The sequence below is a fragment of the Lactuca saligna genome, chromosome 7 (genome assembly GCF_052625555.1).
Source record: "Lactuca saligna cultivar CGN05327 chromosome 7, ASM5262555v1, whole genome shotgun sequence".
Lineage (NCBI taxonomy): Eukaryota > Viridiplantae > Streptophyta > Magnoliopsida > Asterales > Asteraceae > Lactuca > Lactuca saligna.
Window position 1 is genome coordinate 183077432 of NC_136423.1, and position 62783 is coordinate 183140214.

The 62783-nt window shown below is 38.3% G+C and overlaps 1 protein-coding gene and 2 pseudogenes across 1 annotated transcript; 2 read left to right on the top strand and 1 right to left on the bottom strand.

Moving 5' to 3' along the window:
- Positions 1 to 17169: 17169 nt before the first annotated feature.
- LOC145007524 (putative E3 ubiquitin-protein ligase ARI7) lies at positions 17170 to 20344 on the top strand (annotated as a pseudogene).
- Positions 20345 to 20880: 536 nt separating this feature from the next.
- LOC145006244 (putative protein phosphatase 2C 40 pseudogene) lies at positions 20881 to 22081 on the bottom strand (annotated as a pseudogene).
- Positions 22082 to 38804: 16723 nt separating this feature from the next.
- On the top strand, positions 38805 to 41839 carry LOC145003876 (Sec14p-like phosphatidylinositol transfer family protein). Its single transcript, XM_078962782.1, has 11 exons — positions 38805 to 39104; positions 39221 to 39249; positions 39799 to 39882; positions 39976 to 40029; positions 40157 to 40234; positions 40324 to 40377; positions 40557 to 40616; positions 40718 to 40813; positions 40993 to 41094; positions 41167 to 41247; positions 41375 to 41839. Exons 1-11 carry the CDS (start codon positions 39050 to 39052, stop codon positions 41708 to 41710), a joined length of 1029 nt encoding a protein of 342 aa, XP_078818908.1. The 5' UTR covers positions 38805 to 39049; the 3' UTR covers positions 41711 to 41839.
- Positions 41840 to 62783: the final 20944 nt, after the last annotated feature.

Genomic DNA, 62783 nt, shown 5'->3' on the forward strand with positions numbered 1-62783 from the left:
ACCCTTGCTATGCATGGAGGGTTGATTACCTCCGGTTCCGCTTTTGATTCTCCTCATAACCATCCACCATTTCTCGGGTTCGGGTTGGGAAAGTAGGGGTCGTCTGGTAAGTAGGATCTTGCTATGTTGTACGTGCGAGAGTAGGGGTAGGAAGATAATTACTGGATGAACTATATAGATAATTATTAGATGATCTGTATCAGTTATGTCAATACTTGTGTAGTGTATACCAATTATATGAAATCAAGGCAGGATAGTCCTTCAAATAGGTGACTCTAACTCCAAATCTACAATCCAACGAGAACAGGAAGTGAAGCAACGGTCACAGATTCTGAGTCTATAATGCCTAGATTTCATATAACCTTAGCGTATCCACTTAACAACTATTGACCTACATGATAGAGACCTGTTTATTTCTCATGTAAGCACTTATAGTAACACAAAATACTCCCATAGTATTTTAAACTTATGTTCTGTTCTAATGTTCTCATTGTGCTAGTGTTGGTAAGTTTTTAGACTTGTCGCCATATCACAACCATTCTTGGGCATGTGCTAATCACTCCTCAGACCAACATAGTTGATTAGGCTATGCCACTCCCAAGACTGACGATACATCCCCGCGCTTACCTGTGATATTCGACAATCATTACTTTTGTTTTGTTCTAGAATGATGCTGACCTTAGTATGTACGCATGCATGTATACTTTTAACACGAAACTATTTATTTCTAAAAGTATAGTTGATTTGAAAACTTTAAATCAGAGACCTTAGTCCCAATGCATTTATAGTTTGTATATCTTATGTGGTTCGATATACTTAGTTCACCATAAACAATGCTCTGATACCAATCTGTCGCACCCCCAAACCAAGGATGGCGGAAACGTCCGAGGTGGAGGACTTCATGTATAGTATCACAACAATAAGTATAATAGTGCTCAAAGTAAATACAACCATCATAAATATAATTGAAAAAGTTACACCAAAGTATATGTTTACATGATTCAAATCAATTACATTATGATGACAAAATGAACTGTTTGACGATTTATCATCCCATCCTCAAAATGTTGTTGATTTCCTGTTTCACTGAATTTCTGAGAATACAAGTAGTTTTGAAAAACTGTCAACAATTAAGTTGGTGAGTCCATAAGTTTTTGAGATAAAGAGTTTGGAAACCGTTCTTTGTAATGTGTTGTGTGTTACCAAAAAAATCCAATATTTTCCTTATAAAAGTTATGTGGTCCTAAATGCCAGGACCGAGAATGAACAAGTATTTGTCATACTTAAAGATATAAAAGTGATTTTAAATTGGCGTAAAACCTTTTCTGATTTGAGAAAATCCCGTAATGAATGGTGTGTAGTCTTAAATACCAAGACCGAAATTATACAATAATATCTGTAATTATTGATATAAAAAGTGATTTTAAATCGACATAAAACCCCTTTTGATTTATGAAAATCCCCGTAAACTTTATGTGTTGTTAACTCCCTATGTGAGCCGCTATAACCATACTATGACTAGAGGTAACCTGCAGAACGTCTTTCAGACGCCCTGATCCTATGACACTTGTCACACGCAGACCTGCTGGTCCGGCTGTAGCTAGCAGCGAGGTCTGGGATGTCAACCCCAATATAGATCTATACACAATTATCACGCTCTCCCTATAAGATATTCTGGTTGTAACTTACAGGAATTTATATCCCGTACTCGAACGTACAGGGAGAGAATGTCTCACAACTTAAGTTAACAAGTTTACGTGTAGTGTGCGTGAGTGTAGAACCTTTTTCTGTCGGAATAAAACTTCCAAAAAGTGTTTGTTGTATTAATAGAAACATAAACCATACCCATTATAGTTTATCAAAACAAGGGTAGTAGTAGTGATGTACATAAACTATACTTAACATAGTTTATTCAAACGTTTGTATGTAATGGATGTAATTTGATTTTAACACATTGTTATTTCTATGCTTTATCTAGCCAAAAATCCATTTGTTAACTGATGTATATCTATATACTAAGAAAAAATGTCATACATTGCAATTACACATAATCACATAAAGATATATACCTTGCTCAACATGTTACAAGGTGAAATGAAATTGATAGTAGTTTTCTGTTGATAACATTTTCTGTAACTGTTCTTAGAAAATTTGTAGAAAAATCATCAAAGGTCCAAATCAGAATCTGTAAATTATGGGAGTTTGGAAAATGAGTCTAGTTTGTTAATAAATTTTATTATGAATTTTAATGATCTCAAACTTGTGTTAAAACGTCCAGAATCACAGACTGGTCCGGATTGATGTTTGAAATGATTGGCAGTTTTGTGAAAATCACCATAAATTCTAGAAAAATCGTATGGAGATGTGCATGTTGTCATTTTAAGGATAAGAACTTGAACTATATTCACCTAATACATTTTTGAAAACTAAAATGTTTAAGTTGTCCAAAACATTCCTTGAATGGAGTCCAACTTTTCTGATGAAAGCTGTTAGCAAAGTTTAGTTATGTTCTTGGTGTTTTAACTTGTAGTCCCCCCCCCCTCTTAAAACTGAAGAAAATATGAAAATACAGGGGTATGGACTCACCTTGATAGATTTCAGTAGATGGATGATGGAGAAAAGAAATGTTCAACTCAAGAACACTTGAGAGGTGCTTGAAGATTTGAAGATCTAACATAAATATGTCGATGTTTGTGTAAGGAATCTATGATTTGGATGAAAGATAGTAGAATATCTAAGGGTAGGAGGAAGATACTTACCAAATGTAGGATAAAAGCTTGGAACAAGCCTTGAATCTCGAAGTCTTAGAGAGAGAGAGGGGGTGAGAGAAAATAAAGTTGTCACTTGGTGGAAAAATGGAGTAATGTGACGAGAGAGGAGGGTTTTCCAGCTTTGGCTGAAAAAGAGTGGGAAAAGGACAATGATTGACTAGGTATGGGTGAATAGTGACTAGGGGTTGTACTGTAGCACCTGGTTCCTGGTACGTAAAATTTATCTAAGTATTGGTCATTTTTAGCCTTGGACTCGGCGAGTTGTAGGTTCGACTCGCCGAGTAGGGATGGGGTCCGGGGGCACGTTTAAGTTGGCGACTCGGCGAGTCCATATTATGGACTCGACGAGTCACCGCTATTTGATGAAACCCTAAATTTCAAGGGTTTGCACCCTATTTAAACCCTCATTTCCGCCCCAAGCTCGCCCCCATTCACCCTCAGAGCTCCCAACATCGTTTTTACCCTTATTCCTTGAGAGATTGAAGTGTTTTGGTGTGTTCTTGAAGTTTTTGAGGAGAAAGAAGAGTAGATCAAGAAGAGGAGAAGGAGGCCAAGCATCTTTGTGACATCTCAACGTTTTCCTTGAGGTATAGATCGTTTCCCCTCTGTTTTCAAGCTTGTAGTCTCTATTAGCTTCATGAAAGTCCTTCTTGAGCCATTCCCCAAGCTTGTTTGTTCCTTGTGGGTTGTAATAAGATGTTAGCCTTTACATCTACGCATGATTAAGTCCTAGAGCTTGGATCTACTGCCTTTATGGAGTCATAGTGCATGAAAGTCCTAGATCTACACCTTTTGGTGCACTTTGAACCCTAAAACCTTCATTGGTGATTATCTACACGTAAAGTTGGAAACTTTACATGTAAACCAGACCCTAGGAACCCAGATCTATGAATGGCATAGGCTGGATTCAAGCAAAATCGCGTGTATAGTTTTTGCATGAGGTAGACTCGGCGAGTCGTTCATCTGACTCGGCGATTTGGGTCGCGAGTCCCCGAGTTTTTCCCCTTTTCGTGTTTGCGGGTTGCAGTAGTGAGTCATAGGGTATGACTTAGTGGGTTGGAAGCCAGACTCACTTATGAAGTAACTCGGCGATTCAATGCCATGACTCGGCGAGTTCATGGCAATCTTCTTGTCTCAAGAACAACTCGGCGAGTTGTTCATACAACTCGGCGAGTCACAGCTTAGAGTATTCTTCGGATGAAGGAAAAATCGGCGAGTTGTTCATACAACTCGGCGAGTAGGATGAAGGACTATTGGACTTGGGTATAGAGAAAGGGACTCGGAGAGTTGGCAAGCCAACTCAGCGAGTCTGGTCAACTGGCAGTTGACTTTGACTTGACTCGTGACTTGTTAAGGGTAAATGGACAATTTACCCTGAGGACGGTTAGCAGTATTTGACTAAGTGTTTGGTAGGAATTACAGCCGGAGGATTTCCGGAGCAGCAGCAGCAAACAGACCATTCCCACACAGATCAACAGCTACTACGAGGTGAGTTACCTTCTAGTAGCGGTGGGTCTAAGGCCACAATGCCGGCCCACCAGTAGGAGATGTATGATAGATGATTGTCTTTGTGATATCATCTAGGTTTTCTACTACCTGATATGTTATATGCTAGCATGATATGTTGTATGTGATAGTTGTAGAGTTCGGTTGTTAGGACCGAAGGGTAGTCAGACACCCCAGATACGTCTGATAGTATGTGATGATATGTTTGCATGCTGGCTTGATATGTTATATGTGATAGAGGTAGTAGGAGGGGACTAGTTCACGAGTACGGTTGCTAGGACCGAAGGGTAGTTCAGGCACCCCAGATATGTCTGATAATATGTTATGTTATGATATATGTGATAGTAGCAGTAGGGGGTGAAATAGTCCCCGAGGTTTGGTCGTCAGGACCGAAGGGTAGTCAGCACCCCAGAATGGCTTGACATGGGTAGTCAGCACCCCAGAATGGCTTGACGCGGGTAGGTCGGCACCCCAGAATGGCCGTACCGGGTAGGTCGGCCACCCCAGAAATGCTTGGCAATATGTATGATATGTGATTGTATGGTATGCGGTATGATGGGGGAACTCACTAAGCTTCGTGCTTACAGTTTTCAGTTTTGGTTTCAGGTAACTCTTCTTCGAAGGGGAAAGAGCTGGCGCGGTAGCGGCCCATCACACACATGCTCCGTATTCCGCATCATGAGATCTTCCTGAGGATTTGTACTCTGTCATTATTATGTTTTATGAAATGTTTTCCAGACATGCGATATCTTTATAAAATGTTATGATCAGTAAACGTTTTAATTCGAATGTTTTGCTAAATATATGTTTTCAAAAATGAAATTTTTGGCTCGTATTTTTGGGGTGTTACATGTACTATGAAGGTATGGGGAGGTTGCTTGTGTCATACACTAAGGCAAAGTCAACACTCCACCCATAAATCTTACCTATTAGATTTTATTCTTAGGCAAAGATTTTCCCCAAAATAAAACTAAAATATAAATTTTTGGGGTTTATTATGTTAAAATACGAGTTTTGGTGAAAATCCTGTGTTAAAATCTCGAAAAACGGTCTCAAAACGCTAAAAATATTGAAAGTCGCGCAAAAATTGCCAAATTCCGAAATTTTGGCCGAGGGTGTGGAGGTTCGGCTCCTTAAGAGCTTAGAACCGAAAGTAGAAGAGAGGGTCGAGAGTAGAAGAGAGAGCCGAGAGTAGAAAAGAGACTGAGAGGAGGGAAGGAAGGAACATAAAGTAGAAGAGGGAACCGAAGGTGCGAGGGGAAGGAGTCGAAGGCGAGGTTCGGCTGGGCTGTTAGAACCGAAAGCGAGGTTCGGTCTTCAGGCGGTTTCGAACTTCGGGGTTTTGGTCTTCAGAGTTTCGGTTCTCAGAGTATCGGTTCTCGGTTGTCTCTCGGTTCCAAGGTTTCGGTTTCGGCTGCTGAGGTTTCGGCCCTAGAGGCTTCGGCTCCTAAGAGGAGTTTTGGCTCAATAAAGTTGTTTTACTCATTTTTACCCCGTTTCAAGCCGTTTTTGACCCGGTTAAGGGTCGGGATGGCCCGGAAGATTATAAAAAGTTTAAGGAACTTTTGAGAGAGATTTGGGAGAGATTTCGCATACTTGGAGATATTTTTCATACAAGGAGCGATTTGGGAGAGATTTGACATTCTAGGAGAGATTTGGGAGAGATTTCACATTCTTGGAGAGATTTCTCATACAAAGAGAGATTTAGGAGACATTTCACATACGTATAGATATTTGGGAGAGATTTTACATACTTAGAGAGATTTGGGAGAGATTTCACATACTTATAGAGATTTGGGCGAAATTCTAAATAGAGAGAGATAGAGTGAAAGCGATTGAGAGAGGTTTCGTAAGTGACATTTGTGAGTGTTTGGCTCTGCAATGCAAGGTCCGTAAGCCCCGTTAAGCCATGTTTTAAGGTCCTACACACTCCCGATGAGTGTGCAATAGTGTTTTATCGCTTTGGTTTGATGTTTAGCATATTCACGGCTACGGAAATTTAAACATACGAATTTTCCAATATGATTTCTCATTAGAATAGCGAGTTGTACAGTAATTACCTAATGTAAGCCCTAGTACCCAAGGGTTAGTTGGGTTGACTGGTTTAACTTGTTGACTTTATTTAACTTTGACCTGACCAGAATTTGACGGTTGTCACAAATAAGGATTTTGAGCGATAGCAGTAAAAGACTAATTGGACTTAGTCAGAGTACTTACTTGGATAAGGTTCCAAATAGGTTCAACATGCAGAATTCGAAGAAAGGAGAGTTACCGATGCAAAGTAACGCTAGACCAAGTAAGACTCAATGCCCGAGTACAGAGGCTGAGATAGCTGAGATGAGTCGAGTACCATATGCTTCCATTGTAGGCTCGATCATGTATCCTATGACTTGTACTTGCCTTGATGTGGCCTTCGCATTGAGCATGGTCAGCAGATATAAGGGAAACCATGGCAAGGCTCACTGGACTGCGGTAAAAAACATTCTCAAGTACCTGCGGAGGACTAAGGACTGGGTCCTTACCCTCGGTGGGAGTTATGACTTGAGAATAGTAGGGTATAGTGATGCTAATAATTTCCGCTCTCAGTCAAGCTGGGTCTTTACGTTAAACGGAGGAGCAATTACTTGGAAAAGTTCCAAGCAGGAGACAGTGGTTGATTCAACTTGCAAATCTGAGTATGTAGCAGCAACCAAGGCAGCGAAGGAGACTATATGGCTAAAGAACTTCATTGGATACCTTGGAGTTCTACCAGATATAAAAGGAGCCTATGGAAATTTTCTGTGATAGTGAAAGTGCAGTTGCCTTGGCCAAGGAACCAAGGGATCATGGAAGATCCAGACACATCGACAGAAAATACCATTTCATCAGACATCGAATAGAAGAAGGACTCCTCGTGGGAAAGAGGGTATCATCAGATGAGAACCCAGCAGATCCCCTCACAAAGGGACTGGGTAGGGTTAAGCATCTCCAACATGCAAGGCACATAGGGCTGAAGGATGATATTAGTTTTAGTAGTTAGATAGCTTTGAAATTTGTAAAGTGTAATTGACATTTGATGATAAATAAAAGTTGTTGTTTATTTATAAGTATAAGTGTTGCTATCTTTTGTCAATCGTTTACTATCATTTCATTTTGCATGTTTTGACTTCCAGAATAATTATGTTATGGTATATCATATTATTCAAATTCTCCACAGTCGGTCATATATTGGTTACTGTAGGTCGCCGAACCCATGCGTCACCCCAACTCCCAACCCATAAGTAAGTCCAGCTTGTCACAAGTGCGGTGCAACATGACATCTCAAGAGATATTGTCCAACAGAGATGACTAACAAACGAGTCGACAACTAGATAGGAGTTGACGATAAGAAACCCTACCGCATCTTTTGGTATGTTCCACGATAAACTTAAGCATCGAACTATTACAAAAGTTTTTGTCAATTAAAAATATAATCCAAAAACTATTTTCTTGTTAGAGCCAATCCTATAAATCATGGGAAGCTAGGGATCCTCACTAATGGACCATGATGGTTCCCTATGAACGCTAGTATCATATGTAGTTAGGATTCCATAAACTAAGAGCGTGCGATCCCGCATCATTTTCCTGTCCCTGGTATGAATGTTGGTTGGGACAGAACTCCACGATCAATTACCTTTTTAAAACCCTAAGTATGTGTGGTTAGGTAACATCCATCTATAGTGGAAGGACCTACCAGAATTCAGATTACGAATTCCCTTGCCTTATAACAACACCCTCATGTCGCCAAGAACACCTAACAAGCAGAAATGAGATAGACCCAATGATAACAACGAAAATGAAACTAGCAACGATAAGGATACGAACAATGAAACACCTAACAAGCAGAAACGAGATAGACCCAATGGTAACAACGAAAATGAAACTAGCAACAATAAGGATACGAACATTGAAAGACCTAACAAGCAGAAACAAGATAGACCCAATGGTAACAACGAAAACGAAACTAGCAACGATAAGGATACGAACATTGAAACACCTAACAAGCAGAAACGAGATAGACCCAATGGTAACAATGAAAACAAGACTAGAAATGATAAAGATACGAACATTGAAACACCTAAAAAGCATAAGCGAGATAGACCCAATGGTACCAACGAAAATGAAACTAGCAACGATAAGGGTACGAACATTGAAACACCTAGCAAGCAGAAACAAGATAGACCAAATGGTAACAACGAAAACAAAACTAGTAACGATAGGAGCATGAACATAAAATACCCTGTCATTCCTAACAACCAATACTCCCTAAATCGATGTAACACCTGTTGTAACAAGGAGTCCAATGCCACCAATTGGCATGGCCAGACTGGATCCTCACCTTACAAACCTCGAGCTCTGCAATTAGACCGTCGACGAAATCCCTATCAACCATACGTCTAAGTTCTGGCATAAGAAATACCACACTCTTCCCTAGCCCCATCAAAGATTGAAAATCAAGGATCAAAGGGCATAAGAAGGAATCCATAAGGCTTCCAACATTCCTCCAGAGTGTAACAACCATAAATTTTACCCCAAATTTAAACTTTTCAATCATAAATAAAAACCACATAGCATTCTTTACAAAATGTTTTCAAATCATTTTCCATCAGAGTGTCCCAAAAATCATAACATAAGGATGAGGAGCGGTACAGTCGCGCCTTCGCCATTCCACGATCTCCTGAAGTACCTGAAACAATAAACTAAAAACTGTAAGCCTGAGGGCTTAGTAAGCTACCCACAAAACACCAATGCCATGCTGACAACACCACAACAGTAATAATCAGTTCAATCAATCATGCATGTTGGGACATCGGCCTGACTGGACCGCCCTACCGGGCCTACAGTTTTTCTGAATCCATCTCAAGCCTTCGGCATGACTGGTACGCCACGTGGGCCTACAGTCTCCCCGGACCACTCATAGGGTGTATTGGCCTACAGCACAAAGCAGGACCGCCTCAACCCAGCCACAAGTAAATAACCATGTGTGCATACTATCATATACAAACATATATAAACATCAAACATATCTGTCACATTTATCATCAACTATAGAATTCTCCTGTAACTAGAGTACCGACCTAGCAGGTCACTAACGCACCAATCCCTACGGATCATAAGAGCATAACATATTGTCTACCTCGATTTCGAACTAACAGATCATAACCACATGCGATGTACCATAACAATAACAACTAAAGGGTCGGCCTTGGTGCCGTAGACCCTATCGATACAGTGATGATAACTCACCTTGCAGATGTCGACACGAAGGGTAAACTCCAACTCTCGGATCACTTGACACGGGCTCCACCACCTACCATCATAGTACAATATTCTCATGAGTCATGAACCTCATAAGGTACCCCATAACCCACTAGTCAACCCCTGGTCAAATTCAAAGTTCTTAGTCAAAGTCAACAGTCCATGTTGACCTTAACTCACTGAGTACCCTTGGCTACTCGCCGAGTTCTCTAAAGTGCAATCCAACTCGCCGAGTCATCAGGGTGACTCGTCGAGTTCCTTTGATTCGCGTTCGAACTCTAAGGCCACCCGTCGAGTTCCCTCCTTTCAACTCGACGGATACACACTCATACTTATCCAAGAGAAAACTCATCCGACTCGCTGAGTTGTTCTTCAACTCGTCGAGTCTTACGGTGATCTTCATCAGACTCGCCGAGTTGTTCATCCAACTCGTTGAGTTTCCGGTCATATTCATATGACTCGTCGAGTCAACCTTGTGACTCGCTGAGTCCATTAATTCCTCTTTCTGTACATACTTGTTCTGAGCCATGCAACGGCTCCAAATCACAGATCCAAGCTTCTAGGGCATGCTTATCATGTAAAGTTGCAAACTTTACGTGCATGCATGTCCTTAAAGGCTCCAAATGTCTATTCTAAGGTCTTAATGGAACTTCATGCTCAAGAGGGACCTTAATCACAACCAAGACTGTGACTTTACGCTTCTCAAATCCAAGGAGGGTCCAAATCTGAAGTTACAACTTCAGATCTAGCCCATAGCTCATCATACCAACTTAAAAATCCATAAAAACCCTAGAACTCAACAAAAGGGAAAATGGGAAGTAGAAATGTCACTTTAATACCTCCAAAAGATGCTTGCTGAGGTAAATCCGACCTCCCACTCCTTCCTTGCTTCAATTTCCTTTGCACTCTTAGCTTTCTTCCTCCAAGGTCCTCTTTTCAAGCTTCAACACCACACCAAGGCACACACACACGAATTAGGGTTTAAGGAGGCTCTCAAAGATTGTAAAGGGGCCAAAGGAGGATAAGGATCCTTTAAATAGAGGTGCAAACCCCGGGCTTTAGGGTTTCCACTACCAGCTCCTACTCGCCGAGTCCCAACATGGACTCGTCGAGTAGGTCACTTAACCTGCGATCCCATCGCGCTGCTACTCGATGAGTAGGTCAACCAACTCGTCGAGTAGAGCTTAACCTAACAAATCTTATAAGAAATACCTGAGAATCGGGGCGTTACACAGAGATTCCTAAAATCTCTTAGAAAACCTGAACCATATGCTAAGTAGAGATAGAATCACCCCGAATCCTAGAACCATCCCAATAACCGAACACCCGATAGCACGTAGCACGGTCACAATAGCAAATAGTGTCTGATCATAAGATTGACATATTATGTAAAGGAAACATCAGACCCATTCCCTAACCACAAGAAGCACCTAGCTAACTCATAAGGGGAGAAAGACGAAACTATCATAGGCACCACTGACTACGAGTAAGCCAAACAAACCCATCCACTAGGATCGATACTCCTTACCCTGAATCGGAGATTTGCTCAACCACCAACAAAGGACTGGTAGAGGCCGACCTACCACTAGGTTGGAAAAACCCTAGGGAGAAAACTCCCAAGATAATCTAAGACTCATGAGGTCAACTACATCACTCAAACTCAACCTTGGTGACCATAGCGCCAACTCTTCAAGCCCAGAAAACTCTCCTTTTAGGACACCAAGATTCTGATTCCTAGAAGACCATTCCAAAAGCCTAGTAGAGAAAGTTCCGATAACCCATAGTATTCGATTAACCCAAGAGCTCAGCTTAGACCTCTTACATTCAATGTATTCAACACTCATAAGTTTCGGACCACCAAAGCTCTATAAATCCCACTTGACAAGAACGAAGTAAACAAGAATCCGCACCGCGAAGAGAAGCATGTGTAATAGACATTGGAAAGGATTGGGAGACCCACCTATCCCTAAATCACGCACTCGAAGCTTCGGTTAATGCTAGAAAAATCCCTAATCAAGTACTCCTATACCAACAACTGCCACCCGAGCATGGGAGTTGTATCCTTCGAGGCCCCGTGTGACCGAAAATGCAGATCATCCTCTATTTGGGCGTAGGTGAGAGACACCCAACCGACAAGAGGACAAACGCTCAATAGCACACTCCCTAGACCCAAGATTTATTTAAGAAACCACAAAATGAATAGTAAAAAACCGAAACACGACCCTAAAACATCGTAACACCGACAAAAAAGAGCTATAGCAAGTTAAAGCCTTAGAATCTCAAGTAAGGGATCAGGGTATTCTTAAAGATCTTCCCTCAGGGAAGGATGAATCGATTTGAAAGGAAAGGTAAACTAACTCCCTGATGCACCAGACCATTCGAGATCCTCGCACGGATCGATCTGGTAGCCTACAAACTCCAACTACCCTCCAAGCTTAGTAACGTACACCTTGTGTTCCATGTGTCGAACCTAGTAAGTATCGGTCAAACAAAACCCTCCCAGTCTCACTAGACAAGATTAAGTGAACTAGAACCTCCTAATAGTTGATCAGTCTATCGAAACAATTGATAGAAAGGTTAAGCACACAAAACAAAGCCACATCTCGATGATGAAGGTTCAAGGGAACACTATACGTGAGCCAGTGTTCACCTGGGAACACAAAGACCAAATAACTCAAAATTACTCTCACCAATTTCCGCTTTCATGACCCTATCTTTCGAAAGAATTTCGGGACGAAATTCCCTCTAACGGGGGGATGATGTCACAACTAGCCTTTTTGACAAAGGAAATTCTATCCTCAAGTAAGCAAGGACTATTGTGAGACTTGTGCTAGCATGCCTAAGTGTATAATATGAGTTCCTATGGAGCCATGAAGTGTAAGTATGAGAAATATCTTCAAGTATAGTGAATTTCCCCCCAAATCTCTCCAAGTATGAGAAATCTCTCCCAAATCTCTCCAAGTATGTGAATTCTCTTCCAAATCTCTCCAAGTATGTGAAATCTCTCCCAAATCTCTCCACGTATCTCAAATCTCCCTAAGTACCTTCCTCAGTCAAAAACAACTCAAAACCGGAGTTGAAAACCCGAAAGGACCCTTTTGGTCCGGAACCCTCTCTCTCCTGAACCCTCTTGGTCCGAAACCCTCTTAGTCCGGAACCCTCTTGCTCCTGAACCCTCTTGGTTCAGAACCCTCTTGCTCCTGAACCCTCTTGGTCCGGAACCCTCTTGCTCCTGAACCCTTATATTTATGTGTTAGAAGAAAGTAATATACACTCACCCAAAACATATACTTAATACATTCAAACAATACGTGTATTAATATCGTGTTTAAGAAAGAGACTATACACTCACACATATAAAAAAACAATATATAAACACATAACACGTATTTCATAGCAAATACTTAATATTTATGTGTTAGAAGAAAGTAACTACACACTCACTTGATTAGACGATGATCGGGTAGCGCTACAGCTTGTAGAAGTAGTATTTTTCGGTGAAACCGGGAGATCTTCACAAAAACCGGGCTTCTTGCGGGCAAAGCTTCGGCTCGGGAATTTCACTTCTCGGGATCTTCGGGGCTTCGGGACTTGATTTGGGGCTTGGGAATGATATCGGGGCTTCGGGGTATTTCTTGCACAAAAATTGAGGCAAAACGGGAGAGAGAAGAGAAAATGAGCAAAGGAATCGGCTGCCCTCGCATCCCTTTTATAGGGGCTGAATCACTCGCTACGTTGGGCGTAGTTCCCCAGTTACGCTAGACGTAACCTGGATAAGGTCGCTGACTCCCCCCTCCCCCTCTTCGGATAATATCGAAATTTATAATTAAATTTAATATTTTAATTATCTAATAAACTTCAAAAATTCATATATTCATCATACGAACTCTGTTTTCAATGTTCTTTATATCCACGCGTAGGTGAGACTATGCTCTATAACTTTCATTTAGACTCCGTTGGCTAATTTTGAATTTATTTTTATTATTTATTTTTAGTAGGCCGGGATAAGAAAATTTTGTTATAAATTCATAACTTCTTCATCCGACGTCCGTTTTCGTCTGTCTTTTTACCGTTTGACTACTATCGACGAGATATTTGATTCTCGTTTAGATTGTTTCGGCTAAAAACCGCTCGATCTAAAATCGAGTATTCAGGCTACATACTGCTAAGCTAAAACTTCGAAAAATAATAACTTCTACATACGAAGTCAGAATTTGGCGTTCTTTTTATGCATGCTCACGGTTTAACGAACTCTACGAATTTCGTTTAGATCGCTAAGGCTAAATATCTCTCTAACGTAAATTCACTATTTACGTCATTCAGCATCGTATCGGTTCTGTAGCGAAACTTCGACAGGTCATAACTTCTTTGTTATAACTCGGATTTCAGCGTTCTTTATATGTATGAAATCCTTGTAACATATACTACAACTTAGTTAAGATTATTCCTTCAAAATAATCTTCCATCAAAAAGTCATTTTTGATGCTTATTGTCCTTAAATTGACTAGCCATAATCTACGGGCGTTACAACAAAACTCATCCATACTTCAAATCTAGCACCTATTTGATCAAAGGGATGTTGGAGATCCATAAAGTTGGCAACTTTATGGATTCCAACCACTATATCATCAAATCCAAGAAGGAAAGTTCATAAAACCTATATCTAAGCTTATAAACCTATAAATGTAAGATCTTGAAAACTCACTAAGAACTAGAAGGAGTGAAAATGAATGATGGAAAGGCTTGAGTGTTGAGGTGATGGCTAAATGCTCTTCTTCTTCTTCTTCTTCTTCTTCTCTTTTGGTAGAAATTACCACAAATGAGTTCAAAAATCAACTATGGAGTGTTAAGGCTAAAAAACGAAGCGTTGAAAGGGGATGGAGGCTGAGAGTGAGCTAACCCTAACCCTTACTTCCCTTTAAATACGAACACAAGCCTCAAAATTAGGGTTTTCCTCTCATATCGTCTTCACGTTGTGAGCCATATATGCTCACGTTGTGAGCCCAAAGATGATGTGCGTTTTTAAACATACCCCTCACGACATCGCAAGCATAACTCACGTCATGAGCCAGGTGAGACTTCCACATTGAACTTAATGCAATGATTACGAGTGTTACATTATGCTAAAAGAGATATATTAATTATCAAAGGATAACTAATGGGTAACTATAGAAGATAATTGTAAAAGATTCGAATATTGATTTAATCGGATACTCATTTGATTGAATATTTATTTCATCTTAAAAACCTATAAACAATGGTTAAAACTTCGAGACGAGCACCACCAAAATCCTAGAAGAATTACGACATACCCTTCTTCTCTCCTTAGAAGAATTTTGATAGATGTAAAAATAAAAATACAAAAAATGAGTTTTATTTCTTTTGATTTTTTTTCTCAAAAAGGTTTCATAATATGAAAATTTTTGCTGTCAAATATAAAAATATAAAAAAACAGTGATTAGTATATTTAATCTTTTAATTACATTTGTTGTTATGTATTCTTCCACATCAATCGAATATACTAACTCGTAAAATTGTAACATAAAAATCTGTATTTCGGGCTAAATTGTGAAAAATAAAACCAAGAATGTTTGGAGGGATAAAAAAAATTAAAAACTTGAGTGGCTTTATTGAAAAGATAAAAAAAACCCTCCAAATGCGAAGAAAAAGAAATCCCACAACTCAGATTTAGTTTCCCCAAAATACGCCCACCGTCTAGCCTCTAAGGGTGTGTTTGAGATTGCTTTTTTAAGTTAAAAGTCTTTTTGTAAAATTGATTTTTTCTAAAGATTTTTTTTAAAAGTAAGTATTTAAAATGTGTTTGGGTGGATTTTAAAAATTTTTAAGAGATAAAAATAAAAAATTACAAAAAAATAGGATTGTATGACTTTAAAAAGGATTTCTTTTTGGTCATAGCTAAAAATTGATTAAAAACAAACTTTTTTATTTTTGGACTTTTCAACTTTTTTTTTAACTCCAAAAAATTGTTTTAAAATGACTAAACTGCAAAATTGGTCCCTGTGGTTAGCGAAAAAGTATGGATGGAGTCCAAAAAGTTTTCAACTTGCACCAATGGTCCAACATAAAATAATTCTTGTGGTTTTGGTCCCTAAAAGAGTTGAAAAGACTATTTTGCCCTTTTAATTTCTTTTTCGTATTTTTAATATTTATTTTAATATAAAAAAAGTAAAAAGAAAATAACTCATTCCGTCCCCCACCAACCGTTACCCTTCTTTCTCTCTCTCTCTCTCTCTAATCTTCCACCATATTTTTCCTTCAATCTCAAACCACTATTACAGTAGTAATACCAGATCCTCCACCACCAACACCGACCCACAGCTTCCATCATCGATAAACAAAAAAAAAATCAAGAACCTACAACATTTATTTGATCTATTCTTTTCTTCATGTAAACACTTACCCACACACAAACTCTCACACATGCTCTCCCTCTAATAACCTTTTTTTGTCTTCTCACCTCGATCCACCCATAAATACTTTTAACTAGATGAAATTGCCACGTTGTAGTAGCAGTTCCGGATTAATAATAAATGAAGATGGAGGGTTATACATATGCATACACCAGATAAGGGAGGCGGGGGGGTTTTAGATCTGCATCATTTGCTACTACTCTTGCTTTTATTCTTAAAAACATTCTCAATGGCAGTGAGAATAATTTCTCAGCTCTTCTAGAAATCTCCCCATTTTCACATAAAACATATCAAAATAATAAACAAACATACAATTAGGTTTGATTTTCTTACTTCTTCCTTGGTTTTAATATCGATTTCACAACTATGTCTTGTGTGAAAGCTTAGGTTCTTGAGAATCAGAAAAAATCGAGAGGTACAATGACCCTCTAAGAGATAGATATGGATTGAAATTAAGAGGAATGATAATTGGACGCAGGCTAGTAGATTAGAGACAACTCATTCTTTCTCTTTGACTTTCTTTCAGTCTCCCTTCTTCTCCTATTGAGCAACACTGGATCATTATCTCACTATCCTATATCATCCACTAAATAATCCATGCAATTGGGGAATTTTAGGCAAACGAGTCTAACTCGTTTGCTTTGGGAGAAATATTTGGATATGGGTCTTCTTCGAAATCATTGCCATCATCTTTTAAATTTGGAGATGATAGGAAATAGCAAGAGTTTTGAGCAGACTAGAAAGAATTTGGTGGGTGGGTTTGATTATGAAAGAAGATGAAGGATTGAGTTATTGGTGTGTGAGTGTAAGTGTGTGTGTGTGTGTGTGAGAGAGAGAGAGAGAGAGAGAGAGAGAGAGAGCTAGTAGAGAGGGGGAATACCGGTGGAATGATTGGGTGAGTGGAGTAGGATTTTATTTTATTTTATTTCTAAATATTTAAATTAATAAAGAAAATTGAAAATACAAATGAAAAGGATAAAAGAGTCGTTTCAAGTTGTTCAAGGACCAAATCCACAAAAAGTTTATGTTTTTGGATCAGTGGTACAAGTTGTAAACTTTTTGGACTTCATCCACACTTTTTTGCTAACCATGGACCAAAATTGCAGTTTAGTCTTTTAAAAGGTACCCAAACACCCCCTAAACCCTAGGTTTGCATGGTTTTTCTTTTTTTGTCGTTTCTTAAGATGGTTTCGGAAGATGATATGCACGATGCGAGCGATGTTGATATCTGTGAAGAGGATCATAATAACGGCGATGCGTTGTACGGCGGTGGTGATGAAGTTGGGTGTGAGTTTTTTGATTTCGATTCTGATGATTCGGACGAAGTATTAGTTAGCCAACAAAAGGTGAATCCGATGTTGCTGTTTATATTTGTTTCCTCTCGTTTATTCATCCAATAGGATGCAAATTTCACATCAAGTTTGTGGGTTTGCTCGTCTTTTGTTTTAACTATTCTAAGTTATAGGTGGTTTTGTTAGCCAACGCTTTGATTATAAGTTGGCTCGAAGATGTCGCTGGTTGGTGCTTATTTGCTATCAGTGTTTATGATCCATCTGTCCTGATCAGATTTTATTTTTCTTTTTTACATTTCAGATACATTATACCATCTTGAAGAAAGATGATATACGTCCACGTCTTCAGCTTTATCAATTTCAAGAGATTCTGCATCTATTCATTTGCGATCTACTGACGGGTGAGGCCTTCATGTTTTTGTTTTTGGAATTCTGTGAATAATTACTCGTTTATGTAAAGTCTTCAAGTTCTTGCTTTTTAATTTCTGTTAAACAATAACCTGTTCTTTATCAAGAATTTGTATATTTGCTATTCAATAAGTTGCTATGTGAATGTGACCCTGCAGGAATTTCAGCGGTGTTCATGAAGGGTGGTTTTTTAATGAAGATGAAGTCTGTAAGGCTGTTGGTGTGTTGGAATATACCAATACCAAGGCAGCAGAAGGTGAAGAGGTAATTTAGGGTAAACTGGTAAATAAGTTAATGTTCTCGCTTTCATGTTGTATACTTGCTTTCTTATCTTTATGTATCTTTTGAAGCTGCTTTGTGGGATCTGCTTTGAATCATATCCACTTGATAATACTATCACTGTCGCTGCTTGTGGTCATGAATTTTGTAACATATGCTGGACAGGTTTGTATTTTCCTTATTTTGATATGTTTATAAATTGGATAATAAAGATTTCATGTTATAATTAGTTTTTGTATTGATTGTGGTAGCTTACATTTGCAAATCTATTAATGATGCTCCTCGATGTTTGACTTTGAGATGTCCCACTCCATCTTGTGTTGCTGCTGTTGGTGTGGACATGGATAACATGTTGACTTCAGATGAAGATAAGAATAAGTATCATGGTTACCTTCTTGGATATTGCACTGTTGGCAATAGAAGGGTATGCAATTTATCTCAATGGTTTCAAATTCAAGATTTTGATTATATTTTTATTCATTAACATGATAGACAAAGTGGTGCCCTGCACCCGGGTGTGATTATGCTATTGAGTTTGAACATGGAAGTGGAGGCTATGATGTAACTTGCTCTTGCTTGTACAGATTTTGTTGGAATGTGAGTACTATGAATCTTTATGTAAGCTTTAGAAAAGGTTAGTTTATGTTTATACTTTATGAATGATAAAAGTTTTTTGTTGCTGTTGTCGTAGTGTACAGGAGAAGCTCATCACCCTGTGGACTATGAAACTATGTCTAAGTGGATAACGAAAGAGTCTAAAAATATGAAATTGTAAATGTCAACACTGCCCTTTTGTTATTGATGAATCTTATTCATTTGTGTATATTATACTTTTATTGATTGATGATTCTGATAAGTTGATAAAAATGTACACATGTAGGCTTTGCGTTGGTCAATGGTCAGATCATACTGGTGGCTTATATACTTGCAGACGTTATGAATCGGCAAAGCAAGAGATAGCAGTAGTAAAACTAATCATATTAATCTCCTCTGACTCTTTTCAATAAAACATGCATCTCTGTTTTTCATTCTTGGAATGTTTCAATCCTTAATCTTGTCCATTTGCAGTATGATGAATCTGAAGGTAGGAGAGAGATGGATTTAGAGCGATATACTCACTATTATAAACGTTAGGCTACACAAGAATCGGTATGCAAGAACATTGGTATAATTGTAATTCACGTTATGTATCTGATACATGATACTTTATTATTATTATTATTATTTTCCACTATGACAGTTGAGGCAAAAAGCAGTTGTGGATTTGCAGCAGGTGCAAACAATTGATGTGAGTTAAAAAAAATTATGATGCTTTTTTGGTAATATGATATTAGAAAAGCAAGGCCTTTTTTTTCTTATTAAAAGCTATACTAGTGAAGTGTAATGTCTATTAAATTTCAGCTTGCAAGACTTAGTAAGAAGGTGTGCCAACCTGAGGCAATGTTGAAGTTCATTGTAGAAGCTTGGTTGCAGGTATAGGCTGACGACGTGATGTTTATTTTATTTAAAATGATATAAATATAATATAATATAATATAATTATATATGGTTAGGTAGTTGAATGTAGGCGAGTGTTGAAATGCACCTATGTCTACGGGTATTATTTAGAAGTAGCAAAAAGACAGCTTTTTGAGTATGTACAAGGTAAAGTATGTTTCTTTTTGAACTGAACTTAATAAACGGACCCACCCTCTAAAATGACCATGTTACCCTCCCATGATGGCATTGGTAGGTGAAGCAGAGGTTGGGTTAGAAAGGCTTCATCAGTATGCCGAAAAGGAGTTCCATACTTTTCTAGAAGCAGCGGATGTCTCTCGAGATGACTTTGATAATTTCAGATGGAAGTTGGTTGGTTTTACTAGGTAATTGTTTATTGATTTAAGCACCTCTCGGTTATCAATATTTTCGGTGGTGTTATTTTTAAATTAAAAACTAGGCAAGTATGGGGTGGTTAGCTCTTTGCTTGCATTGGATTTTTTTTGGTTAGTTGTAAAATAAGGCCGCGGCCCATTTATGCTTTAGGCTTCTCCTCTCATTATTACCAGAAATCACAAAAAAGTATTTCATCTTGCTTTATATATTTTTATTTTTATCCTTGAAGGACTCCTGGTGTTATCCGGTTCTCTAATACTATCTATTAGTGGTTTTTCATAATAAAGTGAAAAAACAACCATCAAATATCTTGTTGAAAATTTGCTAAAAATATGTCAGAGTGACACGCACGCACTTCGAGAACTTGGTGAGCGCGCTAGAAGATGGGCTGTTTGACGTGGACACACATGGAACAACAAGCAAGGGAAAGGGAAAGGGGCCGATCCATGGAGGGTTAAGCCGGACTGATGCTTTGACGCAGTGGTCATTTCTATGTACCCAAAGATGAATTAGGATTTATGTTGCAGTAGAGGGCGGATGTGTTGATTGGGTTTTGCTGGTCAAAGACAGATGTCCATTGATTTTGATGACGATGGTGTTTTTGGATTATGTGGATGATTTGATTTTATTTGGACAAAATTGCAAAAAAAGTCTTGTGGTATGTATGTTTTTTTGAGGTTTTAGTTCAAACCACAATTTTTTTGGATTGATGATCCTTTTGAAATAATTTCGTTGCATTTTTGGTCCACCGATAAACTAAAATGACTATAATACCTCTGGGGTATTTATTTTTCATTTTTCTTTCAATTTTTTAATTTATTAGTTATTTTAATAATTAAAAAAAGATCTCTCTTTTCTTTCAATTTTTTAATTTATTAGTTATTTTAATAATTAAAAAAAGATCTCTCTCTCTCTCTCTCTCTCTCTCTCTCTCTCTCTCTCTCTCTCTCTCTCTCTCTCTCTCTCTCTCTCTCTCTCTCTCTCTCTCTCTCTCTCTCTCTCTCTCCCCAACCAAATCACCTGGCAGCCCTAAAACATTAATTATGTTAATAAACAAAAAATGATGAATGACCATATCGAATCAGTTAAAAATGCTTAGATCCCACCTAACCAATTTATCTCCTTTAAGTTAATTGCATTTAACCCTCTTGTTGATTCCCTTCCATTGAAAATGCTCTTCCACCAGACAATAACCCATCAGTCTTCCTCGTTACTCACTGTCACCAGAGTTGCCGCCGATAACCTCGCCAACATGTGAAAGCTTCACTGATAACCTCGCCTGTCGATCTCGAAAATAGGAGTGAGAAACAGACATTGTCGGCAACCTCCGTCAGTGACCTATGTTGCGTTTGTATTTGATTTCTCCTGTGGATATCACAGTGACCTCCACGAGTGACCTCTACTATCGCCTAAATTGAGTATGTACACATTCTTTCCATGAATAAGGCCAACAAGAACACAAGATCCGACTGAAACTATATCGGGCTGATCCTCCATTTCTTGTTCAACCATATACAAGAAATCATTTTCCGCTTGATTGAGCGCACGTTGTAAGCTTTCAAGAACTTGATTTTTAGGTCAGCGGCGGATTACCCCCATGTCACCATCTCCAAGAAGGTAATCGTCAATTCCATTTGTAAATTCGTTAGAGTCATCGATGTTTAATGAATTTAGGTTAAACCGAATCGTTTCATAAAACGTACCCGCTAAAAAATCGGCTGCTTCCCGTCCATTAAACCCATCGTAAATCACGCAGAAAAGCTAACTGTTCTCCTCCAAGCAAACCGCATGAACCCTATCTTCTCCGGTAGCACCTCCAGCGACTTGCACTTCAATCGCGTTAAGAAATTTTTTGCTTCTCGAAGGTAAACTCAAGGGTTTTGATAGAAACGGATTGAAATCGAGATTTTCTGGGGTTGATGGACTACAACTCAAATTAGACATGCTGCTTTGGAAAGAAGACGATAGTAAATCTAATTTTGAGAAAGATGGAGAAGAGGGTATTCTTCGAAATGATTTGGGGGAATCGATTGATGGGGGAATTTCTTAACTGATTAATTTGTTGGAGATATTTGTGTTTGCTAATGTAGCATTCACGCTAATGGCTGCTCCTGAGAAGCAAGTGAAAGAATTGTTGTTTCTTACGAGCTTTTTCCGGTGGGAATGTCGTATCCATCGATGATGTTGCATTGTTATCCATTGGTGGGGATCGTGTATGTTTCTAGAGAGAGAGAGAGAGAGAGAGAGAGAGAGAGAGAGAGAGAGAGAGAGGGGGGGAGGGATGTGGGGTCAATTTAATTTTTATTTTTTTTTCATTTAAATTAAATAGAAAAAACATAAAAAAATATCATAAGGGTATTATAGTCATTTTAGTTTACCGAGTGACCAAAAACATAACGAAACTACCTCAAAATGACCTCTAATCCAAAAAAATCATGGTTTGGACTAAAACCTTAAAAAAATACATACCACAAGGATTATTTTTGCAATTTTGTCTTTTATTTGTGGTATGTAATGTTGTTTGTGGAGTCGATACTCAAACTTATGTTTTTGTGTATAATGATCAATGTTAAAATCGGACCAGACTATCAATACATAACCCGGAACTCGGATCCAGGAACCCGGATCCAATCCATCTTTCTTTTATGTACATTATTCACATGTCTTTTATATTTAAAATTCTAGATAAGAATAGATTTAGTCTTCCACATTTGTTGTAACTGATCCATTGTATTCGGATCTCTCCTTGTATATGTACCGATTCTATTCATTGTGAAATACAAGTTCAATTCACATTTATAAGTTCAATTCACATTTTTATGTAGATTACATTATAGTCACTGGTCCAAACTCCTCCCATGTTTCATCTTTCATCGCTTCCCTTGCTAAACGCTTTTCTCTCAAAGATTTAGGAACTATTTCTTACTTCCTAGGAATTGAAGTTGTACATCATTCTCATGGACTTTTTCTTTCTCAATCCAAATACATCCTTGATCTTTTTCACAAAGCCAATATGACTGATTGTAAGGCATCAACCACACCGATGTCAAGCTCTTTACCTCTTACTATTGATGATGGCAAACCTATTTCAAATGTTACAGATTACAGGTCACATGTTGGAGCACTTCAATATTTGTCACTTACAAGACCAGACATTGCTTTTGCTGTCAACAAACTATCACAGTTCATGCATCGCCTAACAGACTTACACTGGACAGCTCTCAAAAGATTACTGCGATACCTACATGGCACAATGAATCATGGTCTCCTTATACACCGCAAGTCTCCCTTACATCTCCATGCCTTCACTGATGCTGATTGGGCAGGTGACAAACAAACGTACCGTAGCACTTCAGGTTACATCGTGTACCTTGGTTCTAATCCAATCGCTTGGAGCTCTAAACACCAACCAACTTTAGCCCGTTCTTCCACTGAAGCTGAATTCAGGGCTTTAGCATCCACAACTACTGAAATACAATGGTTGATATCCTTATTATCTGAACTTGGTTACAAATCCATTACTACACCAACCATTTTTTGTGACAATCTCAGTGCCACACACTACTCAGCTAATCCAGTTTTCCATTCCCGCATGAAGCATCTAGCACTAGATTTTCATTTTGGCAGGGAAAAAGTACAAGTCGGTTCTATTCGTGTCACTCACATAAATGGCGATGATCAACTAGCTGATGCACTTACCAAACCTCTCCTTTGTCACAGATTTAATACTCTTATCTCCAAGATTGGTCTCCTCTCACGATCGTCCATCTTGCGGGAGTCTTTCATTACATAACCCGGAACTCGGATCCAGGAACCCGGATCTAATCCATCTTTCTTTTATGTACATTATTCACATGTCTTTTATATTTAAAATTCTAGATAACAATAGATTTAGTCTTCCACATTTGTTGTAACTGATCCATTGTATTCAGATCTCTCATTGTATATGTACCGATTCTATTCATTGTGAAATACAAGTTCAATTCACATTTATACAGACATCAAACCAGTTTTAGCTGTTCGATGATTCAACTGATCTGAACGGTCCCAAAAACCAGTATATATATATATATATATATATATATATATATATATATATATATATATATATATATATAGGTTTAGGTTTAGGTTCATTTGAGACCATTCTAATTTTGTGAGACCGTGAGACCAAATCTAAAAATAATTTTAAAATGCAAAATAAATGGAAAAATCCAAAAATTCTTTTTTTAAATATTATTTTCGGAACTTGAATTAACTAAAAAAAATATAAAAATATATAAAAAAAATAAATAAATAAAATTCCGTTTTTTTTTAAAAATACGTGAAATATTCTAAATAGAATATTACACTGACATATTCTAAAAAATAATTTTAAAATGCAAAATAAATGGAAAAATTTAAAAATTCTTTTTTTAAATATTATTTTCGGAACTTGAATTAACTAAAAAAAAATCTTTTTTTTTTTGAAAAATACGTGAAATATTCTAAATAGAATATTACACTGTACATATTCTAAAAATAATTTTAAAATGCAGAATAAATGGAAAAATCAAAAAATTCATTTTTTAAATATTATTTTCGGAACATGAATTAACTAAAAAAAATAAAAAAATGCATCTCACGGTCTCACAAAATATAAGTGGTCTCAAATGAACCTAACCCTATATATATATATATATATATATATATATATATATATATATATATATATATATATATATATATATATATATATATATATATATATATATATAATCATGTTAGGTATTGTTGAACGTATCTCACAACAAAAGTGTTAGGAATTAAGTTCAAAGGAAATGTGGATGGTTTAATTAATATTAAAATGAATTGACATAAAAATTAAAAAGAGATGAAAAGTTATATCAGCATAAAAGATAGTTGTTTATTAAAACTAACTGAAAAATATAAATTAGCATAAAAAGTCATTTAGAAAATATATGTATATAATTAATTAAACGAATATTTTGAAATTTTGAAAAAAAAAATATTTGAAAAATTAGTCTAAATAGCTTTTTGAAAAAGTTAATTTTAAGCTATTTTTTTACTTATCAAACATGACAACGTAAAACATCTTGAAACTAAACCAACTGTGACACGCCAAACATAACCTTAGATCCTGCCATGGTGATACAAAGCTCCGTTAACTATTTGATTTTGAAAGTGGATTAGTTAAGAGCATCGTTAAACGTTAATAATTCCCGTTTTTTCTAGAATTTTCTTTTAGTTAATGAGCTTCATATAGAAAATTATTTAAAAACGGTTTTAAGAGCAAGGTAATGTAGTAATGAAATGGATCATTATATTTCATTGTCATATTTGGTTAGATCGAGAGAGTAAAGGAAATGAAGCAATCAAAAGATATCAACGAATAAAATACTAAAAAACAAACACAATTTATTAATAAAGAAATATAAAAATAAGCTATATATATACAATGTTGTAGAAACATCCCAACTAATATGCCATTAATCTACGACATTGTATAATAATATTCGTGTTTTTTTGCTAAACAATAGTTGGGATGTTTTTTTATGACGATATTTAGCTACGTTATGTAAAGGCGGCTTTTCATTCTGAAAAAGGTAAGATAAAAACTAAGAAAAAATACATCTTATAAACATTTTTTTCTAAGAATCCTCAAGATCAATACTTCAAAAATAAATAGTTACTATAACTTAAAAATATACTGATTAAATTCAAAAAATACTCGCATGTCTATATATATTTTCATTATGTATATTAGTGTTTATGTTTGATTTTCTTTCAATAAATGTTATGATTAATAAGTTAAGTTGTGTGTATGTGCCCCATTCAACCTCATTAGTCGTGACTCTCATGAGACCGTAAAAAATATAAATGAAATTTACAAAAAGAAGAAAATATTGGTGAAGCTTATTTGAAAATTTAGTTAATACAGGATATAACAATTGCATTTGCATCACAAATGAACTTGCAAAGAAAACCCTAAAATTTAAAACCATATTCCAATTTCTTTAATGATAGTTTGATCAGGAAAGATGACCCGGGTAAAGGAAACTATTCTTTTCAATCAGTTGTTGATGAACAAAATGGGTATCAATTCAAATTTTTTTGTTGACATGCCTCTCTTCCGAAGCCCTGACACCAATATAAAATAGCACATGCCTCTCTTCCGAAGCCCTGATACCAACAAAAAATAGCACGAAATTGAATAATAAGTATTACATCATTTTTTTAATAGTTACTTATATTTTATATCCATGATAAAAAATTATATTTTTATTAAGTGAATATTTTTGTCTTTAAAATAAAAAAGGAAGAAATGAAACGCATTGCTTTTGTCCTCCTCTAGGAATGGGGAAATCAATATAATATGAAAATTGATGGGAGATTTTGGTGTGTAAAAAGTTCTTGTATCATGAAAGAAATGAAATTATCAAAGAAATTTGAATAAATAGAAATCATAATCTGAAAGGCATTTAGGCAAATAGATTTTTCGTTTTCATTCATAATTTTTATAATTTTTTTTATAAAGATGTTTTAGTCTAATACTGAATACCTTTCCCCCACTCCTATCAAATATCACTAAACATGAAATTTATTGAATTCCATTCATTTGGAAGACAAAAAACCAAAGGAATGGATTCCTAAAATTCTATTCCATAAAGAATTCATGAACCAAATGCTCCCAAACAACATATTGGTAATACCAATTTTTGTTATTTTTGCTTTAGTTCCCATGTTTTTTTTGTTGCAGTTATTGATGTAGAAGATGTTGGCACTCCTCTCCAAACAGGTTTTTTGTTCAACTCTAGAAGGTTATTATTATTATTTATGTTATTTGGTTTTAAGTAAAATTTTAAGTTTTAAGTAAAATTTTAAGCGTAATACATCTTATCTTTCCATTTTCAATGTAGAGAGAATGCAACAAGACCCTGAAAAATATAATTTTGCTTCTCTGCTTCTAAACTTTATAGGGATAAAAATAAAAAAGATGATAATCACCTCTGCTTCTAAACTCTATAGGGATAAAAATAAAAAAGATGATAATCACCTCACCCTGGATGTAGAATTGTAAAAATGTGAAATTAGAAATTTATAATGAGAGTGTTATCGGTAAGACCCTGGAAGCTCTTGTTGGAGAATTATGTTCTCTCGCAGAGAAGCAGTTAACTTCTTTTTTAAGTCATCTATCTCGTGCTCTATATCAGTTGTCCCAATTGGATATCAATATTCTATCAGTTGGATACTTGGGTCTGTCAAAATAACTTACATTAAAAAATATGAGTTTTATTCAAAAATGTGGTTTGATAAGGAAAGTATAGCTATTATCTTGTCGATAGATTTAACAAACCCAATTAACAAAACAACCATATCATACATATCTATATCTATATCTATATCTATATCATACATACTTATAAAGCTAGCATTTTTTCTTGAATCTCATGCATTTGAAACCCCCCCCCCCCCCTTTTTTTTTTCCTTTCACCACATTCATTTGAAACTCCCATGACTTTTCAATTTCTTTATTATAATAATTATAATTTGGTAATTATGTTAAATACATATCAAATCTAAAGTGTATTCATATATAAACTAAATTTCAATATTAAAATAATATCTTTAATTCTACTTATAAAATTATGTTATTTAACTTTTAACATATTATACTTGATTTATTAGTTTTGATATATTGTTGGATGTAAACCATTATCATTTTAAAGGTATAATTTTTGAACAATTTTATAAAATACTTAAATTATTAATTAAAATATAACATTATAGGCTCAACTTAAATATAAATTTTATTTAAATTAAACAGCCCAAAGATTATTTTATAAATAGTTAAAAGTGATAAATTGTAGTGTCTTTCTAATAATATTATAAGTTGGTTAATAAGGCTAAATAAATATCAAACCTAAAGTGTAATCATAAATAGACTACATTTCAATTTTAAAATAATATCTTTACTTCTATATATAAAGTTATGTCTTTAAATTTTAACATATTATACTTAATTTATTAGATTTAAAATGTTGTTGCATGTAAATCATTATCAGTTTAAAGCTACAATTTCTGAACAGTTTGGACAAAATACTTAAATTGTTAATTTAAATATAACATTACAGTGTCAACTTAAATATAAATTTCAGTTCCACTCAAAAAACCAAATAATATTTTGTAAATAGTTAAAAGTGATAAATTATAGTGATAAATGCAAAAAACTAAATTGTAATATCAGTTTAACTAAAATACTTCCTAAATATATTTATATAATCATTAAAAATTTTCAAATAAGTAGCTTAAATTAACTTATAATAACAATAGTTAAAAATAACTCTATATAAATGATTATATTGTTACCTTTAAAATCAAAAAATAATGTTTGATGTTTTAAATAATTATAATAATAGAAATTAAAACATTAAACAAATATATTTTAAAAAATTAGTTAAAAATAACAACTATAAATAATATTAAACCATATATAATATTTAGTGTTATTGATGTGTAACTCGCGAGTAGAAGTCATTCAAACGATTGAGATTATGACATTGTAATAGATTTATATATTATCATATAATTCAAAATAGTCAATATATTATATCAAATTAATATACGAATTATTATATCAAATTTAACAACAATGTTAGTGTTATATTTTAAAAAATATATATTTGTAAAGATCTAAACTATATAGGTGTTTCTGCGCATTACAATGTCAACTCAAATATAAATTTCAGTTCCATTTAAAAAAATCTAAAAAATATTTTGTAAATAGTTAAAAGTGATAAATTGTAGTGATAAAAGTAAAAACTAAATTGTAATTTCAATTTAACTAAAATATTTCTTAAATATATTTTTATAATCGTTAAAAGTTTCCAAATAAGTAGCTTAAAATAACTTACAATAACAATAGTTAAAAACAACTCTATATAAATGATTATATTGTTAGCTATAAAATAAAAAAAAAAAAAACAATGTTTGATGTTTTAAATAATTATAATGATAGAAATTAAAACATTAAGCAAATAAATTTTAAAAAATTAATTAACAATAAAAACAACTATAAACAACATCAAATCATATATTATATTTAATTTTGTTTATGTGTAACTTGCGGGTAGAAGTCATTCAAACGATTGAGATTATGAAGTTATAATAAATGTATATATTATCATATAATTCAAAATAATCAATATATTATATCAATTTAGTATATACAAATTATTATATCAAATTTAACAACAACGTTATTGTTATATTCAAAAAAATTATATATTTGTAAAGACTTCAACTATATAGGTGTTTTTGCGCAACGTGCGAGCATTCGCCTAGTATACTTATAAAGGAAACATTTTTCCTTTCACCACATTCATTTGAAACTCCCATTTATTTTATTTTTCACCACATTCATTTGAAACTCCAATGACTTTTCAATTTCTTTCTAATAATGATTATAAGTTGGTTAATAAGATTAAATAAATATCAAAGCTAAAGTGTTATTATATATAAACTAAATTTCAATATTAAAAGAATATCTTTACTTCTATTTATCAAGTTATGTTTTTTAACTTTCAAAAAATTATACTTAATTTATTAGTTTTAAATATATTGTTGGATGTAAACTATTATCATTTTAAAGCTACAACTTTTGAACAATTTTTGTAAAATACTTACGTTATAAATTTAAATAGAACATTACAGAATCAACTAAAATATATATTTTAGTTTAACTTGAATAACCCAAATAATATTTTTAAATAGTTAAAAGTTATAAATTATATTTTCTTTCTAATAATGATTAAAAGTTGATTAATAAAGTTAAGTAAATATCAAACTTAAAGTATAATCATAAATAAACTAAATTTCAATATTAAAATAATATCATCACTTCTACTTATAAAGTTTTGTTTTTAACTTTTAACACATTATACTTAATTTATTAGATATAAAATGTTGTTGTAATGTAAACGATTATCAGTTTAAAGCTACAATTTTTGAACAGTTCAGACAAAATACTTAAATTATTAATTTAAATATAACATTACGTGTCACCTTAAATATAAATTTCAGTTTCACTTAAAAAACCCAATGAATATTTTGTGAGTGATTAAAAGTGATAAATTGTAATGCTAAATGCAAAAACTAAAATTTAATCTCAATTTAACTAAAATATTTCCTAAAGATTTTTATATAATCGTTAAAAGTTTGCAAATAAGTAGTTTAAAATAACTTATAATAACAATAGTTATAAATAACTCTATATAAATTATTATATTGTTACCTTTAAAATTAAAACAATTTTTGATATTTTAATTAATTATAATGATAGAAATTAAAACGTTAAGCAAATAAATTTTAAAAAAATAATTAATAATAACAACAACTATAAATAACATTAAACCATATATTATATTTAATTTTATTCATGAGTAACTCACAGGTAGATGTCATTCAAAAGGTTGAGATTATGCAATAATAATAGATGTATATATTATCATATAAGTCAAAATAATCAATATATTATATCAATTTAATGTAGGAATTATTATATCAAATTTAACAACAACATTATTGTTATATTTAAAAAAACATATATTTGTAAAGATCTTAACTATATAGGTGTTCTTACGCAACGCGCGGACATTCTCCTAGTTCATAGATAATACAAATACAGCGGGTTACCAAATATGTGAGCAATGAACAACTAAACAAGGGAAACTTCAAAATCCATTGTAGAAACTGAAGTAACAAAGAGAAAATGACAAGAACCTACGAATCATTTCCTATAGAATGAACCAGGCATTCCACATACAGTTGGTTGGTGTACATGATGATATCCTAATAACTGGTTCAACATGTGAAACATCAAACACAAATTGCATAATTTAGGTTTCTTAATTAGATAATTTCCACAAAACCATAATCCAAGGCTAAATTTGGATTATATAACTGAAATAAAAGCTAATAAAGGGCTTGGCGATAGAACTCCTTTAATAAGAGCGATAATCATCCGGGGAGTGCATTATACTTTACTAAGTATGTTGCATTGCATACACCTTCAAGAGACTATTAAAATCATAATCAATTGACCCAAATAATCTAAACTAGTAATCAATTTCAAGAGACAAAATTAGGGCTTAACCAAGGATTAGAGTTTTATAGATTGGAATGAGTCTCGGTCCTTTGACATTCTTATAATGTAATTAAATTAAAAAGGAAGTTGGTCGTTCAAAACCAAACGACCGGAGAAGAACTCTCGAAATGGTTTCTTCAAACAACGCCCGACTATACCTAGTTAACTCGGGAAACTGTCGATTGGAGGAGGCAATGGAGAGATAGAGATGGTGTCAGACATTCTTACCTACTCCAATCTTCTAACCATAGAGAAATTGCAATTGTGAAATAAAAATAGAAAATGAGACATCAGTTGCCCGAACGTAGGGTGGATGATGTAGCGTTGTAGAAGAATGATTCTCTTTTCGTTACCATCTGAAAATTGGTAGAGAAGAAAATGCTATCAAGAAATCATCTATCAAGTAATTGATTCAAAAACAACAATACATTTGAAGTATATAAACGTGAAGGCAGACGGTAACTCTCTTGTCTGACCCAGGTGTAATACGCGTGCCTTCAAGAGAAGTTGGAGGGGGTGACTTATCTATAATGAAGGAGAGGTGGAGGTAAAAGAGGGTGTAAGAGTAGGTAGAAAGTTTGGGAGAAACACCACCGACAAGAAGGAAAACCCACTACCAAGTCTTTTACCTCATCGTGAGGTCACGCTGACCGGAAGAAAGGAGGCAAGAACCTTTCATCAGCGCCAAATGACATCGTTTCTGGAATCCTAGTGTCACGGAAGGCTAATGCAAGACTGAGGGGGAGTTTAAACAAGAAATCAGATAGCTTACGTCCAGACGACGGAGGCGTGAGGAGTGGTCGGTGGGGAATCGACGTAGGTAGCTTAATTTTGCAGGAGAAGGTTTAGCACACACACATATATATATATATATACACACACACACACACACACACACACACATACACACACACACTAGTGACTAGTGAAGTGAAAAGGGTTGTGCTAATCACGGCCTAAGAAATGTGATTTTGGAAAGATAATCAAATGATTTTCACTCTTATTTTACCTGTTATTTTTTATTGTTGTTCTGAGTAAGCAAATGAAACAGAAATAGGATATGATTGATAATTAATTTACAAGCTAAGTTTGATGACAATTACTCAAAAAGGTAAATTTAATATAAAATTATAAAATAATGATATTAGAACTTCTTTTCAATTCTCATGCTCAACTTATTTCGATGTCGGTGCTCAAGACAAGTATATCTTCAATTCCTCGAGCTTAACTTCTTTTCAATCCCTCAATCATAAATGAACCCATTTTACATATACATGCTTTCTTTTCTTGTTTGTTATTTTATTAATCCAATTGACTTCTATCAGTGAGACGCCTCTCACCGGAAACATCCTGACAAAAGAATGAAAGTAGAAAATTCAAGACTTACCTTCCAACTATGCCTTCCAAGAAACATTGTATAATTAGTTCAAGAAAGATCCATTGAAGAACACAAGAAGTATACATGTGTTGTCTGGGGACACAGTCAAGGAAGAGCCAAGGATGAAACCTAATGATGAAAATCAAAATAGATCTTAAGAAAACTGACAAAACATCTAAATTTGATAAAAAAAAAAAAAAAAACATATGCCATAAACATAACAAATTCAAAATCCTAATCAAACCCAAACCCAAAGGAAACCAAACCATTACCACATCAAAATGTAAATATTAGTGTTAAAAATCATATCAGTATATTTGAATAATTGATTATTTAGATCCATTAAGCTAAAAGATATGAAATTTTTGTTTACCTTAAGCCTATGCTTTTGCTTTGTACTTGCAAAAAAAAAAGATACCATGATGTAAACAAGATTTAATAATTGTAAAGCTATTCATCCATTTGTGAAAGATGAGGGCAATTTTTAATCATTATAATCTAATTTTACTTTCTTTAAGTTTAACTAATTCAAGAAAAGTAGCAAATGATTTAAAGCCATGCATTTACCAAGAATGACGGAAGTATATATTGAGCTGTAAAATACCTTGATGCCCTTCTGTTTTTATGAATTCCTCCAAACATAGAAATGTCGATGATAGCATTGTTGAGTGATGGCAGTGGAAACCTAACCTCATTACTCTTCATCGTCCATGATTGTCAGCCCATTTCCATGTCCACTTTTGTCAAAAGCTGTTTTTTTCTATAGATGTGTCCCCTCTTCATAATTGCTTCAAAATTTCTTAAAAATCCACCAAAAATAGTCTTTAATTCTCAAGAAACCCTGCCCCCACTTTCATTTAATCCCAATAAATCACCAAAATTCCACAAAAAATCGATAAAAAACCTCAAATATTTCCTTGAAAGCTACTTTCCCTAAATTCTAAGCTTGGGACTTTATATATATATATATATATATATATATATATATATATATATATATATATATATATATATATATAAAGCACAGTATATAACATCTCCAGATAGATGGTCAGGCAGAGATAACAATCCAAACAGTAGAAGATATGCTTCGTGCATGCGTCATGGAGTTTGGTGGTAACTGGGATAAATACTTACCTCTTGTCGAATTTTCATATAATAACAGTTACCACGCTTCAATGAAAATGCCACCATATGAAGTACTATATGGACGTAGATTCCGTACTCCATTATGTTGGCATGATGTAGGATAGAAAATCCTTGGAGGACCTAAAATGATTCAAGACACCACTGACAAGATTGAAATTGTATGAGAAAGAATGAAAGAGGCCTAGGATTAACAGAAGTCCTATGCGGAAAAGAGAAGACGACCCATAGAATTTCAGGTGGGTGATTTCGTAATTGTAACACCTTATTCCTGGTATGCCTATTATTCAAGTATCATGTGTTTTTCTATGGGACTCGACAAGTTGGAGGCCCAACTCATCGAGTAGAGTTGCGACCCGTGGACAATTTAAGTAACCTACTCGACGAGTCGGGGGACTGACTCGGTGAGTAGGTGCTGGTTGAGTGAAACCCTAAATCTGAGGGTTTGCACCCTATTTAAACACCTTATCTCAGCCTCCGTTGCCCTTATCACTCCTAGAAAGTTGTGCATCGAAACCCTAGCCGTTTTTTGGGTGTTCTAAGGCCATTTTGGTGCATTTGGTGATTTGTGAAGCTTGAAGAAGAATAAAGAAGCTTGAGAGTTCAAGTTAGGGCTTAGAGATTCAGAGATCTAGTTCCATTTTTAGCACAATCAAGGTAAAATTCCATGTCTTGGTCTTCTATGTGTTTATTCATCTTTAGACTTGGGTTTTGGTCACATTTAGGGCTTTCCAAGCCATATTCGGATTAGTGGAGTGTTATATGTGGTCTTGAATTCAGATCCGAGTCATTGGAAGGGTCTCATGGCATAAAGGTGCCAACTTTATGGCCATGAGAGCCCCATGCATCTTATAGAGCACCTTTTATGGCTTTTTAAGCCAAAGCCCCCATGCATGTACACCAAGTTTGGAGCTTTACGCATGAAATGGACATTAGGGGTGCTAGATCTATGGTTTTGAGATGTTAAGGCTCATCTAAATCGACTGTATAGTGTTGGTCAAGGATGGACTCGCCTAGTTGTTCCTGGGACTCCGCGAGTCACGGTGTAATGACCACCAAATCCTTTCTATGGATGGACCATTTGTTAGGGAGGAAAGTCTTGTAGACGTGTAGACGCGAAAAGGGACCTAGGAATCATGGTACTCGACGAGTGTATGAACAGACTCGATGAGTCCAAAGCAATTTCCAAATCTTTGAAGATGGACTCAACGAGTTGTTCATACAACTCGGCAAGTTGTAGATTGGACACGTTCTTATGAGGGAGATGAACTGCCGAGTTCAAGGAAGAACTCGGCGAGTCGAATGAAGATGGTCTCGATGGTTTGAATGAAGGAGAACTTGTCGAGTTCTTGCTGTGGAGTCAGGGTTGGATCGGGTTAGTGGAGTATGGACTCGACGAGTTGGTAGACCAACTTGGCGAGTCAGGTCAACTATGTGATGACTTTAACCAATGTGTGACTCTTCCTGGTTTTGGTATTGGCCCTGGTTAGGGTTGTATGTTCTGTTTGATGATTGTAGGGTTGTCGTGTAGGGATTAAAGAGTCGAGGAGAGTCGACCTTCACGCTGAGGATAGTTCAGAAACTACACAACATCGAGGTGAGTTACCGTCCAGTAGGAGTGGGTGTAAGGCACCAAGGTCGGCCCACTAGTAGTTGTTAGTTGGGATGGTTATCTTTGTGATAATTGTCTGGTCTAATTGTTGGATATGTATGTATGCTACACTACTAGGTATGTGAGTATGCTAGTTTGCTAGTTACCATGTTATATGAGATAGTATCAGTAGAAGGGGACTAGTCCTCGATTCGGTCATTAGGACCAATGGAGAGGTCGGACACCCCAAATATGTCTGATAACATGATTATGATATAATGTTATGTGTTAGTAGTATGGGGTGAAATAGTCCCCGAGTTCGGTTGAGATAGACCGGTGGGTAGGTCAACACCCCATAATAGCTTGACATGGGTAGGTCAGCACCCCAGAATGGCTTGATATGGGTAGGTCAGCACCCTAGAATGGCTTGACATGGGTAGGACGGGCACCCCATAATTGCCCGGTAGTATGTATGCTATGGGATTGTATGGTATGTGGTATGATGGGGGAACTCACTAAGCTTCGTGCTTACAGTTTCAATTTTGGTTTCAAGTACCTCTTAGTCCAAGGGGAAGGAGCCAACGGTGTAGCAATGCACCACACACGCACACTTATGATTTCCGCTTAGAGTTTTCTGGGATTGTACTCTGATATTTTGTTATTTTAGATGATTTGGTTTTGAGACATGATATTATGGTTTTATGTATTGACATGATTTTGGCAACGTTTTGATGAACCATTTTATAAATCACCTAATCAAAAGTGAAATTTTTGGCCTCAAATTTTGGGATGTTACAGTAATGCTAAAGGTGTTCCCATGGAAAAGCATTATGCGATTTGGGAAAAATGAAAATTAAGTCCAAGATTTGTTGGTCATTTCAAAATTATCTAGAGAATTGGTAAGCAAGCATATCGTTTGGAATTACCGGAAGATTTGGCAGGTATTCATGATGTGTTTCATGTGAGTTATCTGCGCAAATGTTTAAACTTATATACTTATATTATGAAACGGTCCTGTTATCCGAAGTGAATCTGAATAACAAATTAAGATATGTAGAAGAGCCTGAAGAGATCGTAAACGAAAGAACAACTGAATTACACAATAAAGAAGTGGACTTGGTGCTTGTCAAGTGGAAACACCATCGAGGCCCAAATTATACTTGGGAAAATAAGAATGAAATAAGAGCGAAATATCCTCATTTGTTTAAATCATTGTAATTTCAGGGACGAAATCCTCAAAAGGATGAGGTATTTTTAACATACACGTTCAGTTATCATGTTTTGTTTAAAAATGATTATTATTATATAATATATGAGTTTGAGCATTGAGTTCTAACAAGATAGTTTTATGAGATTTGAAGTAGAACTATGCTTAGAATCATTCAGAAAATATTGAAAATCTTATGAGATTCCAATCAAAAGCCAAATATTGAAATTTACAAAAATGTAAAAAAAAAAAATTAAGTTGGAAATAAGTAAAAATAATATTATTGAAAGTTGTAGATTATCTCGTTAGAAACATTTAGGCGAAAACCTCATTGAAATCCAAGTTATAACAAAGAAATTATGACTTATTGAATTTTTGCTACAGAACCGGCACAACGCCATATGACGTAAAAAGTGGGTTTACGATAAACTACTTTTTAGCTTTAATTATCTAAATGAAACTCGTAGTATTCATTAAACTAAGAATTTTCATAAAAAAACATCCAAATCTGACTTCATATGAGGAAGTTATGATTTTCGAGGTTTCACTATAGCAGTATACAACTAAAAACTCAAAATAAAGATCGAGTGATTTCTAGCTGACACAGTCTAAATGAGAATCGAATGTCTCGTCAATAGTAGTACAACGGTAAAAAGACAGACGAAAACGGATATCGGATGAAGAAGTTACGAATTTTAACGGACTTTTCCTGTCCTGGCCTGTTAAAAATATAATATCAAAAATGAAGTTAAAATTAGACGAAGGAATCTAAACAAAAGTTTTAGAGCGCGGTCATACCTATGCGTGGATATAAATAATGTCAAATACGGAGTTAGTATGCGAAAGTTATGAATTTTTGAAGTTTGATAAATCAAAGTACGCTCAGCATACATGAGTACGCCTAGCATACTAGTGTATGTGATCCAAAGTTGGCTACGTCGCCTACTTCTTTGCATGTGGTACACGTATTCGTTGCCTTGATGCGTCTGAACTAATCCCCTCGTACGCCCAACATACGATGGCTTACGCCCAGTGTAGTGGCTATTAAAGGAGTACGCCCCGCATACATGAAATTATGCCCAACGTAATCAGGTGCTTCGGATACTATAAATAAGGCGCGAGGCTGTCCGAATTTTGGTTACAAATTTGATTCTCTCTCACCCTCTACTCTCTCTTAAATTACCCTAACACCCCCGAAGCCTAGGAAACATCCCCGACATCCGAAACAAGTCCCGACGCACCGAAGACTTGAGAAAATAATATTTTCAAGTTAAAACTCTGCCCGCGTAAGGCCCGATTTTCAACTAAAATCCCCGGTTTCGTCAAAGAAAGTTATTTTTAGAGGCGAAGTGCTGCCCAAATTACCATTTCATCAATCGGTTATTTCACGGTGAGTTTAATATAAGGACAATTGTATGTTATGTGTTATATGTGAAATATGTTTTCCCGTGTTATTATAATAATGAACTATACATTTGACCACGAAAGTGAATGACTAAGCATCACTTGGGTATTGGTATGTAGCCTATGACCATGAAGTGAATGAGTAAGCATCACTTTGGCATTGATAGAATGCTAGATAGGGCTGAAAGCCTGTAAATTCTAGCAAAATGTTAATTCAGAAATCGTTTATTTCCTGTACCGCTTGAGCTGAAGTCTTATTGATGTATATCAAGATGAAATTGTTGAATCTCATTGATTGCAAATCTCTGAATCAAATCATTTGTTGAAATGGAAAGATTGTCACATGATTCACATGTCTTTGTTGTTCTTTGTCCCTATTTGTTTATGTCATATTGATATGTATATGACATAACATTATATTGTAACTGTTATTGAACTCACTAAGCATCACCCGCTTATCTCTCTCAATGTTTAAACTATTACATGTGATAAGCATCCAGTATAGTCATGTACTGGTAGAAGATGTAGAATAGATAATATTATAACTTTTGTATTTAGTGTATAATTTCCTGGGAATTTATGTAATATATAAAATCTTGTAAAAATTTTAATAGTCGGTTCGTATCCAGTCTTTTGTAATTTAACTATCAATATAAAATATTGTTTATGAATATGCATGTAGCATATTTTGGAGTAATATGATGTAGTTTTAGATCATTTTCCAACCGAATTATAATTCGGTTTGGTCTTAAGAATTTGAATTCGATTTGGTTTGGTTTTCGAATTGGACAAAAAAAAAGATTTCAAACCGAAGAAACCGATTCGAGGAAACTGAAAAACCGAACTGATTTCTACCCCTAATTGTAACTTATCGAGGAAACTGAAAAACCGAACCGAGAGAGTGTTTGACTTATTTTTTGAGAGATCAAAAGTCCTTTTAGAAAAAGATAAAATGTAAAGATATTTGATAAAAAAAAAAAAAAAAAACTACTTTTGAATTTGGAATATAAGAAAATCAAACCGTCTTTTTTATAACTTTTAAAAAAAGGACTCGATTCCTTTGGCCCCTAATTGTAACTTATAGAAATTGTGAGGGGAAAATTTTGTAATGTACCGTTCTTTATTATGTGCCTGCCCACCGCGTGTTCTTCCTTTCGCTCTCCCTCCACCTCCCCGTCCTCCCTCCATCTACGTTTCCCATCATAAACATACACAAAAATAACCCACAAACAGGTGGGTCGATAAATGCAGAGAGGGATTTTGAATAACTAAACATCGTTTTGTTTTAAATTTTGGGTTTTTTAGGTTTAGAATTTCGAACCAGATTTGAACTCCACAAAAATGTCGATCATATCGCAGGATGTGATAAAGGAATTCGAGAATATGATGGAATCAAGTCGGTGTTTTTCCCTAAAAAACCCTAATTCGTTGCTATCTTTGATTCATTTTCTTTTTCTTGTTATTTTGATCGCTAACATTTTTCTTTTTCTTTTTGCAAATTTGTTGTTTCAGTTGATGAGCCACTCAAGATTACGTTTGAGGTTTAGCTTTCTGCTCTCTTTCTATTTGTTTACATCATTATGTTTCTGATGGATCTGCTGGGTGTAGTTGAGAATGTGTATTTCAAATTAACGTGATCCTGTTTGGTAATTGTAAATCGTTTTGTGCTTGATCGGAACCTCCATATTCGAATCATAAGTTAACATTCGAGTCTTTTTGCTCAAATGAACAAGAGGTGTCAAATTGTAATACAAATGAACTCCCAGGTTGAAATTTTCTTATTTTCTGGTTTAGGCACCCATTTTTTTTTTGTAGTTTAAGTTTTTTTAGTATAAAATCATAACGGAATAATTTTCACCCTAAAAAAGGATATTTTTTTTTTATATCTACTTATTAAGCATTCAATTTTCTGGTTCTGCCATATATTAATGATAGCGATTGAGGTCTCACGTGGTGGTGTTATTTGAGTTTTGATGTCAATTAGGTTACTTCAAAAAAAAAAAATCTTTAAAGATTATTTGAAAAAGAAGTTTATCTTTAATTTTTATGGAGTTGTTTTACTCGAAGTGGAATTGGATGGTTATTTTCAGAATTTGCATCAAGGGTATCCAACTGAGGCCCTGATCCGGTTTCTAAAAGCAAGAGATGCAAATGTCCCCAGGGCCCACAAAATGGTCAGCTCAAATTCCTTTTTATGAAAGTCGAAATTCATATCTTATTTCAAGATTCCTTAAAAATGGAAATGGTCCTAATATTATAAATTTCAGCTTGTTGATTGTTTAAGTTGGAGGATTCAAAATGAGATTGATAATATATTGTCGGTGAGTTTCGACTATTTTTATTTTAACATGGTGCATTAATATAAATTCTATATATTCATGATTGCTATAGCCTATAAATAAGTCTATTCAAAATATTAACTTTTTTTTGTTTATATCATCTATACAGAAACCGATTGTTCCTGCTGACTTTTATAGAGGAGTCCGTGATTCACAGCTTTTAGGAATGTCAGGTTACACAAAAGAGGTATTTTACAATTTTGGCCTCCAAAGAAACATGGTAATTAAAGATTTCAATGACAACTGACTGTTGTTTGGTTTTGTTTGTTGTTAAAGGGGCGACCTGTTTTTGCTGTTGGTGTAGGGCTCAGCACATATGATAATGCCTCTGTAAGATAAGACTTATCATTAATGTTTTCTTACTTGGAAAAAAGGGTATATTCGTCTTTTGCTGTGGTATAGGCCATGTGTAAACATAACATAATGCAGCTACTATTCTCTCCACAAATAAATAATAAGTCGGTTTATACGAACGTCTTGATTATCGTAATTCTCTTCCTTTTTTTTAGATTCATTACTATGTTCAGTCGCATATCCAGATAAATGAATACAGAGACCGGATATTACTGGTAAGTTATTAATTGCAATAAGTAAATAATATTAGCTTTTAGCTTTTAGTTGATAATCCGATTTTCCTTTTTTTTTTTTTTTTTTTTTTTTTTATTTCTAGCCAGCTGCAACGAAAAAGTTTGACCGACATATTAGCACATGTGTGAAGGTTCTGGATATGACTGGACTTAAAATCTCACAACTCAGTCAACTTAAGGTGCTAAGACTGATTTTCTTTTAGTATAAATCTATATAATACAGTATATTTTTGGCCTGTTAAAGAAATTCAAGTTTCATGTCCTTACTTTTGTAGCCAACTTAAAATTTATGAAATAGCGTGACAAAATAATAATAAAAATCATATATATATATATTTTTTTTTATGATTGTATGCAGTTATTGACAGTTATATCTAGCATTGATGACTTGAACTACCCAGAAAAGAGTGACGCCTACTATATTGTGAATGCTCCATACATATTTTCAGCTTGCTGGAAGGTTTGTTATTTTAACTTCAACAAACAAAAAAAAAATTAATTTCCTGTTCGCCTGTAAGTTTAAAGTTTGTAGGTTGTGAGGCCTCTTTTGCAAGAAAGAACAAGGAAGAAAGTTCAAGTTCTTTCAGGTTGTGGAAAAGATGAATTATTGAAGGTGATAATCTCATAATGATATATTTTTACTTTTAAATAATCGAAGAGGGAAAAAAAAAAAAAATTAAAAGATGAAAAGAGAGTAGACTGGTAACGTAACGATGTTTGACTTGTTGAATAATGGGCAGATAATGGATTATGATTCACTCCCACATTTTGTTAGAAGAGAAGGAGGGGGATCATCTTCATCGAGAGGTTCAAAAAACAGCAATGGTACTGATGACAATTGCTTCTCATTGGATCATGAGTTCCATCAGGAGCTTTATAATTATATTAACAAGCAAGCTGAGGATGTGGAGCCTCCACGTGTCACAAAACACAGATCATTTCATGTGGACTTCCCTGAACCCAATCCGGATGATTGTAAGATTGCACAGAGTATAGAATCCGAATTACAAAAGTTCAGTCAGGGGAATGGAATTGCTGACCCCACACTAAATCAAGATCATAAGCAAAAGAAATAATTATACTATTAATAAAATTAAATATTTATTCCCTAAAAACCCGTTGAGGGTTTTAAGGATTACAAAAAAGACAGAAATGCTGTAACTTTATAACTTGCTTTCATGAGGGTAATAATCCTTCCTTGTGTCTCTCTCTATCTCTCTTTCAACTTTAAAAACTTGGTTTTCAATGTAACTTTTTTTGGATGAAAGAAACAGAAGGAGAAGAAACGAATATTACCTTCTTTTTATCAACTGTTTGCTTCGTACATATATAATATGATGATGTTAAAAGATTATTTGAAAAGAATGGTAACACTGACAGATGAAAGGAAAAGATGAATTAGGATAAATATGTAACAAGTTGGAATTTAATAAAGAAACTCTTATTCTGTTTACCCCTTATTTTTATTTATTAAATGATTCTCTACTTCATCTTTTTCATGCTTTAGATCAAATTTCTTTAATTTCTAACAAGATATGATAATATTTATTACAAAAATTTGAAGGTATAATCTCTACTTCATCTTGACACATGTTTCATGTTTGTGATTATAAAGAAAATATTATTATTAAGGATAACATATTTTTAAGGGAAATATTACCTCTAAAGTATGCAAATTAAATGTAATATTGGTGCATGGAAATTGTGGGTAACTTGATAACTTTGACACATTTTAGATTATTTGTTAAAATTTACGGAAAATGATGGATGTGTGACTAATTTCATGAACACATGACCAAATTAAAAAGGCGTGTTGAGGATTCTCAAGTTAGGAGCTAAATATTGATGATGTAGTTTCTTGCATGTTATAAAATGTTAGATGAAGTGCATATTTAGCAAGTATCTTTAGATGATATCAAATAAGATAGCGGTGCTATTTTAATAAAAGAAACATCAAAATGTATACGATGAAATGGGTGTGTAGTGGATCTAAAATCACTTGTGAAGTGATTGGCGCTTGAAAGTATAAATATAAATCACTGAATTAAAAAATAAGATGAAAAAAATATATTTCTTATATCGGAAGAAGTGGAAGAAAAGCTTCTCTCATTTTTGGTGGGCCATACCTTCTTTCCCTCACTTTTCTTTTCCTCACCTAAAAGTCAAGGAATGGGTGGGAAACCCTTTCCTCACTTTATATATATATATATATATTAAATAAAATAAATTTTTTTATTTATAATTTTTAAATTAATATCAAATATAAAATTTAATTAAAAATAAAAAGCATTTCATTAAGTAAAATAAAAATTACATTAACCATAATATTTAAATAAGTAGAAAAAAAAACCGCAAAAAAAAAAAAAAAAAAAAAAAAAAATCAAACAAACTACAACATAGTAAATTTTTTTAATTAATATCCTAATTTTATTTAAACCTAGATACGTCACTCGGAATCATCGTCTTCGGCATATCACTCTTCCTTCGTCTTCAAGAATCATATTATGCAATACTATACATGCATACATTACGTGTTGTAACCTTTTCACCTTATATGACCTTGCTCCGACCGTTAGTACTTGTCAACGTCTCTTAAGTACACCAAATGTTCGCTCCACATCCTTCCTAGCTGACTCTTGCGCCTCTTTAAACTTTTTCTTTTCGGGTCGTTAGGACATGTAAACGATTTTACAAAAACAGACAAGGGAGGATATATACCGTCAGTAAGATAGTATCTACACTTATATGCTACCCTATTTGCTTGAAAATGTACATCGTGTGACTTTCCAAGGTAGATATCGTTGAATACAAGCGACTGGTCTAGCACGTTGATGTCATTGTTTGCACCAGCTGGACCAAAGAATGCATGTTATATCCAAAGATCATGTGATACGATAGCCTCTAGAATGATCGTCGGCTCTTTGTGGTCGCCTCTCATTTATTGACCACGCCATGCGTTGGGGCATAATGACCAGCTCCAATGCATGCAATCAATACTACCTAGCATTCTGGGGAATCCATGTTTGCCTTCATACACCGTATACAATTGGTGGATATCGTTGATAGTTGGTTTGCGCAAATATCGTTGCCCATAAACCAAATAGATCGCTTTGCAGAACTTGTACACAGACTCCCTCACGGTACGCTCTGACATCCTAAAATACTCGTCCTATTTGTCTGCGCCCATGCCGTATACTAGCTGACGAATTGAAGCTGTGCATTTTTGAATGGGAGAGAAACATTTTTCCCCTTGCATCCATTTTCCATTAGAAATATGGAAAGCGGCCTTCCAAATCGCCAACAATACGTAAAAATAGTTCCTTCATCATCCGGAACCGACGTCGAAACTTTACAGCGTAGACGACGTCATCTGCAAAATAATCTTCTATAAGGCGATCGTGTCCGGCTTCGTGATTTCTACGTAACGACGACTTTCTTAGGTTAGGTCGTGCACATGATGTTTCACCTAGTTGGTTTTGATAGTATGCAACCATTTTCGCCATAACAGAACCGATAAACTTAGCCTCCTTTACTGCTGTCGAATCAGATGATGAAGATGATGATATTTTGAGTAATATTTTTTAGAGACAAATATATATTATGGTTTAAAAAATGATAAAATGTTTGAGTATTTATAGATTAAGAAAAGGGAAGGAAAAAAAGAAAAAAATATATATAAATATATACATATGCAATGGCTATATAGCCGTTTGAGTAAAAAAAGAACAAAAAAAAAACTCGTTGGCCAATGGTTAGAAGAGAGAGAGCGGGACTCTCTCCCCCCAGTGTCTTCCCGCGTTTCCTTTCCCGCACCCACGGTGCAGTGTGCGTAAGTGTGGGATCGGTTCTCGATCCTTCCCCACAGTCCCACTCCGTCCGACCTTAGAACAATATTTTTCTGTTATTGATGGATTTTTTTTTTCATTAGTATTTTGAAAAGATCTGTCGGCTGTTGCTTTTTTCTTTAAGTCTTATTTGTCAAACCCTTATTGGTTCCACCGTTTATGTTGTACACATACTTGCCTCCACTCCACTGATATCGACGTGTTGCTTGGAGGATGGTATTCTCTTCTGTTGTCTCTCACTCTCGATCTTCCTCACCCTTCTCTCTCAGCTTCCCTTTTGTCTCATTTTCTTCTTCTTCTAGGTAATTCCTTTTCTTTTGTTTTATTTTTTTGGTTTGTGTCTGTCGTTCCGGACAATTATCGTTGATTCTATTCACACTTTCATTGATATTCAATTTCTTCATCATCATGTCGATCTTCATTAGACGCCCCTCCTCCCCCCCTCTCTCTGTAGCACCTGGTTTCCGGTATGTGAATTTTATTTGAGCATTGCTCTAATTTAGCCTTGGACTCGGCGAGTCATAGGGTCCGACTCGCCGAGTAGGGACGAGACTCAGGACACGTTTTAAGTAGGCGACTCGGCGAGTCCACATCCTGGACTCGGCGAGTCACCGCTGCTGGATGAAACCCTAAGTTTCAAGGGTTTGCACCCTATTTAAACTTTCATTCCGCCCCAACTCGTCCCTATTCACCCCCAGAACTCCCCCTTCATCGTTTTCCCTTGTTTCCTTGAGAGTTTGAGGTGTTCTTGGTGTGTTCTTGAAGGTTTTGAGGAGTAAGAGGAGTAGATCAAGAAGAGGAGAAGGAGATCAGCCATCTTTGTGTCATTTCAGCATTTCCTTTGAGGTATAACCCGTTTTCCCCTTGGTTCTATGCTTAAAACTTCATTTGGGTCCTTCTTGGTCAATTCCCCAAGTTTGTATGTGCATTATATGTGGTAATAAGGCGTTTGGCCTTTGGATCTATGCAAGATTGAGCTCCAGGAGCTCAGATCTGTTAGCTTTTTGGCCCCATGAGGCTTGTTAGCCCTAGATCTACCCCTTTTGAGACATTTTGAGCCCTATAATCCATATTGGTGAATATCCACACGTAAAGTTGGAAACTTTACGTGGGATTCGTGTCCTAGAAGTCCAGATCTATGAATGGCATGGACTGGAACCGAACAAATCGGTATATTTAAGGAGTGCATGGCGACGACTCGGCGAGTCGCATAGGTGACTCGGCGAGTCTGGTCGCGAGTCACCGATTTGGTCCCTTCTTCATGTGTCGAGTTGAGCCTTGAGTCACAGGGGGTGACTCGGTGAGTTGGGAGCTGAACTCACCCATGTTAGGACTCGGCGAGTCAATGCCCTGACTCGGCGAGTCCAAGGCAATCTTCATAGCTCAAGAACAGACTCGGCGAGTTGTTCATACAACTCGGCGAGTCTTAGCATAAAGTGTTCATCGGATGAAGATGAACTCGACGAGTTGTTCATACAACTCGGCGAGTAGGATGAAGGTGTTGAATGACAGTTAGAAGGTGAACTCGTCGAGTCATAGCCCGACTCGACGAGTAGAACCAGGGACCCAGGACATTGGTTTGCTAGGGACTCGGCGAGTGGTGATCCACTCGGCGAGTCGGGTCAACTGAAAGTTGACTCCAGCTTTGGCTTAGAGCTAATCCAGGGGTAAAATGGTCATTTTACCTAAAGGACAGTTAGCAGTGTTTGATTGAGTATGTCGTGGAAATTGCAGCCGGAGGACTCCCGGAGCAGCAGCAGTCAGTTAGTTCCCGATCAGTTCAGCAGCTACTTTGAGGTGAGTTACCTTCCAGTAGCGGTGGGTCTAAGGCCACAATGCCGACCCACCAGTAGGAGATGTATGATAGATGATTGTCTTTGTGATATCATCTAAGTTCGCTATTACCTGACATGTTATATGCTAGCATGATATGCTGTATGTGATAGTAGTAGAGTTTGGTTGTTCGGACCGAAGGGTAGTCAGACACCCCAGATACGTCTGACAGTATGTGATGATATGTATGCATGCTGGCTTGTTATGTTATATGTGATCGTAGTAGTAGGGGTGAAATAGTCCCCGAGGATCGGTTGTTAGGACCGATGGGTAGTCAGCACCCCAGAATGGCTTGACATGGGTAGTCAGCACCCCAGAATGGCTTGACACGGGTAAGACGGCACCCCAGAATGGCCGTATGGGTAGGTCGGCACCCCAGAATGGTCGTACCGGGTAGTCAGGCACCCCAGAATAGCCTGGCAGTATGTATGTTATGTGTTTGTATGGTATGCGGTACGTTGGGGGAACTCACTAAGCTTTGTGCTTACGTTTACAGTTTTGTTTTCAGGTATCTCTGCATCGAAGGGGAAGGAGCCGGCGCGGTAGCGGCACGTCATACACACACTCTTCGGTTTCCGCATTTATGAGATTTACTGGGATTGTACTCTGATATTTTGATGGGATGTACGGTTTGGCTTTTGAGAACATGGTTGCAATGTGTTATGGTGTGAACAAACAATGTTTTTATTTATTAATGTTTTCTAAAGTAATATCTTAAAAATGAAATTTTCGGACGTAAAAATTGGGTCGTTACAAGTTGGTATCAGAGCCCTGGTTTGAGGGATTCGGACACGCCTTCGGGAGTGTTTGGACTCAAATCGAGGGATTGAAAGATTTTTCCAAAAGAAATTGTTCTTTAAAACCCGGAAAAGAGTCACGAGAAAGAGTAAAGTGTGTGACGTGCGCGACCGGCCGAGCTCAAGTAAGTATTCCCCATAGTACCCATACAAGTTTATGTTATGTTTATCAGCTTTATGAATATTGCATGCTAGAATAGGCTAAGGATCTAGGAGTGATGCCTTATGTGCCTGTTTATTTGTTACAGCTTATTGAATATTGCATGCTAGAATTGAGTAGACAGCAGTAGGGTAGCCTGTTTAGGTTATGCCTGATAGTATGAGCTTAGCATCCTATGTTAAGTGTCGTTTCTTGTTCTAAGAACAGTTTTGGCTTGAGTCTGTTTTTCCTTATCCGAATGCTGCTTGCTTCGTGCTCGGTGGGATTCTGAGTAATGGGAGTGAGCCACTAGGTAAACACGTCACACCACATGTAATCAGGGTTGAATAATCCCAAAGTGTTGGAACTGGCCCTATTGCGCAGCTCTTGTTTGAGTCCAACCGTTGTAGGGACGGGCCTTTTACTTGAAGGATTATCTAATCCTCATCACATGTGATGGTGTTTAGGTGGTGGCTAACTGGCATTATGAGGAGACCTACAGCAGCTGAGGACCAGTTGTGTTGAACTTGAGTTCTCCCTAGGGCAAGCCTAGGGTGAGAATATCGGAGAGTAGCAGTAGTAGAGGGGAGTTGGTGGAGTCGAGGAATTCCTCGGAGAAGGTACGGATAGATGTGGAAGGTAGTATGGGCCCGTACTACTGAAAGCAGAGGATCCGTACCCGAGCCGAGGAAGGCCAAGACGAGACCAAGGAACCTGTAAGTAGTTGAGATCCCTCAGAAAGTAGCAGTACCACTAATGATTATTATGATGTTTTGCAGAATGGTGGTACTTCGACCGAGACCGACAGATGGCGGGTCAGGAGAGGGGTCAGGTTCGGGATCTGGCACCGAGCCGATTGAGGAGAGGCTACGTGAGTTCATCACGTCGGAGATCACTATGGGCATCCTTGAGTCGACCCCCATCATCTTTGGGTCGATCAAGGAAGGGATCGTGGAGTTGATGGAGGATTGCCTACGGGCATTCAGGAGCGACTTGGCCTCTAGCCAGTCAGGATCTCGCACACTGTCCTTCAAGGACTTCAGGGGCAGTGGTGCGCCGGATTTCCATGGGGTGAAGGACCCCATTGTCGCCAGGCGGTGGATTGCGGATATTGAGTCTGCCCAGTTGACCAGCTTCTGCCCCGAGGGGTCGAAGGTGAGATACGCAGCAGGGTGTTTGCGGGACCGGGCCCGAGATTGGTGGGAGTCAGTGGGTGACTCGTTGGGAGCCTCGGCTATCGAGGCAATGACCTGGTCGGACTTTGTGGCTAGGTTCAGGGCAGAGTTTGCGCCAGCGGTCGAGCTTCAGCAGCTGGCCAGGGAGTTTCTAGACATGAGGCAGACGACAGAGACCGTGGCGGAGATCACCGCCAAGTTTCGGGAGAGGGCTTTATTGGTGCCCCAGTATGCAGGTGACGAGGATATGAGGAGGACTCGTTACCATGATATGCTACGAGCTGACATTCGGGAGCATGTTAGCTTTTCGGCTTGCCCTACCCTGGACTCCATGATTGCCAGGGCTAGGGAGAGAGAGATAGATTTGGAGCACATCCGGAAACGGAAACTTGAGGATGGTCAGGCATCAGGGGCTTCGGGGAAGAAGCCCAAGGGATCAGATGGGAGGCCGAAAGGCCAGTCGGGACCGAGCCGTTGCAGGAGGTGCGGCAGGCCGCACGAGGGGGCGTGCAGGATGGGATCGTCAGGCTTTTACAAGTGCGGCAAGTTTGGGCATATCAGCAGGGATTGCACTGCTCCTGCGACCGTTATTCAGACATCGGAGTTGCTGTGTTTCCACTGCAACCAGAGGGGCCACAAGAAGGCCAATTGCCCCATGTTGACAGTTTCAGCGCCAGTGAAGGCGCCAGCTCCAGCGACCCTGCGGATCACGGATGGCCGTCAGGGCAAGACAGAGGCTCCAGTGGTGAGGAGTCGGGCATTTCAGTTGACTGCCGAGGAGGCACGCGCCGCGTCCGATGTGGTGACGGGTATGATTCCTTCCTTCTATCTTTTATTTTACGTTGTTATGATATTGATATGTGCTCCGTGTATATACATGTGTATTAGGATCGTTCCATGTGAACGGCATCCCGGTTCAGGTATTGTTCGACTCGGGTGCATCCCGATCGTTCGTTTCTCTTGCTCTTAGCAAGAGATTTCATGAGACTTCAGGCGAGTTAGATTTCCCGTTAGAGGTAGAGATTGCTGATGATCGATCGGTGCGAGCATCGATGGTGTTTCGAGATTGTGTCCTGCGACTGTTTGAGGAGTGTTACCTGGTAGACTTGGTTCCCATTCCATTGCGTGGGAACAAGGTGATTATTGGTATGGATTGGTTGAGCCCTAATGGGGCAGTGATAGATTGCGCACAACAGCTAGTGCGAGTCAGGACCCCAAGCGGGGGAGAGTTAGTGATTCATGGAGAGCGGCCGCAGTGTGGACCCACTGTATGTTCAGCAGCGAGGGCTAGGCGCTACCTTCAGCAAGGATGCGCGGGTTATGTCGCGTACGTGATGGACACCCGGGAGGCGGGTAAGGCGACCATGAGCGAGGTCCCGGTGGTTCGAGATTTTGCTGATGTTTTTCCGGAGGAACTACCTGGGATACCTCCGGAGCGACAGGTGGAGTTCAGGATTGACCTCATTCCCGGTGCAGCTCCGATAGCCAAAGCACCGTATCGGTTGGCTCCTCCCGAGATGCAGGAGTTGTCTACGCAGCTGCAGGAGCTGCTGGACAAGGGATTTATTCGGCCGAGCAGTTCGCCCTGGGGAGCCCCGATTCTGTTTGTGAAGAAGAAGGATGGGTCGCATCGGATGTGTATAGATTATCGGGAGCTGAACAAGGTAACGGTGAAGAACCGTTACCCGCTTCCGAGGATTGATGACCTCTTTGACCAGCTTCAGGGCGCATCTTGGTTCTCCAAGATTGATTTGCGTTCGGGTTATCATCAGATGAGGGTCAGGGAGGAGGATATGCATAAGACCGCGTTTCGGACGCGCTATGGCCATTACGAGTTTGTGGTGATGCCGTTTGGGCTCACCAATGCTCCTGCCGCGTTCATGGACCTCATGAACCGTGTATGCAGACCGATGCTGGACCGGTCTGTGATAGTCTTTATCGATGATATCTTGGTTTATTCCAAGACCCGGGAGGAACATGAGGAGCATTTGAGAGAGGTGTTAGAGACCCTGAGGAGGGAGAGCTTGTATGCCAAGTTCTCCAAGTGTGAGTTTTGGTTGCGCGAGGTGCAATTTCTGGGGCACCTCGTCAACCAGAACGGGATTCTGGTCGATCCGGCCAAGGTCGAGGCCGTGATGAGATGGGAGGTTCCGAAGTCCCCATCTGAGATTCGGAGCTTCCTAGGATTGGCAGGCTACTATCGGAGATTTATCCAGGATTTCTCCAAGATAGCCGTGCCCCTGACGCGGCTGACGAAGAAAGCCGTGGTCTTTCGGTGGGGACCCGAGCAGCAGGCTGCATTTGAGACGCTGAGACAGAGATTGTGTGAGGCGCCGATCTTAGCCCTGCCAGAGGGCGTAGAGGATTTCGTGGTTTATTGTGATGCGTCCATTTCTGGGTTGGGTGCGGTGCTGATGCAAAGGGGGCATGTCATTGCTTACGCTTCGAGGCAGCTCAAGCCTCACGAGGCGAACTACCCGACGCACGATTTGGAGCTGGGGGCGGTGGTATTTGCCCTCAAGATTTGGCGACATTACCTATATGGGGTTCGGTGTACCATCTACACGGACCACAAGAGCTTGAGGTACCTCATGGACCAGCCGAATCTGAACATGAGGCAGCGTCGGTGGTTGGATGTGGTGAAGGATTATGATTGCGAGATCCTTTACCACCCGGGGAAGGCCAATGTGGTGGCCGATGCGCTTAGCCGCAAGACGGCGCCGATCAGGGACGCCTGTTTGAGGATGACTGTGGTGACTCCCCTGTTGGAGCAGATTCGGGAAGCTCAACAGGAGGCTATCAAGGAGGAGCATCGGAAGAGCGAGCGTGTAGTAGGTCAGGTTTCCTCCTTCGATTATGATAGCCGAGGGTTATTGACACTACACCATAGGGTGTGGGTGCCGTATCACGGGGGCGTGTGCCAGATTTTGATGGAGGAGGCGCACAAGTCCCGATTCTCTATTCATCCCGGGGCGACGAAGATGTATAGGGATCTTCGTCTAGACTATTGGTGGCCCTGCATGAAGCGGGATGTGGCATGGTACGTCGAGCGGTGCTTGACCTGCAGGAAGGTCAAGGCCGAACATCAGAGGCCGCATGGCAAGATGCAGCCGTTGGACATTCCACTGTGGAAGTGGGAAGATATCACGATGGATTTTATCACGAAGCTTCCCAGGACCGCGCGTGGATTGGATTCGATTTGGGTCATCGTGGATAGATTGACCAAGAGTGCTCACTTTATTCCGATTCCGGAGAGCATATCGGCCGAGAAATTGGCCGACATCTATATCAGGGAGATTGTGGCACGGCATGGGGTGCCGGTATCGGTGATCTCGAACAGGGATGTGCGTTTTACTTCCAGGTTTTGGAAGAGATTCCATGACGAGTTGGGCACTCGTCTGCATTTCAGCACCGCCTTTCACCCGCAGACAGATGGACAGAGTGAGCGGACCATCCAGACTTTGGAGGACATGTTGCGGGCGTGTGTTCTGGATTTCGGTGGTAGCTGGGATACCTATCTTCCTTTGGCTGAGTTCTCCTACAACAACAGCTATCACGCGAGTATCGACCGCCCTCCCTTCGAGATGTTGTACGGACGGAGGTGTAGGACCCCGATATGCTGGGGTGAGGTTGGCCAGAGAGTTATGGGAAGCACCGAAGTGGTGCTCAAGACGACTGAGAGGATCCAGCAGGTCCGGAGCAGGCTTCAGACTGCTCAGAGTCGGCAGAAAAGTTATGCCGACAAGCGTCGATCCGATTTAGAGTTCCAGGTCGGGGATATGGTCCTCCTGAAGGTGTCGCCGTGGAAAGGCGTCATCCGATTCAGGAAGCGGGGCAAGTTGGGCCCGCGATTCATCGGACCGTTCAGGGTCTTAGCCCGGGTGGGCAAGGTAGCATATAGGCTGGATCTGCCAGCCGAGCTTAGCCAGATCCACAGCACTTTCCATGTTTCGCAGTTGCGGAAGTGCCTAGTGGACGATTCTGCAGTAGTACCTTTGGAGGATATTCAGGTTGATGACAGCCTGAACTACATTGAGCGCCCAGTCGCAATCCTCGACAGGAAGTCGAAGGATTTAAGGAACAAGAGGGTGGAGCTAGTGAAGGTGCAATGGCAGCACCGCAAGGGTTCAGAGTGGACTTGGGAGCCGGTAGACGAGATGATGGAGCACTACCCCGAGCTGTTTCAGGACCAGGCAGCAGACTTCGAGGACGAAGTCTAAAATAAGTGGGGGAGATTTGTAGCACCTGGTTTCCGGTATGTGAATTTTATTTGAGCATTGCTCTAATTTAGCCTTGGACTCGGCGAGTCATAGGGTCCGACTCGCCGAGTAGGGACGAGACTCAGGACACGTTTTAAGTAGGCGACTCGGCGAGTCCACATCCTGGACTCGGCGAGTCACCGCTGCTGGATGAAACCCTAAGTTTCAAGGGTTTGCACCCTATTTAAACTCTCATTCCGCCCCAACTCGTCCCTATTCACCCCCAGAACTCCCCCTTCATCGTTTTCCCTTGTTTCCTTGAGAGTTTGAGGTGTTCTTGGTGTGTTCTTGAAGGTTTTGAGGAGTAAGAGGAGTAGATCAAGAAGAGGAGAAGGAGATCAGCCATCTTTGTGTCATTTCAGCATTTCCTTTGAGGTATAACCCGTTTTCCCCTTGGTTCTATGCTTAAAACTTCATTTGGGTCCTTCTTGGTCAATTCCCCAAGTTTGTATGTGCATTATATGTGGTAATAAGGCGTTTGGCCTTTGGATCTATGCAAGATTGAGCTCCAGGAGCTCAGATCTGTTAGCTTTTTGGCCCCATGAGGCTTGTTAGCCCTAGATCTACCCCTTTTGAGACATTTTGAGCCCTATAATCCATATTGGTGAATATCCACACGTAAAGTTGGAAACTTTACGTGTGATTCGTGTCCTAGAAGTCCAGATCTATGAATGGCATGGACTGGAACCGAGCAAATCGGTATATTTAAGGAGTGCATGGCGACGACTCGGCGAGTCGCATAGGTGACTCGGCGAGTCTGGTCGCGAGTCACCGATTTGGTCCCTTCTTCATGTGTCGAGTTGAGCCTTGAGTCACAGGGGGTGACTCGGTGAGTTGGGAGCTGAACTCACCCATGTTAGGACTCGGCGAGTCAATGCCCTGACTCGGCGAGTCCAAGGCAATCTTCATAGCTCAAGAACAGACTCGGCGAGTTGTTCATACAACTCGGCGAGTCTTAGCATAAAGTGTTCATCGGATGAAGATGAACTCGACGAGTTGTTCATACAACTCGGCGAGTAGGATGAAGGTGTTGAATGACAGTTAGAAGGTGAACTCGTCGAGTCATAGCCCGACTCGACGAGTAGAACCAGGGACCCAGGACATTGGTTTGCTAGGGACTCGGCGAGTGGTGATCCACTCGGCGAGTCGGGTCAACTGAAAGTTGACTCCAGCTTTGGCTTAGAGCTAATCCAGGGGTAAAATGGTCATTTTACCTAAAGGACAGTTAGCAGTGTTTGATTGAGTATGTCGTGGAAATTGCAGCCGGAGGACTCCCGGAGCAGCAGCAGTCAGTTAGTTCCCGATCAGTTCAGCAGCTACTTTGAGGTGAGTTACCTTCCAGTAGCGGTGGGTCTAAGGCCACAATGCCGACCCACCAGTAGGAGATGTATGATAGATGATTGTCTTTGTGATATCATCTAAGTTCGCTATTACCTGACATGTTATATGCTAGCATGATATGCTGTATGTGATAGTAGTAGAGTTTGGTTGTTCGGACCGAAGGGTAGTCAGACACCCCAGATACGTCTGACAGTATGTGATGATATGTATGCATGCTGGCTTGTTATGTTATATGTGATCGTAGTAGTAGGGGTGAAATAGTCCCCGAGGATCGGTTGTTAGGACCGATGGGTAGTCAGCACCCCAGAATGGCTTGACATGGGTAGTCAGCACCACAGAATGGCTTGACACGGGTAAGACGGCACCCCAGAATGGCCGTATGGGTAGGTCGGCACCCCAGAATGGTCGTACCGGGTAGTCAGGCACCCCAGAATAGCCTGGCAGTATGTATGTTATGTGTTTGTATGGTATGCGGTACGTTGGGGGAACTCACTAAGCTTTGTGCTTACGTTTACAGTTTTGTTTTCAGGTATCTCTGCATCGAAGGGGAAGGAGCCGGCGCGGTAGCGGCACGTCATATACACACTCTTCGGTTTCCGCATTTATGAGATTTACTGGGATTGTACTCTGATATTTTGATGGGATGTACGGTTTGGCTTTTGAGAACATGGTTGCAATGTGTTATGGTGTGAACAAACAATGTTTTTATTTATTAATGTTTTCTAAAGTAATATCTTAAAAATGAAATTTTCGGACGTAAAAATTGGGTCGTTACACACACTCTCTCTCTCTCTGATATGCAACTTCTGCCTGCCTCCGTTGGTCAGACGCTCGAGGACATGTTGCGTGCCTATGTCTTGGACTTTGGAGGAAGTTGGGACACATACTTTCCTTTGGCTAAGTTTTCTTACAACAACAGCCACCATTCGAGTATAGGTATGCCTCCTTTCGGGTTGTGTGACATCCCCAAAATCTCGGCCAGAAAAGACCGATTTCATTTATGCTTTTTAAAATAATTTTCAGAGTAAATCCTTTTAATTTTAAAAGAGATGCGGAATTTGTTCCCAAAAACAAAACATGATAAAATAGATATTTATCAAAACATTTCATAAAGAAATATGATTTCATTTCATAATCAAAAGTCGGGATCTCATGTTCCGATACAGATCATAAAGCATAAACGATAGCATTACAAGTCTTTCAACAAATATATACATATACAGACTTGTAAACAAAACAACTTGAAGTTCGCCCATCTTAAGCTCTTACGCCACTTCCTGTAAAATAAATCAACTGAGTGGGTCAGGCTTGGGAGCCTGGTGAGCATATAGGGTTTTCAACCCACAATAAATAATTAAATTAATTATTATCAACCAACAATAACCCAGTTACCCATTCCCGTTATTCTCACTTTATGTCCCTAAAATAACTAACACAAGGGACCTAGTCTAAGAATATTTCATCGGGGCGACTACACATGCTTCGGGGGTTCCTCAGCAATATAAGTCAAATAAGGTAACCATGGGGGGGATGGAATACAGCGAATGAACACCCAAGTTCATTAACACCTACAGGTTATGAGCCTGCTAGTGTTCCACTGGACTATCTAGAAAAGTCCGTGGTCGTCATCTAAATTCCGCTAGATGACTGGATCAAAACAACATCGAGGCCTCTCATCTGTTTATTACACACCAACTATCTACCCATATTCTACCCAACATATTAGTAGACAAAATATACATTTTTATACGTAGTTTCAAAACCTGCATAGCATGCTCAATCAAAACATTTTTCACATAACAGATGAGGCATACACACATAACACGTATTTCATAAAGAATACTTCAGATCTATAAGATAGAAGAGAGTGAATATACATTCACATATATAACAACCAAATATATACACATAGCACGTATTTTATATAAAATACTTCATAATATTGTGTTGGAATGAAAGTAACTACACACTCACTTGATCAGAAGATGATCGGGCAGCACTACGGCTTGCAGAAGTAGTAATCCTCCGCAGATCTGGAAGATCTCTACGAAAATCGAACTTCTCGCGGGCAGAGCTTCGGCTCGGAAACCGCACTTCTCGGGATCTTCGGGATCTCGGGACTCGCTTCGGGACTCGGGAATATTACCGGGGCTTCGGGATGGCTTCGGGGGTAAAAACGCAGAGCTTCGGCGCAAAAACGAGAGAGAATTAGCAAATTGGCCGGCTGCCCTCGCATGCCTTTTATAGGAGGCTGGAAGCCTCTCGTACGCGAGGCGTACGCCAGTACGCGGGGCGTACTGCCTCAGAAACGTAAGCGCTTGCGTCATCCGAAGCCACTTGTTGCGATGTCGACACTTTCGGAGTATGCGGGGCATACTCACTTACGCGGCGCGTAAGTCGGATAAGATCTGTGACTCGCCTTCGGATAATGCTTCCGAATTTGAATTAAAAATAATTATAAATTAATTAATAAACTTCGGAAATTCATATCTTCTTCATACGAACTCCGTTTTCGACGTTCTTTATATCCACGGAAATGTGAGACTACGATCTACAACTTTCGTTTAGACTCCGTCGGCTAATTTTGAATTTATTTTTATTATTTATTTTTAATAGGCCGGGACAGAAAATTTCGTTATAAATTCATAACTTCTTCGTTTGACGTCCGTTCTCGCCTAACTTTTTATCGCTTTGATACTAACAACGAGATCTTCGATTCTCGTTTAGATCGCTAAGGCTAAATATCGCTCTAACGTAAATCTCTCTTTTTACGTCACTCGGCGTCGTGTCGGTTCTGTCTCGAAACTTCGACAGGTCATAACTTCTTCGTTATAACTCGGATTTTGGCATTCCTTATATCTCCGAAATCCTTGTTTCGACCACTACAACTTTATGCAAAGATATCGGGCGTATCTCACACTTTAATATTGACGCTTATTTCATTCTTAATTCATTAAATTATAAAAATCAAGAAAATAAACACATAAATCACATAATTCACATAATTCACAAATAATACATTCTTATTATTTCAAGTTGAGTTACAAAGGTTAACCTAGACTATTACATTGCTAAAAATGGCAAGCCCAGAAACACGGGCGTTACAATTCCCTCCACCTTAGAATGATTCCGTCCCCGGAATCACACATCAACAAACAAATGCGGATAGCGACTCCTCATGTCACTCTCCGTCTCCCAGGTGAGATTTGGCCCATTCGTGTGTTTCCATCGGACAAGCACTAACTCCACCATCTTACGTCGCAATTTCTTAGTCTTTCGGTCAACAATTGCCTATGGTTCTTCAATCAACCTTTTGTTCTCATCGATTCTCAACTCCGAAAGTGGAATCATGTCGGGAACTTCCCCCGTGAACTTTCGTAAATAACACACATGAAAAGTGTTATGAATTCCACTCAGTTCTTCTGGTAGTTCGAGCTTGTAAGCTTGGTTCCCAATCCTCTGAAGAACTTTAAACGGTCCAATAAACCTTGGACTCAACTTTCCCCTTTTACCAAATCTTATAAGTCCCTTCCACGGCGAGACTTTAAGCAAAACCGAATCCCCAACTTCAAAAGTCATCGGTCTTCGCTTTTTGTCAGCATAACTCTTTTGACGATCTTGAGCTGCTAACATTCTTTCCCTAATTATTTTCAACTTTTCAGCGGTCTGATGAACCATCTCCGGTCCCATAAACTGCTTTTCCCCAGCCTCAAGCCAACAAGACGGCGTACGACACTTTTGTCCATACAAAGCTTGGTAAGGTGCCATCTTAATGCTCGAGTGAAAACTATTGTTATAGGAAAATTCTACCAAAGGTAAATCTTCATCCCAATTACCTAGGAACTCCAAGGTACATGCTCTCAACATATCTTCAAGTGTTTGTATCGTTCTTTCACTCTGACCATCAGTCTGCGGATGGTAAGCTGTACTTAAACATAACTTGGTACCCATTTCCTCTTGTAGACTTTTCCAAAACCTTGAGGTGAAACGACTATCACGATCCGACACAATTGTTAGCGGAACACCGTGAAGCCTCACAATTTCCTTTACGTAAGAATTCGCAAGCTTTTCCATAGACCATTTCTCCTTGGCTGCTATGAAATGCGCACTCTTAGTGAATCGATCAACGACCACCCAAATCATGTCGTGACCATTCTTTGTTCTGGGCAGTTTAGTGACAAAATCCATGGCAATATCTTCCCACTTACCCATAGGCACAGGTAAAGGTTCTAAACTCCCGTACGGTTTCTGATGTTGTGTCTTGACTCTCGCACAAGTCACACACTCGCCCACATACTTTGCAACATCAAGCTTCATCGTCGGCCACCAGTAGTAGGGTTTCAGGTCTCTATACATTTTAGTGCTACCGGGATGAATCGAATACATGGTCTTGTGAGCTTCTTCCATCAGAAGATCTCTAATTCCTCCCGACTTAGGTACCCAAATACGATCTTGGAATACCTTCAGTCCATGACCGTTTGTACCAAACACCAACGTTTTACCCAAACGTTCCTCCTTTCGGTCATTTTTCTCAGAAGCTTCCTCTTGAGCTTTCTTTATACCTTCCACAATGGTCGAGACAACTTCAATTCTCAATGCTCTTGGCCTTTTCCTTTCAATATTGACTTTCCGACTGAGAGCATCAGCAACAACATTAGCCTTACCGGGGTGGTAAAGTATCTCGCAGTCGTAGTCCTTGAGTAATTCCAGCCAGCGTCGTTGCCTCATATTCAATTCCTTCTGATTAAAGAGATATTGGAGACTCTTATGATCAGTGAAAAGTTTGCACTTAGTGCCATAGAGGTAATGCCTCCATATCTTCAGAGCGAAAACTACTGCTGCCAACTCCAAATCATGAGTCGGGTAGTTCTTTTCATGCTCTTTCAGTTGTCGAGACGCATATGCTATCACCTTTTCTCTTTGGGTTAAAACACAACCCAATCCAACCCCAGACGCATCGCTATAAACAGCGAAGTGTTCAACTCCTTCGGGTAGAGAAAGTATCGGTGCCTCGCATAGTTTCTTCTTTAGCTTCTCGAATGCTTCTTTATGCTTCTCACTCCAAGCATAAGCATCTCCTTTGTGGGTCAAAGCTGTCAATGGAGTAGCAATCGAAGAAAAGCCTTGGATAAACCTTCGGTAATATCCGGCTAATCCTAAAAAGCTTCGAATCTCCGTGGGACTTTTCGGTTGTTCCCACTTCATTACAGCTTCAATCTTTGCTGGATCAACCATTATCCCTTCCTGGTTGACCACGTGACCCAAGAATTGGACTTCACGAATCCAAAAATCACATTTGGAGAACTTAGCATATAGCTTCTCCTTCTTCAAAACTTCTAACACTTCTCGCAAGTGTCTGCCATGCTCCTCCTGGCTTTTTGAGTAAATCAGAATGTCGTCTATGAACACTATCACGGATTTATCAAGGAACGGATTACAAACCCTATTCATTAAATCCATGAATGCTGCCGGAGCATTGGTTAGTCCAAACGACATAACCAAGAACTCGTAGTGTCCATATCTAGTTCTGAACGCAGTCTTCTCTATATCCTGCTCTCTTACTTTTAGCTGATGATATCCTAACCTAAGATCGATCTTCGAGAAATAGCTCGAACCTTGCAATTGATCAAATAGGTCAACAATCCTTGGCAACGGATATCTATTCTTTATTGTTGCCTTGTTCAGCTCTCTGTAATCAATGCACATTCTCATACTTCCATCTTTCTTCTTCACGAATAACACCGGAGCTCCCCAGGGCGATGAACTAGGTCTAATGAAACCTTTGTCCAACAACTCTTGAAGTTGCATCATCAGCTCCTTCATCTCCGTTGGTGCTAATCGATAAGGTGCTTTTGCTATTGGCATGGTTCCTGGTAGCAAGTCTATTCTGAACTCTACTTGTCTATCAGGTGGTAATCCAGGAAGATCTTCGGGAAATACTTCCGGATAATCACACACCACAGGAATACTCTGCATCACCTTCTTTTCCTTCTTAGCATCAATCACGAATGCTAAATATGATGTACATCCCTTGGTCAAACACTTTCTGGCTTTCATTAGGGAAATGATTCCAGAATTCACTCGGCGTTTGTCCCCATACACCATAAATGATTCCTTCCCAGGCGGGTTTACTTTAACAATCTTCTTCTTGCATAAAATTTCAGCATCATTGGCGCTGAGCCAATCCATTCCCAACACGATGTCGAAACCGTTAAGTTCGATATGCAATAATTCCTCGTGGAACTTATTCCCATTCAAGTCGATTAAGATGTTTTTCATACGAAGGCTAACAGGTACAAACTTGCCACTAGCAACTTCGACTAATAAAGCATTATCTAGTCTATCAACAGGCAAATCTAGTTTTCTACCAAATTCATGCGATATAAAGGAGTAGTTGGCTCCGGAATCAAATAAAATTTGGGCAGGCAAATTGTTAACGAGAAAGGTACCTGAAGCGACATCAGCTTCATCCTTAGCAGCTTCCAGTGTCATCTGGAATGCTCTCGCCTTCGGCTTTGGTGGAATGTTGGGCTTAGCTGCCTCCTTCTTCTTCGGACAGTCTTTCAAAATATGCCCCTCTTCATTACAACCAAAACACATCCTTTTGTTGTTCGGACATTCATTGGCAAAATGTCCAACCTTTCCACACTTGTAGCAAGTTACATCCTCGCTACATTTCCCAAAATGCTTTTTCTTACACTTTTCACACCACTTCGCTTCCCCTCCTTTACCCCCACCAAACCTTTTCGAATCAGATTTCGAAAATTTGCTTTTCTTACCGGAACCAGATGTTCCCTCAAACTTCCTCTTCTCACCAACCTCAACCTTGTTGGTGGTTCTCCCCTTTATCATGTTCTCAACAGACTTGGCAGCCCAGATAGCTGCCTCTAAAGTATGTGCCTGACGTACCGGCACCTCATACTCCCATGGGAGTCCCTTCGCATACCGGTCCACCTTCGTCAGCTCGTCTGGAACGATACGCAAGGCAAACTCCATCTTATCGGTGAAGTTATTGGTGTATTCATCAACTGACATACTGCCCTTAGTCAATGCCAGGAACTTGTTCTCCAACTCCAACAGATTTTGAGCCGAGCAGAACTTGCGCTTAAACTGCACCAAGAACTCTTCCCATGACAATTGCAGTGGCTCATTAGGGCTCAAAGTCTTCCCTAGAGTGTTCCACCAACGAACGGCTCCACCTCGGAATTGACGCACGGCATAGATGGTTTGCAACTTACCTCTGCAGCCACACGTCATGAAGGCTAGCTCCATTTCGGAGATCCAATCCATAACCCCAATCGAATCCTCCTTTCCATTGAAGGTCGATGGTTTGCAAGTCAAAAAGTCCTTGTACTTGCATCCTATTCCATCATTCCTTCCATCGCGGTTATCTTGCCTAACTATCGGTGGGTTGGCTTGACCAACTGATCCACTGAAGTTTCCACCTTCCGAGCGCCCTTCATTTAATTCAGGCTCTTCCACACGAATCGACAGTTCTTCACGATTTTGTTGAAGCAACCGTCTAGTTTCCTCCATCTGACGATCCAACATCGTCTGAATCATCAATTGCACACCAGCCATGGTTATTGGCTCAGGTGCTGCTGCTACAACAGGTCTTTGTTCAATCACTGGTGGTTGATTCTTATTTTCATCAGCATTTCCAACTCCACTTCTTGTTCTCACCATTTTTGATCTACTCACCGAATAAGGTGAAATTAGATCCTTATTCACGATAGATATTCAAATCATCCTTATCACTCCGAAAAGTTTACATGCTAGTTCTAATATCGTAGACGTACGCTTAGAATCCTACACACATAAGGTTTCTAGATCCGGTCGGCAACAGACCATAGATCCGAACAAATAATATCATATATGGCAACATATAACATTTAGCACATAAAGCATTTTAGGCAACTTTCCTAAAATAAACTAGTGCTTGTGTCTTAAAACATAACAGACACGCATCTCAAAATTCCACTTAGCATTCTAAGTTTAAGTCTAGAAATCCTACAAATTCCTAGTTCGCTTAAACTAATGCTCTGATACCAACTGCGACATCCCCAAAATCTCGGCCAGAAAAGACCGATTTCATTTATGCTTTTTAAAATAATTTTCAGAGTAAATCCTTTTAATTTTAAAAGAGATGCGGAATTTGTTCCCAAAAACAAAACATGATAAAATAGATATTTATCAAAACATTTCATAAAGAAATATGATTTCATTTCATAATCAAAAGTCGGGATGTCATGTTCCGATACAGATCATAAAGCATAAACGATAGCATTACAAGTCTTTCAACAAATATATACATATACAGACTTGTAAACAAAACAACTTGAAGTTCGCCCATCTTAAGCTCTTGCGCCACTTCCTGTAAAATAAATCAACTGAGTGGGTCAGGCTTGGGAGCCTGGTGAGCATATAGGGTTTTCAACCCACAATAAATAATCAAATTAATTATTATCAACCAACAATAACTCAGTTACCCATTCCCGTTATTCTCACTTTATGTCCCTAAAATAACTAACACAAGGGACCTAGTCTAAAAATATGTCATCGGGGCGACTACACATGCTTCGGGGGTTCCTCAGCAATATAAGTCAAATAAGGTAACCATGGGGGGGATGGAATACAGCGAATGAACACCCAAGTTTATTAACACCTACAGGTTATGAGCCTGCTAGTGTTCCATTGGACTATCTAGAAAAGTCCGTGGTCGTCATCTAAATTCCGCTAGATGACTGGATCAAAACAACA

Excerpts from the sequence above, each read along its gene's own strand:
- LOC145003876 (XM_078962782.1), top strand. The coding sequence starts at position 39,050 with ATGTCGATCATATCGCAGGATGTGATAAAGGAATTCGAGAATATGATG. Across the intron at positions 40,378-40,556 it reads GCACATATGATAATGCCTCT|ATTCATTACTATGTTCAGTC; the intron begins GTAAGATAAGAC and ends CCTTTTTTTTAG. Across the intron at positions 40,814-40,992 it reads CACAACTCAGTCAACTTAAG|TTATTGACAGTTATATCTAG; the intron begins GTGCTAAGACTG and ends GATTGTATGCAG.